The sequence below is a fragment of the Lactuca sativa genome, chromosome 5, assembly GCF_002870075.4.
Source record: "Lactuca sativa cultivar Salinas chromosome 5, Lsat_Salinas_v11, whole genome shotgun sequence".
Lineage (NCBI taxonomy): Eukaryota > Viridiplantae > Streptophyta > Magnoliopsida > Asterales > Asteraceae > Lactuca > Lactuca sativa.
The window spans coordinates 40401504-40473592 of record NC_056627.2 but is presented as its reverse complement, the minus strand read 5'-3'; the positions used below and the strand labels follow the sequence as shown (position 1 = coordinate 40473592).

The window sequence follows — 72089 nt, the reverse complement described above, 5'->3', positions numbered from 1 at the left end:
ATGGTTGATATGTTTCTATGAATATGTGGATTGTATGGGGTATGTTATGGGGAACTCACTAAGCATTAACTTACAGTTTGTTGGTTGTTTCAGGTACTTTAGGATTTAAGGGCAAGAGCCCAGCATGATGGCGCGATATCCACTCTCTAGCGTCTTGTTTGGGGACAATCTGATTTTATGAATAATTTATCTGATGTTATGGATTTTGAAAACAATTGTGATTAGAATTTTATAATTCATGGAAATGAATTCATTATTTAAAAATGAAAAATTCTATTGAAAAATTTGGTTGTTACAAGTTGTTATCTGATCCTTGGTTTGAGGGATTCGGGCATACTCTCGGGTGTGTCAGAACTCAAACTGGGGAAACGGTAAAAAATAAATTGTTTTTCAAAATCAAAGTTAAAAACTTCTTAAAACCAATTTCTTGAAAGAAAAAGGGGGAGTGCAATGTGTGTAATTGGCCGAGCTGAGTAAGTGTTTTCCCCAATATGTTAGTCATGATATAATGAAAATTGGAATGTGATAATCATATGGATCTTGCTATGTGTATGCTTTCAAAATTGTATACAATTAGGATCATATAGCATTAGAATAATTTATTTGGCCTTATTTCATGTTCCTTGTTTGGTTGTGGTCCTAAGGTAGAGTCTATTATTCGACAGTTTATTTGATCCTGTTCAGTGTATAATTTGCATGCATAAGGTAACCTGTTATGATTGATTTGAGTTCGGGTTTGATGGGATTGAGTAAATCTTAGGATAGCCTAGGATTTGAGTTATGCGGTAGCATGTGAGATATGTTTTGTTTTGGTACAAATTAGAGTTATCAGGTAGAGCCTTGGGGAAGGTACAGGTAGGTGTGGAAGGTAGTATTGTATCCGTACTACTGAAAGCACAAGACCTGTACCCGAACTAATATTAGATCTGGAAGCTCTAAGGAGACTGGTGTGGAAGGATCCCCTTTTGAATATCTTGATCATTATGTCTTATGTACTTTCGGATCAGAATGATGGTGACACGACATGGAGTAAGGGGATCAGGATCAGGATCCAGATCTGGATCCGGATCTGGGTCTGGCTATGGTACGGAGCCTATTGACGAGAGGATACATGATCTTATCGTAGCCAAGGTTACGAGGGGAATTATTGATGCTACCCAAGTGATTTTCAGGACCATCAAGGAGGGGATGATGGAGATCATGGAGGAGCGGATCAAGTCTTTCCCAAGTGATTTCGTCTCTCTCTTGCTTTGCCTGAACTGCTCTTGCTTCAGCATCAAAAAGTTGTTGCCTGAGAATAGCAACTTCCTCCTCCAAGGAGCATGTCCGATCTGTGGGGTCCTCTGGTGCTATGTGTGAATTTGATATCATATCTAAAGGGTGGGATTCAATAGGGACTTCTTCAACGCCCTCTACCCTTTCAGTCTCCCCATCGGATCCCTCATCCTTGTAGTCTACCTCTAGGTACTCCTCATGTTCCATCCCTGGACCTGCCTATAGAACCATTTCAGGCTCCTCCTCGATCCAGCCATGGGCCACCAGGTCCTGATAGTAATGGTCGCCTTGTTGGTGCTCGACCATGATGTCTATGCAAAAAAGGGAGGTGTGAGATACGTGTAGGGGGTGTATATAGATAGCATTCTCAAATAGTCCTATAGCAATTTAATTGTTTTAGATTTGGTTTCTTAAAACTTTTGGATACAAGGTAAGTTTCTATATTCATTGTCGACCATGATCACTCCCAAACACATGTTGGTCGTATTTGGAATAAATATAGTTGATCAGGCTCTATTTATCCCCAATACGACTACATAACTGTCCGGGTTTGACCATGATGTTCAGTTCCTCCAAAAACACTTATGGCTATTGTAATGGTGCACACATAGGTATGTATTTTAATTAATTTGTTTAGAGTAGCTTAGTCCCAATGTATTTATAGTTGCATATCTTGTATGATTAGATATGTCAGTTCACTATAAACAATGCTCTGATACCAATCTATCACATCCCCGAACTAGATGACAGAAACGTTCGAGAGTTGTGTGACTTCATCTTGTAATATCATCACAGTGAATATATTAGAAACAAGGAAAACATCATCATCACACGTACAATAATACAACAATATTGAGTTTGCATCACTGTAATTGTTTACAAGAGTTACATCCCAAAATATAAATGTTTATAATAGCAACAAAATGCAACAAATTTCCGCATATTCTTGATGCCCACCTGCTTAACAATTTCCTGAGAATACAAGTTATTTGAAAACGTCAATATATATAATGTTGGTGAGTTCATAAGCATGTTGCCTGGAAAAAAATTTATTACTTTGTAAACACCACAAAATCCGATATTTTCTGTAAAAATAGTTTGAAAGTTTTGTGTCCAATCTCGTGTTAAGGCATGTGTGTTTTTGTTTGAAAATGTATAAAGAGTATTTCAGAAAATCCTATACTTCCAGTTGTAAGTAGAAGGTATTGTAAAATTGTATATTTTCCCAAAAAATCCGATATTTTCTGTTTTTAAAAGTGTGGTGGCCTTAAAAACCCTAAGACCGAGTATCGGTGTATGTATGTTTTTGTATCATAAAAATGGTATATGAATTCTGTAAATTTATAATGAAGTTATTCTCTATGTAAGCCGTTATAACCATACTTGATAATGACTGGTTCGCCTGTCTTGACATTTTTCAGGCGCCGACTTGTTTAAGGTAAGGTTTGTCACCCTAGACTGGCCTAGTCTAACTTTAGCAAACAGCTCAGGTGTGGGGGAGTCAACCCCATATAGATCTATACACAAACTTTCGTTCTCCATCCAGGAGACTCTGGTTATAACTACAGGCTACGGTTGTACAGTCGATAGGTGTCAAACGAAATGCCTCACAAGAGCCTTAACTGAATTTACGCGAATATTGAATTGCACAATGTATATTGTTTTCGTGAATGTTTTTAGTTTATTAGGCCCAACAAGCATGTAAATTGGCTACAAAGGCCAAATAGCATGTCTTGTATATTCAAGGCCCAATAAACATGTAATTGGACCACAAAGGCCCAATAGACATGCAATGTGTATTCCAGACCCACTTAAACATGAAAATGGGCCACTAAGGCCCAATAAGCATGTAAAGTATATTTCGGCCCAATTTAAAAGTGTAAGTGACGCATTTGTTTCGTTTGTTATTACGTTGATCATTTAAACTCAATTGTTTACCAAAATGATATAAAATGCCCACTTTTTGTAAAAAGACATTTTTGGTCCATAAAACAAAAATTTACAATTAACATATATTTTTGGTAAAAATGACGCTTTAAGTCCCTTAAGACCAAAGTTTGCAATTAAGGGCTTATTTCAAATTAAAAATAACATTTTTAGCCCACTTTTGTTAGTATTGTCATTTTCGGCCTAATTTGGCCCAAATGCAAAAAATTTCCCTTTTTAGCCCAAGTTTAATAAAATTTTCCTTTTCAACCCATATAACCGAAAATTTACATTTTTGGCTCAAATTTTTCAGAAAAGCCAAAAAGTCACAAGTTTAGTCCATGAAACCATGAAGGCCGAGGCCCCTTTTGTGAAAATTTACATTTTTTACCCTTTAAAAAACTATGAACATCATAACAATCCATATTATTTAAAAATGTCCCATTTCTGGTCCTTCTCAAAACCGTGAGTTACATAATAATCTCACCTATTTGTTTGTTTTCTCAAAAACGGCCCTCTACACGAATTTGTTTAGTTTTCTAGTGTTCTTCAACATTTTTTCTCATTTCACTTCTTAGTATGCTATATGTGATACTTTTAGTTTGCAAATATCACCATGCTTAGTAAATATTTCGAGTTTTGTGATGTTTTAACAAGTTTTCATAGTAAAAATCACATCACATAACATAAAACACACATATACATGCATAAACACATAGATCTACACAAAGCAACTTGTATTCACCCCCCAAAACATAGTAAAAACTGAAAATAGGGGGTATGAACTGACATTGGGTTGATGGGTTCAGTTTTTGAAGAAGTTGGCGGAGTTTTCGGCCTAGCACGCCTCTTTAAGAGATCTTCGAATTTTAGGTGATTTTATGAGCATGGATCATGAAATGGAGTGTTAAGGAGTGAAATATTTATCAAAAAAGAAGTTAATCATCTTGTTTAGAGAGTAACTTACCTAAAAGTGATGATCTTTGTTGAAGTGTTCTTGAACACCACACAAGCACACATGAATTTGGAGAGGGAAATGTGATTTTTCTTGAGAGCTCTAGAGAGAAATTTTTTTTGAGTGAGTTTGAGAGTAAAAATTAGGGTTGGCAATTCTCGACACGACACGAAATAAATGGGTTTGGGTTGAGTTTTTCAACCCATCAACCCGCTAACCCACCAACCCGCCAACCCGTTTATTAAACGGGTCATATATGGGTTTCTCAAAAAATAAACGGGTTGACCCGCCAACCCGTTTATATTGTTAATAAAAAAATTATTTTATTTTTAAATGTATTTATGTATCAAGTATTAATATTTAATTAGTATTACATAATATATACCATTTATTCATAGACCATTTGACTGTTTTGACATTATGACTCGTGGTGGATGGTTTAATGTCATAAGTCGTAGCCTATAAGGCTAAGTTTGTAACATGTTTCTATGAATGTTTTTAATTTTCATTTGGATGTTTAAGACTTAAATATCTAAAATTCGGACCCATGAACTCAAATCTGACCACGAACCCGCCAACTTGTGAACTCGTATAAATAAATGGGTTGGTGGGTCATATATGGGTTTATATTCCAAACGCGCCAACCCGTGACCCGCCAACCTGTGACCTGTATATTTAAATGGGTCGTGTTTGGGTTGGCATATTTTGACCCGCCAACCCGTGACACGCCAACCCGAACACGACACGATTGCCAGACCTAGTAAAAATGAAGGTGGTGGGGTGGTGGTTTTGGCTGAGACTAGAAGAAGAGAGGGGGAGAGAGAAGATTAGGTAATACTTAGTGGTTAATTATTATCTTGCTTAGATATTTGTCGAGTAAAATGCATGTTTACATGCAAAACAATATGGAGGTGTCACAAATCTAGCCATCTCCACATTTTCCATCTTTTTTTATTTTTTTTATTTTTATAAAACTGAGAATGAGAGTGAGGAATAGATTTAAAATTGATCTTGGATGTAAACCGAGAATTTGATGGCCTAAATGAGAATTTTTTTGGCCCATTGGGCCCATATGAGAGCTTACGGTCCAAAATGATAAAGAAATGGGTTTACGGCCCAATAAGGCTCATGAAAGTGGTTTACGCCCCAATAAGGCCCATGAAATCAATGTGAGACATTTTAGGTCCAATAAGGCCCATAAGAAGTCTTATGGCCCAAGATGTTATAGTTTAATGAATGTGAGTCCAATTAGGGCCCATATAAGGATTCTTAGCCCAAAATAATCAAGTTGTGAGTTTATTGGCCCATTGGGCCCAATAAATGATTCCTAGTCCAATGGGGTTTGAACCAGGAAAAGTTAGGGTTACAACCCAATGTTGAGTGTATGAAATGTATTATATAAGATTTTTGGGCTTCACGAGTGTGTTTTGATTCGAATAGTTGTTTCCTGAATGAATAATATGTATAACGTCAAACTTTGAATTACAAGGTACATCGAGAGCTGATCATACCTAGATAAAATTTCTTAGTCAAATTTGCTAGTTGTAACATCATCCCCCCCTTAGAGGGAATTTTGTCCCAAAATTCTTTTGAAATATATACTTAGGAACTAGATAAAAAGGTGAGGATACTTCTGCTTCATCTGTTCTTTGCGTTCCCATGTGAATTCTGGTCCACACTTAGCGTTCCATCGAACCTTCACAATCCGGATGCGGCTTTGTTTTGTACGCTTCACTTCCCTGTCCATTATTTTAACTGGCTCTTCAACGAACAAGAGATTCTCGTTTACTTCGATCTCAATCAAAGTAACGATGAGAGTTTCATCTGATAAGCACTTCTTCAGATTCGACACGTGGAACACAGGGTGTATGTTGCTAAGCTCCGCAGGTAGCTGCAGCTTATATGTCATGGGACCAATCCGGGCAAGAATCTCGAATGGCCTGATGTATCATGGATTTAGTTTTCTTTGCTTCCCAAACTGGATCATCCCTTTCTAGGGAGAGACCTTCAATAGCACCCGATTTCCGACTTGAAATTCCAATGGCTTCCGCCGTTTATCAGCATAGCTCTTTTGTCGGTCTCGCAATGCTTGGAGTCGTGCCTTGATTTGAACTATTTTCTCCATCGTTTCCTGAATGATCTCGGGTCCTATAAGGGTGTTGTTTAGTGTTTTCCCTTTTGCCAGCTGGGTGTCACCCACCTTAGCCCAGCAAAGAGGCGATCTAAATTTACGACCATACGAAGCCTCAAAAGGAGCAACCTTAATGCTCATGTGATAGTTGTTTTTGTACGGGAAGTTAATTAAGGGCAAGTGGGTATCCCATGATTTGCCAAAACCGATCACACCCCCGAACAAGACGACGGAAACGTCCGGGGGTTGGGTGACTTCATCTTGTAATGTAACGACCCAAAAATCACGACTAAAAATTTCTTTTAAAAACATTACTAAAACCATATTTATAAAAAAAACCGCATCATAATTCATAACATAATTTCGGAGTATTAATCCAAAACATAATCTTATTATCAGAGTAAACATTCCCAGGCTAACTGTCTATGGTGTGTGCACTGCAACCTCTCCGAGCTCCTCTTTTGAAAACTGAGTACCTGAAACCAAAAACTGAAACCGTAAGCACGAAGCTTAGTGAGCTCCCCAAAACTACCACATACCATACAATCACATTGCGTACATACTGTACAATCATATAACATACCATACTTGTCAGGCATTTCTGGGGTGCCCGACCTACCCAGTACGGCCATTCTGGGGTGCCGTCCTACCCGTGTGGCCATTCTGGGGTGCCGACCACCATTCGGTCCTAACAACCGAACCTTGGGGACTGTTTCACCCCTACCACTACTACTATCACATATCATAACATAAAATACTATCAAACATATCTGGGGTGTCTGACTACCTTTCTTTCCTAACAACCGAACTCAGAGACTGTTTCCCTCCTACTACCCCTAACACATATCTCCGATCATGCTAGCATATAATCATGACATCACATACTGTCAGACGTATCTGAGGTGTCTGACTACCCTTCGGTCCTAAAAACCAAACTCTACTACTACTGGAAGGTAACTCACCTGAACTGGTGGGCCGACAGTGTGGTCGTAGACCCACTGCTACTGGAAGGTAACTCACCTGAACTGCTGAGCTCTGCTGGTAACCCTCTGGCTACTAACCGACAACCCTCTGAGGCGCTGCTCCTCTATCTCTCTGTGCTACCAATATCAATATAACACTTAGTCTGACATTCCTCCAAAAGTCAACTAATTCAACTCTTTTCAAGGTCAAAGTCCTGGTCAAAGTCAACCTTCCAAGTTGACCCTACTCGCCGAGTCAGCTTACTGACTTGCCAAGTTCATAAGCTCAGAAACCTCTTTCATTTGCGACTCGACTCGCCGAGTCTACTGATTTCCGAGCCTGACCTGTCCAACTCACTGGGTCCCCACTCAAATCACTGATCCGAGTCTTAACTCGAAGGGTTTAGGGTTTCGCGACTTGACTCGCCGAGTCCAAGAACAGACTTGCCGAGTCCAAGGCAATCTTCAACAGACTCGCCGTGTAGTTCTTCCAAGTCGTTGAGTTCCTGTCTATCTTCATCCAACTCGCCAAGTCCATTCATGTGACTCGCCGAGTTACTATGCAATTTAAGACTGGTATCTAGCCCGACTCGCCGAGTCCATACGTGCATTCCCATAATCTCGAGTTACAGAGCTACTCCTTTGCTCCAAACCATAGATCTGGGTTTCTAGAGTCCATTAGCAACATAAAGTTGTGTAACAACGCAAATTTTCAAATAATTTTTTTCATTTAAAATAAAGTGATTTCATTCAACTAATTAAAATTATTCCAGGTTTCATATCAAAATACATTTAAAAAAAACCCCCAAGATCTCAAATAACAGCAGTGTGTATACATCACGCCGGCGCCTTCCCACGGTCCTCGCTAGTACCTGAAACACATACATAACAACTTGTAAGCATAAATGCTTAGTGAGTTCCCCAGTATACGACTTACACATATACGCCTTTCCAGGCCCTGACCTTCCGGTCCACGACACATCGCCTTCCGGCCCGTAACATAATCGCCTTCTGGCCCATAACATATTGCCTTCCGGCCCATAACATTTACAGCACATAATACATTTACTCTAACACATATATCATATATCATAACTGACCTTTCTGTCACATAACACATTGCCTTCCGGCCCATATAAACATACATAGCACGTATAGCAACTATCTTTCCATTCATATCATATATATATAACACATATCATATCCGACCTTCCGGTCACACAGTCAAACCCTTCCGGGTACAGTATAGTGAGAAGACTCACCTCGTGAATATCGAAAGCTAGCAAATCTCGAAATCACTCGTGCTCGATCCGCCGAGCTACAGACTCCCTATAATACCATATACCCCTTATTAATACTCTTATCATTCAAGACAACTGACCCTAAGAAATTACATGCAGGCCAACTCTGGTCAACGGTCAACGGTCAACGGTCAACTTGACCGGACTCGACGAGTGCAAAGGCGACTCGGCGAGTCTAGACGTCCTCCCCAACTTTCCCTGATGTTCTCTTTCTACTCGTCGAGTATCCCTCTTGGCTCGACGAGATCCTCGTGGAAGAATCGTGGGGCCACCCCGACTCCACTCGCCGAGTCTGAAGAACAGCTCGACGAGTCCCAGTTAATCTCCAAGCTACTCGCCGAGTCTGTTCATTGGACTCGGCGAGTCCATGCCATGCAGTCGATCAAACTGCTTCCTGAGATAAGTATGGTTCCGAAATACACAAGCATGGGACCTTCTGGACCTCTAAAGGTCCTAATACAGAGTTATATTCGTTTGGGTAACAAGGTAATAATCCATCTAATCACCAAATGGGTTCCATAAACCCTAAATCCATGCACACATCAATATAACAGAAATGATCTGAAATATTACCTGAATAACGCACTCTCTGTGTCCCCAAACCTCAGAACTCGAATCCCTTGCAGTTCCTTTAGCCAAGACTCTTCTCCTCCTTGCACAACAATTTCTTCAAGTCACCAATGGCCTTCACTCTTGCTCTAGATGCCCACAGCCGCTTAGGGTTCTTCTCAGTCGACTAAAAGACGGACAATGACGGCATATAGTGCGTTATATAAGTTCCAAAACCAAACGGCTAGGGTTTCCGCTGAACAGCGTAGACTCGCCGAGTCCATATCTGGACTCGTCGAGTCCAGTCGCGAACCCGCGACCAAGCCTGTGGTCCTACTCGGCGAGTCTGGCTCCAACTCGCCGAGTCCCCTCCTAAAACACTCCAAAACAATATTATAACAATACCTGAAATTCCGGGCTGTTACAACTCTCCCCCACTAGGACTAGACTTCGCCCTCGAAGTCTCACTCTGCAGATAACTCCGGATGTTGCTCCCGCATCTCACGCTCCGGTTCCCAAGTCATCTCCGATCCTTTCCGGTGTTGCCACTGAACCAACACCAAAGGTACCTCCTTGTTTCTCAGAACCTTGATCTTCCGATCCCTGATAGCTACTGGTCTCTCGGCGTAGTTCAGGCTCGTATCCACCTGAATATCCTCTAGTGGAACCACTGCCGATTCATCGGCTATACACTTCCTCAACTGCGATACGTGAAAGGTATTGTGGATCTGTCCCAACTCTGCTGGCAACTCCAATCGATAGGCTACCCTGCCTACCCTTGCAATCACACGAAATGGACCTATGAACCGGGGCCCTAACTTGCCCCTCTTCCTGAACCGGATCACTCCTTTCCAAGGAGAAACCTTCAGGAGAACGAAGTCGCCAACCTGGAATTCAAGCTCGGACCGGTGTCTGTCCGCATAACTCTTCTGTCGGCTCTGGGCGGTCAATAACCTCTGTCTAACCTGTTGAATCTGCTCTGTCATCCGAAGTACTATCTCTGTACTGCCCATCACTCTCTGTCCCACCTCTCCCCAGCAAATGGGGGTCCGACACCTCCTACCATACAACAACTCAAAAGGTGGCATACCAATGCTCGAATGATGGCTGTTGTTGTAGGAAAACTCTGCCAAGGGTAAATGCGCATCCCAGCTACCCCCGAAGTCTAACACACACGCTCGAAGCATGTCCTCCAATGTCTGAATCGTCCGCTCGCTCTGACCGTCTGTCTGGGGATGGTATGCGGTACTAAAATGCAATTTAGTACCCAGCTCCTCATGGAATTTCTTCCAGAACCTGGAAGTGAAGCGTACATCACGGTCCGAAACAATCGAGATCGGCACTCCATGCCGAGATACCACCTCTCTCACATATAACTCCGCCAACTTCTCCGCTGATGAACTCTCGCTGATGGCAAGGAAGTGTGCACTCTTCGTCAATCTATCCACAATCACCCAAATTGCATCGACTCCTCTGGCAGTTCTCGGCAATTTGGTGATGAAATCCATAGTAATCTGTTCCCACTTCCACTCAGGAATCTCCAAAGGCTGCAACTTGCCATGCGGTCTCTGGTGCTCGGCCTTAACCCTACGGCAGGTCAAACACCTCTCAACGAACCAAGCGACGTCTCTCTTCATACAAGGCCACCAGTATTCCTTCCTTAAGTCCAAATACATTTTCGTAGCACCGGGATGGATCGAGAATTTCGATCTATGAGCCTCCTCCATCAAAGTAGCACGCGTACCACCCACGAATGGTACCCAAATCCGACCCTGAAACGTCAGAAGTCCTCGTCCATCCTTAACGAACTCTGAAATTAACCCAACGACCCGCTCTTTCTTCTGCATCTCGGATCCCACAACCTCGGCCTGTGCCCCACGAATAGCATCCAATACCGGAGTCATCACCGTCAGTCTCAGACATACATCTCGCAATGGAGTGCTCTCCGCCCTGCGGCTCAATGCATCGGCTACCACGTTAGCCATGCCCGGGTGGTATAGGATTTCACAGTCATAATCCTTGACCACATCCAACCATCTTCTCTGACGCATATTTAGGTTGGGTTGATCCATCAAATACTTCAAACTCTTATGGTCCGTATATATCGTACATCGAACCCCATACAGGTAGTGACGCCAAATCTTGAGAGCGAACACTACTGCCCCTAACTCTAAGTCATGCGTGGGATATCTCGCCTCGTGAGGCTTTAGCTGCCTCGATGCATAGGCTATCACATGGCCTCTCTGCATCAACACTGCACCCAGTCCCGAAATCGATGCGTCGCAATATACGACAAAATCTTCCATCCCCTCCGGGAGAGCTAATACGGGGGCTTCGCACAGTCTCTGACGAAGTGTCTCGAAGGAAGTCTGTTGCTCGGGTCCCCATGAGAATGCAACACCCTTCCGGGTCAATCTGGTGAGCGGTACTGCGATCTTGGAGAAGTCCCTAATAAACCTCCGATAGTACCCCGCCAACCCAAGAAAACTCCTGATCTCAGAAGGTGACTTCGGTGCCTCCCAACTCATCACCGCCTCAACCTTGGCCGGATCGACCAATATCCCTGCCTGATTAACAACATGTCCAAGAAATTGGACCTCCCGCAACCAGAAGTCACATTTGGAGAACTTTGCATAAAGCTTCTCCGACCTCAATACCTCAAGGACCTCCCTCAAATGCTCCTCATGCTGCTCTCTAGATCTCGAATACACCAGAATGTCGTCGATAAATACAATCACTGACCGATCTAACATCGGCCTGCATACCCTGTTCATGAGATCCATGAACACAGCCGGTGCATTGGTGAGCCCGAAAGGCATCACCACAAACTCATAATGCCCATATCGCGTCCTAAACGCTGTCTTCTGGACATCCTCATCCCGCACTCTCACCTAATGGTACCCTGACCTCAGATCGATCTTGGAAAACCAAGACGCTCCCTGCAACTGATCGAATAAATCATCGATCCTCGGTAACGGGTAACGGTTCTTGACCGTCAACTTGTTCAACTCCCGGTAATCAATGCACATCCGGTGTGAACCATCCTTCTTCTTGACGAACAGAATAGGTGCTCCCCACGGCGAGCTGCTCGGCCGAATGAATCCCTTCGCCAGCAACTCCTGGAGCTGCGAGGACAACTCTTGCATCTCTGGAGGTGCAAGACGATAAGGCACCTTAGCAATAGGCGCGGCCCCCGGAACCAGATCGATACCAAACTCTACTTGCCTCACAGGAGGTACTCCCGACAGCTCCTCGGGGAAAACATCTGGAAACTCACGCACCACAGGGACCTCCTCAACTGAATTCGGTCTCTCGGAAACCTCCCGCGTATCCATCACATACGCCACAAAACCCTTACAGCCCTGCTGTAGACACTGCCTCGCCCTAGCGGCCGAACAAAAAGCTGATCCCGAACGGGTACCCTCACCGTACACCGAAAGAACTCCCCCACTATGGTCTCGTATAGTCACCAGCTGATGCTCACAGTCGATGACAGCGCCGAATCGGCTCAACCAGTCCATGCCCACGATGACACAGACATCACCCATCGCAATAGGAATCAGGTCAATCGGGAATTCGACCCCGAAAATCTCTAACACGCATCCCCGGAGAACCTCCGTGGCACAAATCACTCTCTCGTCAGCTATAGAAACCCTCAGAGGCCGACTCAACGACTCACGACTAATGTTGATATGCTGACTAAAGGCTAATGATACAAAGGACCTACTCGCACCCGAGTCAAATAACACTAGAGCAGGCACAGAGTTCACAAGGAAAGTACCTACGCATATAATAACATAAGCATAACATCTCGACATTAAAATAAATACATGAATTACAGCATACCTGCCACAACATCGGGCGCAGCGCGGACCTCCTCCGCAGTCAGCTGAAAGGCTCTCCCCCGAGCCCTCGGGGCCTCAGCCTTCACCGGTCGAGTCGCAGTAGCTCTGGCAGCAGGTGCAGATCCCTGAAGAAGCTGAGGGCACTCGGCCTTCCTATGGCCTGTCTGGTTGCAATGAAAGCAAACCATAAACCCCTTAGGACAATCCCTGGCAATGTGTCCTTCCTTGCCACACTTGTAGCAACCACCCGCTCGACACGCCCCCTCGTGACCCTTGCCGCACTTTCCGCAAGTGCGGCCCTTCGGACCTCCCATCCTCGAATCAGCGGACTTGATCCGCTTGGCTGCCGGCTGAGACTGAGCCGGTCGCCGGTCCACCTGTCGAGACTCGGCCTCCTCCCTGGCCTGGGTCTCCAACTCGATCTTGCGCTTCCTGGCATTCGCCTGAAGCTCAGTAAAAGTACGATAGGTGGAGTTTGACACAAACTCCCGGATATCCCTCTTCAACACGCCTAAGTACCGGCTCATCCGTGACTGCTCTGTAGACACCAGCTCGGGGCAGAACATCGCCCTCTCGTGAAACTTCCGTGTGACCACCGCAACGGAATCAGTACCCTGCTTAAGGGTCAAGAACTCCTGAATCAATCGTTCCCTCTCCACTGGGGGAACGTACTCATCCCTGAACATGCCAGTAAACCTCTCCCATGTCACCGCTGTAATCTCCGCCAAAGTGAAGTTCGCCGTCACGAACTTCCACCAATCCTTCGCTCCCAAACGGAGCTGGTTCAAAGCGAACCGTACCCTCAGGTGCTCCGGGCATGAGCAAGTGTAGAAGCACTCCTCAATGTCGGCGATCCACCTCATCGCGGCAATCGGATCCTGTGTCCCATCGAACTCAGGGGGTTTCGTGTTGCTGAATTCCCGGAATAGCAACAAATCGCCCCCTTGCGGCCTGGCAGCGGCCACGGCTGCGGTAGCGGCAGCGGCTGCAGCCTCAGTCAGTGCGGCGTACCGCTCTTCAAACGTCTCCATCAGAGTGGTCTTAATAGACCCAAACATCTCCGGGATCTCAGCCCGGATCGCTGCAGCTACCTCCTCCTGAATCATCTGACGAATGTCCTCGTCGCTCACACTGCTCGAACTCGCCCCATGACGTGTGGTAACCATGATGTCTCTGAAATACAACATAAAATTATCAGAGACTCCATCAAGTACAATTGTACTCGATAACGCAACCCTACTCAGTCTCCGATATCCAGGGATTCTTACTTGGGTCTTCCACCGACCCGGTGTCTTCGGTAGTACGGGCCCAATACTACCGACCACACCGTATCAGCATTCGTCCCAAATCTCCCTCCCCAAACCCCGAATAGTGAGTACTCTACATCTATTATGCACTATCTACCTGCACGCTATCGAATATCTCATATAAGCAAACTCCCTAGACTAAGGCATCACAAAACAGGCCACTCTAGTCCTATCAGGAATACCTAATCTTCTAGCATGCATAACAATTCATAATTCAGTGCATAACATAACATCGTAAGGTATTCTGGGGATCTTTACCGTTCGGGCGCCGGCTGATCGTACACACTGCTTCTTTCTTGTTTACCCCTTTACCATTTATAAAAGTTTATGCCTGTATTATTTTTAAAAGATTTTTTTCTCAAATCCTCGGTTTGAGTTCAGTTACACCCGAAGGTACACCCGAATCCCTCAAACCAAGGCTCTGATACCAATTGTAACAACGCAAAGTTTCAAATAAATTTTTTCATTTAAAATAAAGTGATTTCATTCAACTAATTAAAATTATTCCAGGTTTCATATCAAAATACATTTAAAAAAAACCCCCAAGATCTCAAATAACAGCAGTGTGTATACATCACGCCGGCGCCTTCCCACGGTCCTCGCTAGTACCTGAAACACATACATAACAACTTGTAAGCATAAATTCTTAGTGAGTTCCCCAGTATACGACTTACACATATACGCCTTTCCAGGCCCTGACCTTCCGGTCCATGACACATCGCCTTCCGGCCCGTAACATAATCGCCTTCCGGCCCATAACATATTGCCTTCCGGCCCATAACATATTGCCTTCCGGCCCATAACATTTACAGCACATAATACATTTACTCTAACACATATAGCACATATATCATATATCATAACTGACCTTTCTGTCACATAACACATTGCCTTCCGGCCCATATAAACATACATAGCACGTATAGCAACTATCTTTCCATTCATAGCAAATATATATAACACATATCATATCCGACCTTCTGGTCACAAAGTCAAACCCTTACGGGTACAGTATAGTGAGAAGACTCACCTCGTGAATATCGAAAGCTAGCAAATCTCGAAATCACTCGTGCTCGATCCGCCGAGCTACAGACTCCCTATAATACCATATACCCCTTATTAATACTCTTATCATTCAAGACAACTGACCCTAAGAAATTACATGCAGGCCAACTCTGGTCAACGGTCAACGGTCAACGGTCAACTTGACCGGACTCGACGAGTGCAAAGGCGACTCGGCGAGTCTAGACGTCCTCCCCAACTTTCCCTGATGTTCTCTTTCTACTCGTCGAGTATCCCTCTTGGCTCGACGAGATCCTCGTGGAAGAATCACGGGGCCACCCCGACTCCACTCGCCGAGTCTGAAGAACAACTCGACGAGTCCCAGTTAATCTCCAAGCTACTCGTCGAGTCTGTTCATTGGACTCGGCGAGTCCATGCCATGCAGTCGATCAAACTGCTTCTTGAGATAAGTATGGTTCCGAAATACACAAGCATGGGACCTTCTGGACCTCTAAAGGTCCTAATACAGAGTTAGATTCGTTTGGGTAACAAGGTAATAATCCATCTAATCACCAAATGGGTTCCATAAACCCTAAATCCATGCACACATCAATATAACAGAAATGATCCGAAATATTACCTGAATAACGCACTCTCTGTGTCCCCAAACCTCAGAACTCGAATCCCTTGCAGTTCCTTTAGCCAAGACTCTTCTCCTCCTTGCACAACAATTTCCTCAAGTTACCAATGGCCTTCAATCTTGCTCTAGATGCCCACAGCCGCTTAGGGTTCTTCTCAGTCGACTAAAAGACGGACAATGACGGCATATAGTGCGTTATATACGTTCCAAAACCAAACAGCTAGGGTTTCCGCTGAACAGCGTAGACTCGCTGAGTCCATATCTGGACTCGTCGAGTCCAGTCGCGAACCCGCGACCAAGCCTGTGGTCCTACTCGGCGAGTCTGGCTCCAACTCGCCGAGTCCCCTCCTAAAACACTCCAAAACAATATTATAACAATACCTGAAATTCCGGGCTGTTTCAAGTTACTACCTTTACGTGCTTCTTGTCCCTTAATGCCAAAAACCAAGCTAGAAAGGAACTTAACTCATGGGGAATGGCTTTTTCATAGCAACTAACAGGGCTTTCTGCATCTTGGATCCAAATAGAGCTCAGATCTCGAGTTTCAACTCCAGATCCAACTTGTGCACCAATTTCTCATCACATACTCTTCAAAGAAACACTAAAACTCCATGAAAGGTGGATCTAGAAAGGGGAAAGCCAAGGATAACGATTCATTACCTCCAAAATGTCCTCCTACTGAAAAGGAATCCGAATCTCCACGAACCTCCTTGATCCAAGCTTCTTGATCTTCAAGATTTCTTCACAAAACACTTAACAATGCCCCAATTTGCTTCCAATGGCTTTCACTCATGATTCTAGGGCTTCTGGATCTTAAAGAGGAGTAAAGAGGTTAGGTAATGGGTGTAATGTTCCTTAAATAGGGTGCAAACCCCCAGATTAGGGTTTTTTTCTCGTTCATACCAGACTCGCCGAGTCCACTCGCCGACTCGTCGAGTTGGTCACGTATTCTACACCCGGATCCCGCTCTGACTCGTCGAGTTCCTCCCTGGACTCAACGAGTTGACCCTTTGACTCAGGGTTTTCTTTCCTTTCTTGGCCTTTCTGATTTTGAGTGTTACAACTCTCCCCCACTTAAACTAAACTTCATCCTTGAAGTTTGCTATGGTCAACTGACCTGCAATCCGCCTCCATGCCCTGCCTGGTGACTCTAACCCTTTTTGCCCATCACTCCAGCCACTCTCAGTGTTGGTCACTGCTGCTGGTACATACTGAATGCTTCTTATTTCCATAACTTAGTGCTGAGCATCCGTCCCAGCGAATGGATCAGATAATCCTTCGAGTGAAAGATTCATCCCTACAACGGTTAAGACTCATACGACAGCTGCACAACAAGGTAAAAGCCTTCCTCTGAGATTATCCAACCCCGCTATGAGAGGCGTAGCACCCTCTGACGACTTGCTGCCTCTTACCATACTTCCCTTATCGTTACTACCTCTGACTGAAAATTCCGTTGCCCCTCATCCGCCTACCGGATGCAATGAGACCACTCTGGTCCAACTAATCTGCCAATATCTGGGTTACCGGACTCCCACCGGTCACTACACCCCATCGAAATCTCCTAGCCGCTTCCAGTGACTTCTGAAGATATTTGACTATCTATGACTATTCTATCCACTCTGCCACTCATACTGAATCGATGTTGATGTTGTTGGGTTTTGAGCATTCTAACACTCCTAAGTGTACATGCAACCCTAAATACCTTGGATCTATGTTTTCTCTATTATACATGCAAATAAGAACTTCCAAGGTATTATCCTAATCTAGCATACAAAACAATGAGTGTAACAAGATAGAATACATACCTCTTTGATGTAGAAAGTCTTCATGAAGCTTGAGTGCCTAGCCCCAATAGTGTGGAAGCCTCAAATGGAATCACAATCACCAAAACACTTAGAATAACTTGAGAGAATTCTACAACTCATGAAATCGGCTAGCCCTTTCACTTCACACACTAGTGGCCGATTTGGTCAAGAATAAGATGCTTATATAGTTAGGGTTACACCATGTAAGCCCTAATTGACATGGCCTTTCATTTCCATGATCCATGGGTACAAATACACCATGGAGCATCCATGGACCATCCTATGGGTTTTAACCCAACTTGATTATCCATGGAGCAATAGCCCACTATACAAGTATGGATGATTTACACAATCAACCCATATATTTAATTAGTCTTCTTTTGATCACTTAATTAATCCTAGATTAATTCTTGATCAATACTAATTAAATAATCTTATTATTCTTATTATTAATATACTAGAACTTATAATATATTAATAACCATAAGTGTCTTATTTCTCTCATTATAGTCTATCCAAGTGCATGATGGTATGCAACCCAAATGGACCATGCCGGGTCGGGTCAAGTCTTACCAATTATAGTTATGGACTTAGACATTAATCCAACAGTCTCCCACTTGGATAAGTCTAAAACTATTATTGTGTATGACTTCAGGAACCAACTGGCAATCGTAGCTCTCAAAAGCTTCTGTCGAACTCTGACCTTGTAGATGAACTCTGACCTTTGTCAATGACTTGTCCATTAGATAAGGGATCATATATTCCTCCATTCTAGATATCGTATGGACTGAGACATGGATTATAATCATTCTCTCTGTCCATTTGTTGTTTCCCGATTTTCGATTTATGAAGACTGACTAATTGAACAAATCAAATCAGTCCTGGCCCGGCCGAGCACTTCCATTTGTCATCATCAAATCATCAAGGGGCCCACAGATATCGCTTTTATCCCGAAGGTAAAAGGAACGGATAAACTTTGACTCATATGGCTTGTTCTACTACTTGTTGAATCATACACAAAGGCACGTTTTATAGCACCGAGTTACCAAATGTGTTTTCGTGCAATCAATGCACTATCAACTCATAGTAACAACTCATATCTCTAGGTTTGAATAATATAAGATATTATCGTCTCATGATCACTCGTGATAAAATCCATGAAGTGATTCCAATGAGCGCGGGTTGAATCCAATACTCAGAACTTATGAGCACTCATGAGTGTTGTAGCCCTTTGTCCAACACCTTAGACCTCTACAAGCCAACCCATGACAGTCTTAATTCATATCTACTTCCAACATATGACCGACTGTGGATGGTTTGAATAACTTAGTCATTCCAGAAGAATAACCTAGTTTATTCGGGAAGTCAAAACATGCAAAGTGAAACACAATAATAATTGAATCCAATATGGTATCAACTCTTTGAACATAAATAAAACACCTTTTATTTATCACCATATGATTACACATTATTCATTGTATAATTTTTCAGCTATCAACTTTATTCTTGAATTTAAAACAATAGTTGTCCCATGCTCCAAGCATGTACACTATGTTTTCTAAACACTAGTCATGCCATACACCAAGTATGCATACTATGTTTGTCTATGATCATTACTTTGTGAACTAGATCAATTGAACATAACTTCAATGATTCTCTTTTCACAGTCCCAAATCCTTACTGCAAATGCAAGAATTCCAAATTCATGCCATTTACTGAAATTTGTTAGATTCTAAACTTATATGCATTGATCTTCTTGTAATGATTATGTACAAAATCAGAAAGACTTGACAACAATCATTACAGAGCATTCCAAAGGAGATCAACTCCTTGGAAACATCCTTCTTGCATTAAGTTTCCTTAATCTTACACAGATTGAAAATTCTAACTTTGAAACATTTCCAGATTCCATTTTGACTATCACTTCTGAACAAGAGTTTCCTCCTTACAGACTATGTCAATATGGTCCTTCCAGAATTATCACTACACTTCCAACTATCCTTGAGCAACCAATCTTTGGTAAACCTTAGATTGTTCTCGACAATTGTTTAATCCTTTTAGTCATATCCAGTTCTAAACCTTTTCCCTTCTTAATGCCCCAGGCATTTGGAAAATTTTAGAAAGGATGAATATAGCACATGTAATCGATCCTATATCCGAAGCATATGGGACACGATTCATGATGTCTCACATAAAGACTAAACCAGTCTTTTGCTATAACATTTCCATTTCTATTTGCCAAGTTCTCATAATTCAGATTATGAAAAGGGATGCCGTAATCATAATCGAATTTTAGAACGCAAGTAATGGACCCATATACAGAATTTCCTTATGTTGAGCCATTCCAACATGAAATTCATATATATCCTTGACTAAATGATTAAAACCTCACGATCTAAGCTTATAGATTTGAGATGAAGTATAATTTCCTCTCCCTTAATTATAGCAAAACAACCTTTTCCCAATTGAAACCTTTTGTTTTCTATAATTAACATTGCTAGCTTGCAATACTTATCATAATTATCATGCTCCCACTAGCTTTGACATGTTCTCAGAAATCACCTGGACTTCTAGAAATCAATACTTCATTGACTTTCTTACCAAAGTTCAGATTTCTGATACTAGATTGTTTTGATAAGACTATATCAAAATCATACACCTTCCCTTAGATAGCATAATTGTGTGTCTAAACAATTATGAAGAGGGATGCCGTAATCATAATGGTTAGACCTTTTTGCCATTTCTCACAAGTCCAGGTTAGTGTGCCGGTAAACCACACACGCTCCACTAACGACTTTGAGAATGCAAATATCACAATTGCTATCTAGATAAAATCTACTTAGTGAAAGTGTTTCCTCACCATCATTTTCATGAATCGGAGAGAAACCTTATGACACTTAGATTTAATGGTGTATGTGTTCTTATCCATGTGAACTGTCAAAAACCATAGTCACAAGACAAGGATAATGACAAATCCAAACTCATATGGACTGAACTCAATCTTAATTTCTTGCCACCTGGCAGCTCAAGGGCCTGCCATTGCTTCCAAGTTGTTGTGCAACCAATTGAGAACTCTAAGAACTCATATGCAAAGACAACTTTAATTGGAATGGGCACAGAATATGTCAACACGAAAGGTTATGAACCTCAATTCGTGTGCTAGTGAGGAACTTTAGGTTCTATTCTTGATTAGTTCTTGAGACTTTCAAGACCTTTAAGACTCCCACTGTCCTCTTGACCTATAAGACTCCCTTGTCAAACATCCAAGAGATAGTGTGGATTCTAATCAAGACAAACACTTCACAAAATTGGCCTTAGTTGGTCTTTGTTTTATCCAAAACATCACAACTTACCAATTTCAAATGTACAAGAGTACAAAACTTTTAATCTTACATTTGACAAGTGTTTTAAACCTTCTGTTAAGACATGTCACTCAAATTACAATCTTGGAGTATGACTCTAAGACTTGTATTGGAACGAAGTATGACTCATCTTCTTGATTTAACCATTTCAACAACTCAAGTTCCCTCTTCTTAGTCATAAGAATGCACTAAGATTTCCTTAGAGAACTAATTTTGATATGGTTTCTTAATCATTAAGATGATCACAAAACTGATACTAAAGTACTCTCCCATCTTTTCAGATTTGAGAAACTTTTATCATTCTGCCTAAGTTGATTCTTCTTATTCGCTCTGCCTTACATTGAAACCTTTTTCCAATGTCTCAGAATTACACTTCATCTTGTAAGTATAACCATATTTACTGAGCTTTAGTAAACTATGACGAATAGTCTTATCAATCTTTTGTGGTGGACTTGACCAGTGCACAAGACTATGTACTCGATCCCTTAGTCCTTTACTTGACTCACACATCCATGTGAACAAGTAATTAGTCTTAATTTTTCCAATACTTGAAAGTTCTCATTCATCATGCTATACAACTTGCATGATTCCAAGTTCCGGTCCAATTGAAACTTGGGTGATGAGAATCTTTCCTTATTTGGTAAATTTAGACATTACCACAAATGAAAGAATCAATTTCATATTTCCACTCTTGCTATTAATGGAATCATATAAGCAACAATTTTTTTTCTCAAATGCCATTGTAAGGATATTTTAAAATAAATAAAATCAAAAATTTTCTTTTATTTTAAAACTTTGCGGAAAAACTTATCCTTACAATCCATATGAAAACATGTTGTTATCTATTTCTAAGCAATATCGCATAACTCCTAAGAAGTAGCTCAAGAATCCGATCTTCAACTATGCGATAGAAATCCATCTACGCGATCAGATTCAACATATTCTTTCTTTAAGTTTCTTCACTTTTCTTTGATTCTTAAAACATCACCATGTGACCCAGTCACATCATGTATCAAGAATCTCAGAATAGAAACTTAACAGAGTTAGTTAGTGGAATTTACCTGAAGTAGAGTCAAACTTATTGATTTTAACATCCTTAGGTAAATTTGGCAGCTTCGCAACCAATGCCCCTTCCTTTGGCAATATAAACATATGGACCCTTTGATAATGGTACACGAGACTATCATAGACTTAGCTTTTCTCTTTACCATTTGGTCAACCGAGTTGACTATGGCCGATCCCTTTCCACTGGGAAGAGAGAGCTTTACTAGATATCATTGTCAATGTCCATGAAGTTTAGGAAGTTGATCTTAGCAAATAGATAAGATCATTAAGGGTCTTGTCATAGTCTGTTTCATAGGTGTCCCAAAGGAACTCACTATGTGACTTAGAAAGTGATTGAACCACCAACTTTCTCAAGACTTTGACACCCAACTCTCCCGGCTTGTCAATATGTGACTACATCTCCAAGACGTGACCACACCTAGACCTTGCCTTGCCAATTGGGCTTGAGTGATCTTGAACTTTTTCAAGAACTTGTGGGTTAGGGAGAATAATTGGAGGAGGTGAATGAAGTATGATTTCCAAGGGACATCATCTTCATTTAGGAAAGCTTGTTTCAAGAGATTTGGGAAGATCATAAATGTCTAAACTATACATCTTTTGGGAGACATTCAAGATAGTTGATCTTAAGTCCTTAATATGACACCCAATATGAAATATTAAGGCTAGGACCCAACAAACTATTTTATAACTTTGAAGAGGTATGCCGTAATCCAAGCTATAAAATATTTGAAGGTAGGTGAATGACGATTCACCAATTTCCACCAAGATAAACGAAATGTATTATTAGGTTTTAATTGGTTTTGAAACTCCTAGATCTTTGAGATTCATTGAACTTTTCAAAGGCATGTTTCAATCTCGAGTGTGCCCTTCAGGTTTTGTGACTGGGATGCCGAGGATCACAAAACAAGGTATGAAGTAACCATGCAAATTACTTGGTACCCTTAAGTGTTTACCCCTTAATCGATGTGCTGGTTAACCACACACGCTCCATCGATACTATGATAAACATTAAGTTACCCTTTGCCTACCTTGTTAAATACGTGTTAGTGTGCCGATTAACCACACACGCTCCACTAACCGACTTAAACAAAGTGCAAAGTGTAATTACATGGATTAGCACCTTATTCACATTTTTCCTAAGTAACTAAGATTGGGTATTATTAAGAGTTTAGTTACTTAGTATTTATCATTAATACTTTTAATGAAGGGAGAATTATAGTCCTGTCAAACCCGTTCGGCTAACGACCCTCCACCGGTCAAGCAAGCGGTGGGTGAGAGTGGACATCCATTAAGTCGCCATTTTATAGGCAACAACCTTATACCCACCTTATAGACCGGCTTCGTGAATGAGGCGTACTAGCGGTAAGACTGACTTTACTCTTATACATATATATATTATTAACTTATAATATTATAAAGTATAAGGGTTGAATTTTAAACTTTTAAAATTCTAAGGGCTAACTTGGAATTAAAGTATTCATAAGTGAAAACTTTACAAATTCCAAAACTTGAGGGCAAGTTTTGAAACTATTCAAAACTAATTAATTCCATAACTTATGTGTTTAAAGTAGTTTTAATCCAAAAACTCTTCAAGTTCCATAACTTGAGGACAAGTTATGGAAGACTTTAAACTAATAAAAGAATTAACTTTTCTTTATTTTTATAACTTATGAAATTAATTAAGGTTACACTTTATTTATTTATTTATTAATGAAGTGACTCTTGAACCTCCATAACTTAAGGACAAGACTCTTCATCTTTTGTAACCATTGCCAACTTTTATGAGTTTTATGAAACTTAAATGTGACTTTTCATATAACTTGAGGACAAGTTACAAAAACACATTTTAGAATTAACTCTTAGATTAATTTGGATTGAAAACAACTATTTCACTCAACTTTCTATTAATCTAAGCAACTCATAAGAACAAGATAATTCAAATCAAACTTTTTCATGTAATTAGTCTAACACTTTAAACTAATACAAAACATGAATCTATTGACAATTATCTTGGAAAATGGATTAGCATGAACATTACCACATCAAAAAAACAAGTTTATAAGTTCACAAACAACTTAGGGTAATGTTCCTAGTCCATTTCTAGCCAAAAAAACTCGAAAATATGTTGTCTGGGGGTCCAACTCGTCGAGTGCATGAACCAACTCGGCGAGTTGGATCGAATTGATCACATTTTAGGCATGGACTCGTCGAGTCCTCTGATGGACTTGCCGAGTCTGATGATCAGACAGCAACAAATTCGTTTTTTTCAGCTTCTATTGCAGGTATAACAAGAAAACAAGCCTAGTCTCTGATACCACTGTTGGGTTTTGAGCATTCTAACACTCCTAAGTGTACATGCAACCCTAAATACCTTGGATCTATGTTTTCTCTATTATACATGCAAATAAGAACTTCCAAGGTATTATCCTAATCTAGCATACAAAACAATGAGTGTAACAAGATAGAATACATACCTCTTTGATGTAGAAAGTCTTCATGAAGCTTGAGTGCCTTGCCCCAATAGTGTGGAAGCCTCAAATGGAATCACAATCACCAAAACACTTAGAATAACTTGAGAGAATTCTACAACTCATGAAATCGGCTAGCCCTTTCACTTCACACACTAGTGGCCGATTTGGTCAAGAATAAGATGCTTATATAGTTAGGGTTACACCATGTAAGCCCTAATTGACATGGCCTTTCATTTCCATGATCCATGGGTACAAATACACCATGGAGCATCCATGGACCATCCTATGGGTTTTAACCCAACTTGATTATCCATGGAGCATTAGCCCACTATACAAGTATGGATGATTTACACAATCAACCCATATATTTAATTAGTCTTCTTTTGGTCACTTAATTAATCCTAGATTAATTCTTGATCAATACTAATTAAATAATCTTATTATTCTTATTATTAATATACTAGAACTTATAATATATTAATAACCATAAGTGTCTTATTTCTCTCATTATAGTCTATCCAAGTGCATGATGGTATGCAACCCAAATGGACCATGTTGGGTCGGGTCAAATCTTACCAATTATAGTTATGGACTTAGACATTAATCCAACAGCTGTAACCAGCCTGCTTATCTCCCATCTGACTACTCAACTTCCACTAACTCGAGCCTTCCATCCTGAAAGAAGGGCTACCTGCATAATTATCCTTGCAGATCACTTATACTTGGCAGAAGACTTAACTGATCCTGCTGAGAGGGACTTGCCATTTCCAAATCAACCAACTATATCGTCAGCACTTGCATTCCAGCACACATACTAATACTTTCCATAACACTGAAAATATCTGAAACACTGAACTGCCTGCAACACTGAATTGCCTGAAACACTGAACTGCTATATGGCTGCTTCCCAAAATATCTCAAGACCTTTCTGGTCTCAAATCATTTGTCGGTTATTTGCAATATCGATTTCCAACTCAACTATGGAGCCCAAGGACTCCTTACTTAGTCGCTCCCACGACTTCTGAAAGAAATCTTTCTCTGGAACTAGTTTCTGCTAGTCATTCTGTCACTGTGACCCTAACAACCTCCCGATCCAACTGACCGGGTCCGTACGTCAAATCCTGACATCATCAAATCCAAGACTAAAAAAAATAATGGCTCCCAGACTAACGGTAGACCTTAACATACATGAACCCAAGCGGTCCACTACTTCCCTGATCTCATAATTGTGGTGACGATCCAACTAACAAATCGCCGACTTAACAAAAACTGAACCATTTGGGAGATCCGAAATCTAACCCGTGGATTCCCATATCCTCACTGTTGCACCCGAACTGGTGGGTACTACTGCTTCCCCCGCGTCCAAACAATGCGCTCATGCTGCCTACCAACCTGATAAAGGCTACGGCTACACCCGCGGACTTACAACTCTCTAATACTATCTGGCTGCTAGTGAATGCTACGGCTACCCCCGCAGGCTTACAACACTCTACTACTATCTAACTGCTAGTGAATGCTACGGCTACCCCCGTAGACTTACAACACTTTACTACTATCTGACTGCTAGTGAATGCTACGGCTACCCCCGCAGACTTACAACACTCTACTACTATCTGAATGCTAGTGAATGCTACGGCTACCCTTGCAGACTTACAACACTCTACTACTATCTGACTGCTAGTGAATGCTACGGCTACCCCCGCAGACTTACAACACTCTACTACTATCTGGCTGCTAGTGAATGCTACGGCTACCCCCGCAGACTTACAACACTCTACTATTATCTGGCTGTTGCTAGAAAAATGTTGTGGCTTTCCTGCCGCTCTACCATGCTCTGCAGGCTGTCTCTACCACTGACTACTAACACGAAAGCATCTCTTGCTAACCGTTCTCAAGATCCTCATTCCGACTCACTAGAGTCCTACAGGCGGTCCTCCAACCCTGAATTCCCAACCAGCTACTAACCATCTCGATCACATGAACTCATTGTTGGGAAGTTCCTCAAACTCTCAATCCTGAACTCCTCAATCCATCAGTCGTTGTGCTACTATCTTTCCTTCTCGGAGATCGTGTACTCATTCTGGATTTGCATACTCTTACCCTTGTATACTCGGAGGGTTCTCCCGCCACTTTGATCCGACTAACCCCTTACTGCTCACTGGTCGAAAGGATTCCCCAACCTTCCTTCCATGAAAAGGGGAAATCCGCTGCCCACCCACGTTTACCTATGTTGGCACTCCAACTAACTCTTACCAGATCCGAACCATTCCTACTTAACTAACCGAGCACTCTTCAATCCTTCACTGTATTTTCTTTAGTGACTGCATCCTGAGAACTTGCGTTCAGGGTAAACATCTCCAACTCACTTCCCTATTGTCCACTAGCCACATCACTAGAAGCTTTAAACCATCACTACTGAGGATATAACTGATCAATACCCGAATGACATCTCCCGAAAGTAGTGAGGCACTACTGAATCTTACATATACATGCTACAGCCACCGCATCTGAAGTAACCTGATCTAGAGGGGACGACCTCCAATTTATCGTTCTAATTCCAAGGTATGCAGATGGCATAAAACTCAGTCACAAGCAGGTAATATAATACCCCCAACACATATGCTTATTGATATCAATGTAGCAACATAACAATAATATCAATAATAATTGACAGGAAGGTAAAAGATACATACCCCCTACATTCAGTGCTGCTCGAATCCTTGTTGAAGTCAACCGGAATACTCGGCTCCGAGCTGTGGGCGCCCCTGCCCGACCCTGATGTCTCCTGGTGGTTCTCGAAGTCCCAGGGGCATGAGTTGGCACCTGCCTTGCTGTATACAAACTCGGACAGTGGGCATTCTTGTGGCTCCTCTGACTACAACGGAAACATATCGGATCAAGCCCCTGAGCGATGGTAACAATACAATCTCTGCTAAAATGGCCAATCCGGACACACTTGAAACATCTAGCATCGCCACCACTTCTACGCCTGCAAGCACCCTCGTGCATCCTACCACACTTCCGGCGTCGACTGCGGCTCTGATAGTCCATCGATATCGAATCCGACCCCTTGGGCCTCTTGCCCGAACCTATGGCTACCTGAGTCTCATCCGTTTTCCTCTTCCTTTCCGACTCCCTGCCCGACTCTCGCTCATGCGTTACCTCGTCGACCCCATCCATCGTCTGAACAACCGTTGTCCGATCCCGGAGCTTCGCGGTCAACCTACCAGTGACCCGTCCAATGATGTTGGGTAACTCCTCGCGAATGACTAGAGAAACCTCATTAACTACCCAATCATGCAAGGGTCTCTCCTAGAGACAGGGTGCCCCACTCACCCCTGACCCCTGATGGCAAAAGCCAGAAATGGAATCCCCCTCTCTGATGGATCCCCGAACTTCATGAGAATCGGGCTCTAGACGAGCCCCAAATCCTGAAACTATCCCGGCCCTAAAGGCCTGAAGATGACTGTCCATGAGCCCCACGATGACCTTTCTAACCGAACCAAAAATCACTGGAGTTTGATCAATGATGTTGCGCATAATCTCTGCAGAAATGAAATCCCTCATCTGATCATCTAGCTTCCCGGCTCTAGAACCTGAGCCAGATCCCTCCCCGGCGCCTGAACTGCCAACTGACATCTCGTGCAATGTCACCATGCTGAAAACATAACACATTACAATCAATACACACCGCTGCTGAGGGACCTCTCACACCCTCTACTAGTTCCCTGGTTTTGCCTCGTCCCCTCTTGAATCGAGTACGGATCCTCTGCTTTCAGTAGTACGATCCGATACTACCTTCCACATCTATCCGTACTTTCTTCAAGAGTTACCTCAACTCCACCAAGTCCCTTTTCTCTACTGCTAATCTTTGCTACTCTCATCCTAGGCTTGCCCTAGGGAACCTCTGACTCCACCTAAACAGTCCTCAGCTGTTGAAGGCCTCCTCGTAATGCCAATTAGCCACCACCTGAATACCATCACATGTGACGAGGCTCAGATAATCCTTCGAGTAAAAGGCTCATCCCCACAACGGTTAAACTCAGATGAGAGTTTGCAATAGGGCCAAATACATCACTCTGAGATTATTCAACCGTGATCACATGTGATGTGACGTATTCACCTAATGGCTAACTCCCATCACTCGGAGCCCCACAAAGCACAAAGCAAGCAGCATTCAGACACAGGAAACTACTCGAGCAATTCTATCCTTATATCAAGAAATTGCACTAGCATACAATGTTGAACTCATACTATCAGGCATAACCTAAACAGGCTATCCTACTGTTGTCTACTCAATTTATAGCATGCAATTCTCATAAGGTTGAAACACATAAAGCAGGCACATAAGGCATCCTCCTAGATCCTTAGCCCTATACTAACATGTTGTTCTACTGAAACTGAAACTGGAACTAAAATTGAAACTGAAACTGATAATCATAACTTGTATGGGTAATTTGGGAGTACATACTTGAGCTCGGCTGATTGCATGCACCACACCCTTTTTCTCTTTTCAAGTTATTTTCTTTCTAAATATTCTTTTCGCTTTTTCTAAAACTCTTTTCTTTTCTCAAACTTCTTTTACCAAAAATTCCTTTCGAAAATGTTTTTCTTTTGAAAACCTTTTACCGTTTCCTTAGTTTGAGTCCAGACACACTCTCAAGTGTGTCTGGATCCCTCAAACCAAGGCTCTGATACCAACTTGTAACAACCCAAAAATCACGACTAAAAATTTCTTTTAAAAACATTACTAAAACCATATTTATAAAAAAAAATTGCATCATAAGTCATAACATAATTTCCGAGTATTAATCCAAAACATAATCTTATTATCAGAGTAAACATTCCCAGACTAACTGTCTATGGTGTGTGCACTGCAACCTCTCCGAGCTCCTCTTTTGAAAACTGAGTACCTGAAACCAAAAACTGAAACCGTATGCACGAAGCATAGTAAGCTTCCCCAAACTACCACATAACATACAATCACATTGCGTACATACTGTACAATCATATAACATACCATACTTGTCAGGCATTTCTGGGGTGCCTGACCTACCCGGTACGGCCATTCTGGGGTGCCGTCCTACCCGTGCGGCCATTCTGGGGTGCCGACCACCCTTCGGTCCTAACAACCGAACCTCGGGGACTGTTTCACACCCTACCACTACTACTATCACATATCATAACATAACATACTATCAGACATATCTGGGGTGTCTGACTACCCTTCGGTCCTAACAGCTGAACTCAGGGACTGTTCCCCTCCTACTACCCCTAACACATATCTCTGATCATGCTAGCATATAATCATGACATCACATACTGTCAGATGTATCTGGGGTGTCTGACTACCCTTCGGTCCTGACAACCAAACTCTACTACTATAACACATCAAGCTAGCATATATCATATCAAGTAGTAGCAAAACTAGATGATATCACAAAGACAATCATCTAACACACAACTCCTACTGGTGGGCCGACATTGTGGCCGTAGACCCACTGCTACTGGAAGGTAACTCACTTGAACTGCTGAGCTCTGCTGGTAACCCTCTGGCTGCTAACCGACAACCATATGAGGTGTTGCTCCTCTAGCTCTCTGTGCTACCAATATCAATATAACACTTAGTCTGACAGTCCTCCAAAAGTCAACTCTTGTCAAGGTCAAAGTCCTGGTCAAATTCAACCTTCCAAGTTGACCCTACTCGCCGAGTCGGCCTACTGACTCGCCAAGTTCATAAGCTCAGAAACCCCTTTCATTCGCGACTCGACTCGCCGATTCAGACCATGACTCGCCGAGTCTACTAATTTCCGAGCCTAACCTATCCAACTCACTGATCCGAGTCTTAACTCGAAGGGTTTGGGGTTTCGCGACTTGACTCGCCGAGTCCAAGAACAGAATTGTCGAGTCCAAGGCAATCTTCAACAGACTCGCCGAGTGGTTCTTCCAAGTCGTCGAGTTCCTGTCTACCTTCATCCAACTCGTCGAGTCCACTCATGTGACTCGCCGACTTACTACGTGATTTAAGACTAGTATCTAGCCCAACTCGCCAAGTCATCTCCCAGACTCGCCGAGTCCATACGTGTAACAGCCCGAATTCCCAGGTATTAGTTCTTCTTATAAATTTTGGTGAATTGTGAGGAGACTCGGCGAGTTGGAGCTCAAACTCGTCGAGTATGATTGCGGTTTGAGCGCGGGTTCGCGTCCGGACTCGGCGAGTCCATGTTGTTTAATGAAACCCTAATTTCTAGGGTATGAGACCTATCTAAAGGGGCTTATGGTCGTCATTTGCGGCCACCAACCCCAAAGAGAACCCTAAAAGAGTCCTTGAGCATTTTGTGAGAGAGAAGAGGAAGATCCTTGATTATTTGTGGGTGATTTTGCATATAGAAGAGGATCAAGGCAAGAGGAGACCAAAGGAGGTGCTAATCCAGTGATTCCTGAGTCTAGAGACTTCATTTGAGGTAACCATTCGTTCCTTTCTCAGCCCTTGGTGTAAATCTTAGAGTTAGGGCTTCTTTATGGAATGCTTCGTGGAGTAATTGACCTCTTCTTGTGATTGATGCTTTGGATCTGGACCCAAAGAGGTCCAAAGACTCTTTTCCCTTAAGCTTTATGAGTGTTAATGGAGGCCATGAGCTTAGAATAGCATTCTAGAGACCATATCATCAAATAAGGCCTTTGGACCTTTGCATAAGCACCAAGATTGTAACTTTACGTGATGAATGTGCTTGGAAGGACTGGATCTATGAGTTACTGGAACGGATCTGACCTCAGGAGTGAATTTGAGTTTATGCATGGCTTAGACTCGCCGAGACCAAAGAACGGACTCGGCGAGTAGCATGAAGATTGTCCTTAACCACTCAGCGAGTGGTCTTGCCGAGTTAAGGGGTTGACTCAGTGAGTCAGGGAGAGTCAGAGAGGGTTGTCGAGTGGACTGAGTCAAGCTGGAACTCGCCGAGTTGTTCTTGAGACTCGGCGAGTTGAGTCGTGGTGGCCCCACGATTCATGCCAGGTGGAACTCGTCGAGTCAGGGAAGTACTCGATGTGTCAAGGGAGGATCTTAAGGAGTCAGTGAACACGTATAGACTCGCCGAGTGGCCCTAGTGCACTCGCCGAGTCCGGTCAAAGTTGACCGTTGACCAGAGTTGACCAGTGTTGACTTGATAGGGGTAGTCAACCTTAGTTGTGAAAGTTTTAATTAGAGATATATTGTGTTATAGGAGGATTATAGCTCGGAGGATCGAGCGCGAGTGATTTTCGGGATTTGCGAGTTATCGAGATACGCCAGGTGAGTCTTCTCACTATACTTTACCTTGAGTAGGTAATCAGAGTTATGTGACAGAGTATTTGTATGCTATATGTATGTTATGTGTTGTACTGCATTATTTCTATGTGATTTTATGCTGTGCATGTTTATAGAGTTGGAACCGGAAGGTTCCCACAGTTAGAACTAGAGGGTTCACAGAGTAGGGTCTACGGACCCACAGAGTTATAGCCTTGAGTGGCTAATATGTGTTATGTGTGGTATTTTGGGGAACTAACTAAGCTTTGTGCTTACAGTGTTGGTGTTATTTGTTTCAGGTACTAGTGATGGCTGTGGGAAGGCGCCGGCTTGATCAATACACACACATGGGATTTTTATGATATGTGATCTTGGGATTCTTTGTATGACATTTATTGGAGTTTCAAACACTGATGTTTTTATGAAAATTAAATGAATATGTTTTTATATTATGCGAAAAATTATTTTGAAATTCACGGTGTTACAATATGTGCATTCCCATAATCTCAAGTTACAAAGCTACTCCTTTGCTCCAAACCATAGATCTGGGTTTCTAGAGTCCATTAGCAACATAAAGTTGCTACCTTTACGTGCTTCTTGTCCCCTAATGCCAAAAACCAAGCTAGAAAGGAACTTAACTCATGGGGAATGGCTTTTGCATAGCAACTAATAGGGCTTTCTGCATTGTGGATCCAAATAGAGATCAGATCACGAGTTTCAACTCCAGATCCAACTTGTGCACCAATTTCTCATCACATACTCTTCAAAGAAACCCTAAAACTCCATGAAAGATGGATCTAGAAAGGGGAAAGCCAAGGATAACGATTCATTACCTCCAAAACGTCCTCCTACTGAAAAGGAATCCGAATCTCCATGAACCTCCTTGATCCAAGCTTCTTGATCTTCAAGATTTCTTCATAAAACACTAAATAATGCCCCAATTTGCTTCCAATGGCTTTCACTCACGATTCTAGGGCTTCTGGATCTTAAAGAGGAGTAAAGAGGTTAGGGAATGGGTGTAATGTTCCTTTAATAGGGTGCAAACCCCAGGATTAGGGTTTTTTTCACATTCAGACCAGACTCGTCGAGTCCACTCGCCGACTCGCCGAGTCGTCACTTATTCTACACCCGGATCCCGCTCTGACTCGTCGATTTCCTCCCTGGACTCGACGAGTTGACCCTTTGACTTAGGGTTTTCTTTCCTTTCTTGGCCTTTTTTATTTTGAGTGTTACATGTAATATCATCACAGTGAATATAATTGAAACAAGGCAAGCATCATCATCACTCGTACAATAATACAACAATACTGAGTTTACATCATTATAATTATTTACAAGAGTTACATCCCAAAATATAAATGTTTATAATAGCAACAAAATGCAACAAATTTCCACATATTCTTGATGCCCACCTGCTTAACGATTTCCTAAGAATACAAGTTATTTGAAAACGTCAACATATATAATGTTGGTGAGTTCATAAGCATTTTGCATGAAAAGTTTTGTATTCTTTGTAAACACCAGAAAATCTGATATTTTCTAAAAAAAATAGTTTGAAAGCTTTGTGTCAAATCCCGTGTTAAGGCATGTGTGTTTTTGTTTGAAAATGTATAAAGAGTATTTCAGAAAATCATATACTTCCTGTTAGCACACCACATAACAAACAAGCACAAAATATGAGCAGACAGTCTGATCGGACCGCCTCGCAGGGCCTACGACCTCTCTAGACCACTCTACGAGCCTTTGGCATGACTGGACTGGCACACAGGGCCTACAACCTATCCGAACCGCTCCACAGTTCGTCGGCCTGACTGGACCGCCTCGCAGGGCCTACAACCTATCCGGTTGTCCCTCGGTGTCTTGGCCTATAGCACGAAGCAGGATAGTCTCAAGCCAACACAACATGTCGACATATGCAACAAACAAACATATAGACAGATCCAATAAATATAGATAATTATACGGATCTACTGAAAAACTCTGAACTATCATATCACTATCATGACCAAGATAAATAATCTAGTGGACCGACATTGGTGCCTTCGACCCACAAGTACAGTGAGGAAAACCCACCTCTCATTCTGAATACAAGCTGAATAAATCTTGATCCCGAAAACCGACTCAATGATCACTTAATCAAAATTAAGGACCTAATCTCAATTAATCAGCTCAAAATACCTAAAATACCCATAGGTCAATTTAGTCAAATGCCAAGGTTAACAGGTCAACTCGGTCCACTCAGTTGAATATGTGAAGCGTACTCAGGCTTTGACTGAAGTCGGGCGGTTGACCCCGTACGTGCGGCGTATGCTGGGTTACGGACAACGTACGCACAAACTCCATTTTTCCTCGATAAGACCTTAATGCATTAAGCTCTCACATCCTAATTTCATTCCTAAGACCAAAATACCACTAAGATTAATGAAGTTTCCAATTTTATGACTTTGCATGCCCATTAAGTGTTTAATACATAAAATCCCAACTTCTTAACACCTTAAGACCTTCTAGAGCATACATGGGCAAAAACTAAGCATCAAGACCACATTGTTATGACTCAAGACCCCTCATTAGGTCTGAAAGGATGACTTATTCGACTAAGAGCATGTCATGCACAAGAATCATCTTAGATGGGACCAAAATGTCCTAAATGAAGAAATGGATAAATCTATAAGACAAGATGATCAAGCTATGAGCTTTTTACCTCCTGGAGGTTGCTAGCAAGGCGAGAATCTCATATCCAAGTTGCTTCCAAGCTTCAAACTCTTTCCACCACCTTCTTCTTCTTCAAGAATATCACCAAAATACAAAATGAGCTCAATATGCACTCTTCTCACTTAGGGTTAGCTAGATGGACGTTTTCTCGGGTGGAGGCTGATGAGGGAATGAGAAATGAGGAGTTAATGATGATTATATATGGGTTAAACCCTAAAAATTAGGGTTTAAAGATCCTTCATGTATGTCTGGTGTACGCGGTGTATGCTTATTAGCGCATGTACATCCAGCATACACAACGTATGCCCAGTGTACTAAGGTTTGCCCAGGATTTATGAAATGTACCACTATGGGACCAATTTGCAAACAAAACCCACTCCAATGGCTAAAATCATAAACATCCATACTTAAGAGTTAATTTTGGAAATATCTCATTCCCCGGATGTTATAGTATTGTATTGACATTTCGGATTCCATGCCATTTTGGATTATTGACAGAAAAAAATATTTTAGAATTTCAATAAGCTTAAAATCCGATTAACGGTTCTAAAATTTGAAAATATGGTTCGTTTACTACTAAAACATGACAAAATGTTGAAAAATATAACTAATAAGAAGTAAATTAAATATTATAAAAGTACTTAAAATGTGACATCCTATTGAAATGGCTAATGTTATTATTCACTTCAAAGTTGTTATTTTGAATAGACAAATATATTTATGGGAATGGAAAAAATATATATACATTACCCATTCCAAAGAAAATGATTATCAAAAAAAAAATCAGTTTTTTTTAGTTAATTGGTTTTTCAAATGACAAACGTCCAACCATATTCAAATAGTATTTATCTTTATGAAATAAATGTTCTAGGAGCTTCTAAATATTACTTGTAGTCTTGTACCCTGCCCTCCAATACAAGTAAATCGAGAGATAAAACCGACTAGTGACCAAGTCTTTACTTTACACCCTTTTCTCTTTCTACCAACGAGAAATCGACACACACTACCTTAAGACGCCGTCAACTGATCTATCCTTCATTATCCACGCGTAATCACAACACTAATCCTACCACCCGACCACACCCTGTCCCCCCAATAATCCTTCCTCTATATATACAGTAGACACAATTAAACACGAGACACATTCTTTTCATACTATAACACACATTTCAAGCAAGTAGAAAATGAGCGACTTAAGCAAGCAACCCACCGGAGGAGGAGGAGGCTGCCGGAAGGCCAATGGACCTTCTTTTGACAAGATTCCGACCAAAAGATGGGGGCGGATCAAGAAACGAATTGTCAAAGAACTCATATTTGGAGTCGGAAAGCAACCAACCGAAGGTGGAAGTGTCAAACTTCCGGCAGACAGACGCCAGATCAAGAAACAAATTGCCAAAGATTTCTTTTCAACCACCATTTGAAGCAACCGATTCATGGATTCAAATCCCAATTACACTTTTAACATCGTTTTTTTTCTACCAAAAAAAAAAAACAAAACAAAAAAACAAAACTATGGAAAGGCAAATGCATAAACGCGTTTTATTTCATGCTTTCGTGTCCAATATAGCTCCTTCGTTTTAGAGCAAATTATGGAAGCTTTTTTTTTTTTTTTTGCTTTTGTAGTTTCACATTATCGATGGGTTGTTTGTAGTGAAAAAAAAAACACAAACAATATGGTCGACAAGTAGATCTAACACAATAAGAACTCAAAGGGGTTCAAATGTACAAAGTATGTTTGTTTCATGTACTTGTATCATATGTTTTCTGATTGATAATATAAGTTATCAACTTCATGTGTCTCTGTATCTGTATGGATGTTTAATGTTATATACAACAAAACTCCAAACTCAAGAAACGCTTTTAAGTCGTATCATTAAACTTTTTTTACAATACAAAAACCCACAATTCCATACTCACCATATTATCAATTTAGTCACTGATTGCAGCATCAATCATCTAATTTCATTCATGAAAAAAGACACATACAAAATCAAAGAAAGATCAAAAAACAAAACTACAAGAAATCATAATGTGGATGAATCTAACAACTACAATATAATATCATAAAGAATGATTACACAAACCACTAAACTACTTGAAACAAAACGAATCAACTATTTTCCCACATATTGTGTTGGATCTTTATGAAGGAAAATGCTCAACATCCATTGAAGGGAAACCAGATTGTGCATATTTAATCGCTTGAAGCAAACTTTTTGCTGTTTCCTTCTCCTACAACATCACAAATTCAAATTTCAATAAAAACCTTTAACCTTTTTCCAAAATCTTTTAAAAAAAAAAACTTACAGGGCCATTATAATCAAGAAGACGAGTGCAATAAACTTCAGCTTCTTCAAATCTTTTTTGAGCCCTACAATAATTCGCCAAAAACAAAAGAGCTTCAACCATATTCGGCCCTTCTCTCTCCTCATCTTCCATTCTCTCCAAATCTTTCTTATAATAAAACGCAGCCTCTTCAGATTCCCCTAATTCACTATGTAACTTTGCTAACCTATGAAGAGCAATAGCTTCCCTATCATTACAATTAGCAGCTCTTCTATAACACTTAATCGCCTCTTCAAGCATCCTCAATTGATCCGTTTCATAACACTGAGCCATAGCTATCCACAATCTTGAATCACTCGGTTGCAAAAACACTGATTTCTTGAAATAATGAAGGGCATAATAGGGCATTCCCATCATTTCATAAGCTTGACCTAACCCATACCATGCCCTGTAATCACAAGGGTTTATATCAACAGCTCTTCTATAAGCATCAACAGCAGCTGGAGTGTTCTTCATTTCCACATACTCATGTCCCATTAATGTCCATGCGGATAAATAGTTTTTATTTAGTTTCAAAGCGCGTCTAAAATACATAACAGATTTTTCATGAAGACCCTTTAAGGAATAATAGTTCCCGATTATACAACAAGATTCAGGTCTGTATTTATCTGTCATGAAAACTTGTCTTGCGAGGTAACTTAAGCCTGAAAAACATTCTTTTGCATACAACACATTGGAATACATGTCCATGTCATCAACACGATAAGGGTCGATTCTTAGAAGCTCTTCAAAAATGGCTTCCACTTGTTCAAATTCACGTAGGCTGTATTGGGCTTTGGCTATTTGGGCTTTGATGTAGTTGCTAAAGCCAAAAGTTGATTGGAGGGATTCGTATCTTGATAAAGATTCGTTATGCATACGTAACTCGTGATAACAGCTTGCAAGAAAGAAGTCTTTCATCCAATGGTTGTTGAGTTTGAGAGTGTTGAGTGTATCAATTGTGGTGCATAAAGATTGGAGCTCTAACCATGCACTCCAGTTCCATGGATAGCTGTTGACTGATTCGGTTAATACAGTTCTTGCAAGATTTTGGTCGCCTTTTTCTTTGAGGACAAGACCATATAAGTAAAGGCCAAAAGAATCAATTGTGTTGTTTTTTCGGACTGTTGATAAGTCTCTTTCTATGGAGACTAGTTCACTGTTGACTGCATCACTTTTACCTAAAGGACCTTCAAGTTCGATTGTTTCTTCTTCTTTTCGTTTTTCCCCAGCCTGGAAGAACAATCTGAAAGTTACTAACTTGGGTAATGAGATATTGTAGCTGTTTTAGGAAAAATCATGGCATAATGTGTTGTTTGCATTTAATCGAACACCTTGTGGACATGAAAAAAGAATGGCATTAAACGATTCACCGGATAATTATAGAATGCCCTAGGTGTTTTTGCTCATGACAACTTGTGGTGTACTTAGTGGATCCCGAGTAAATGAATAATGGACATGAAATCTATGGAAAAGGAAGGAGCAGAAAACGAACCAGATAAAGAGCATAACATCTCAAGAACAAAGCTTTTTTGCCGGTCTGGTCAGATAAAACATGGGCAGCCCTCCTGTACTCTCGACAATTAAAGTAGGTCTTTGCAAGAAGGTAAAAATCGGAATCTGCGGCTTCGCTTTCCTCCTCCGGCACTGGAGTGGAGACGTATGATGTACCGGCGATAGGGGTGGAGATTGTTTCATCAGTAGAGCGAAATCGGCGGCGAATGCTGGAACAGTCCCGCTGTAATCGAGTATGCGAAGGCGGATACTTTGCCGGATCTTGCTCAATACCCACCAATTGTTCTGCAGCCCTGTTTACATAAATCGAACATATTCAAATTCAAAATTTTCGAGGGTTTTAAAATGAAGAACTAAAACACAAAATAAGGGTTTGCTAACCATTTGGAAGCGGAATAGAGGCAGCGATCTGTAAGTTGACGGATTGCAGTTCGGAGCTCGTTTCGGCAATTTTCCTTGGTAACACCCATCGGAGTGTATGAATTTTGAATGAATGTGAGTGTTTCAGTTCAGACTGGGATTTTTTTGAAATGCAAAATGCGGACTTGGTGAGTTCAGGAGTATAAATCGTGTTCACATTTTTCAAATTATTTGCGTATTTGGGAAATAAAACAGTACTGCTTTGGCCACCTAACTATGATAATTTTCTCTTGGGACACTTGAATAATGAAATTATAAACCGGCGACCAAACATCTATAAATTAACTTTAGGGAAAATATTTGATGGGTAATATACTTTTTAAAATGTATACGATTTAATACTTATTCTCTTTTTATGTAAAAAACTTTTATACGATATTTTTTGTAATAATGCAATCATTGTGACCGGCTATTAGGGACGGAACACGAGCATCGAGTTTAGGGGGGCCAAAACCGACACTTCCAAACACAACCACTACAAGAATTTTTTTCATTTTGTATTAACAATTTCCGGAGTAGTAAATTGGTATTTCATATTAATATATATTAAATAACAAAAATAAAATAATAACTAACAACTAAAATTGATAAAACAAATACAAAATACAAATGATCAAATATTACATAATCTATTTTATTTATATTAACAATCTTAAAATAAAAATAACAAAAAAGAATTTTTTATTGTTTGGAAAATAGGGTCAATACACCTGTATTAATTAACCTTTGACAATTTGTACATAGTTAGACCATATATACTATTTGACATGGACAACTCATGGAGTGGGTAGCTCTGCAAGTTATAAGAGTTCAACTTTCTTTTATTTAACTTACTTTGTTAAACTTTCACAGAGAAACTAAGAAGGAATGAGAGTGTGATGCCTTTTAGGGACAAAAATAGAAATACAAGAGGGGGAGTGCCTACCTGCGTTCCGGCAAAGAGGAGAGCTTGAAGAAAACAAGATGGTTGTCCTGGAAACTCAACTAGGAGACGGAGAACAAGAAGGCATAGCAATGGCGAGGAGAATTTTAGGTTTTTTTATTAATTATTTTTAAATGTAACTTGATAATTAGTTTTTTGACATCTTTATAGAGTTAGTTATATAGTTTCCAAATTTAATGGATTTCCCATCGGATAATTTTGTTAATCAAATATGTTAGTTTTGATTTTTCTTTTAAACTGATATTTAGCTTCTCATAAAATCTGGAGAGGCCATTAATTTGCTTTTAAAAAAAACTTAATTTATACACTTACTGATTATATGATAACTAGTATATAGTAGATAAAAAAACAAGGGGGCCATGGCCACCCCTGGCCTCTTCTATGTTCCGCCACTGCCGGCTATACCTGGTATACGGTCATATACGAATTTTATTTTAGAGAAAATGACTTGATGGTAAGATATTTTTTGAATTGTACACATTTAGTCTTTATTTTTTTTTTTTGTAAAATAAACCCTTATACTTTATTAATATGTACACATTAGGTCCTTTTCACCGGATTCTACAGGTTTTGCTGATGTGGAAGCACAAGTGGCACTAAATAGCAATTAATTAGCTTAGTCACCGGATTCTACAGGTTTTTTCATGTACTTCTTCAATCTATCGCATATCATATTGTACAAAAGATCAAACCAAAAGTCTTCACAAGATCATATATTTGTTGCATTCAATCATTCTCACCCTCTCATTTTTTTTCTTCTGTGTTTGATTGTTGCCAAGAACACACCATAGGTGTGTTGCTTTTTTCGGTGAGCAAATGGGTAGCAACCCCATATGTCTTCCTCTCTAGTCGTGATACACCACCCACAACATCCCTAAAAAATCATTGTCGATGCCATACTCATTCCTTCTCCATTTTTTGTCTGGAAGCACCTCCCACTGGAGGTGGGTGATCCTCCAGCAACAAGAAAAGGGCGGCGACCCTTCTCTTTCTCGTATCTCTTCCTTCCGGTCGAACAACAACAACCAAACACCCTTTATCTAGTGTGTTTCTCCGATCTGTCTCTCTTTGCCTCCATCTTTAAGATATGTTGCCAGAAAAGAAGAAAGAACCGACGAGGGGGCTACTAGAGCAGCTCCTCGCCGCCAACTACCGTCTCTACTTCCTCCTGTCTCCCCTTTCGACCTTTTTGTTTTTGCCATCATTCCTCCTTGCTACCAGTGATGTGTAGGAACACACAAAGGAGTCGCACGGAGATCGGGGTTCTCCCTCTTTTTCATGATGAATAAAAGTTGGAAAAATCTCGTTGTGGATATATGGATGCCATATGGGTATTTCATTTCAACAATATAAAAGAAAGGGAAAATGACTTGATATGGTAAGAAACTTTTTGAATTGTACACATTTAGTCCTTATTCTTTTTTTTTTGTAAAAATAAACCCTTCCACATCAGCAAAACTTGTAGAATCCGGTGAAAATGACCTAATGTGTACATATTAATAAATTATAAAGGTTTATTTTACAAAAAAAATAATAATAATAAGGACTAAATGTGACATCCCCAAAATCACGGTCAGAAAAGACCGATTTCATTTATGCTTTTTAAAATAATTTCAGAGTAAATCCTTTTGATTTAAAAGTGTTGTGGAATTTGTTCCCAAAACAAAACATGATAAAATAATATTTATCAAAACATTTCATCAAGAGATGCATTTTCATTATATAATCAAGACCCAGGATGTCATGTTCCGATACAGACCATAAAGCATAAACGATAACATTACAAGTCATTAAACAAATATATACATATACAGACTTGTAAACAAAACAACTCGATGATTTATCCATCTTACGCCCTTGCGCCACTTCCTGTAATACAAATAAAACTGAGTGGGTCAGGCTTGGGAGCCTGGTGAGCATATAGGGTTTTCAATCCACAATAAATAAATTATATTTAATTTCACCAACCAATCACTATCCCGATTACCCATTCCCGTTATCCTCACTTTACGTCCCTAAAACAACATCTATCTCAAGGGACCTAATCTAGGATTTTCATCGGGACGGACATTACTGCTAAGGGGTTTCCTCAACAATAGATATCCTAAATTCAACCATGAGGGGGATAGAGTACACCGGTAAACACATCGTTCACAACACCTACAGGTTATGAACCTGCTAGCGTTCCACATGACTGTCTAGAAAGAGTCCGTGGTCGTTATCCATACTCCGCTGAATAACTAGATCAACAACAGCAACAACGAGGCCTCTCATCTGTTTATTACACACCAACTATCTACCCATGTTCTACCCAAAATATTAGTAGATAAAAATATACATTTGTATACATAGTTTAAAACTTGTATAGCATGTTCAATCAATATCTATTCCACACAACAGATGAGGCACACACACATAACACGTATTTCATAGAGAATAAATCATATCTATGAGATAGAATAAAGTGAATATACATTCACACATATAACAACAAAATATACACATAACACGTATATCGTATAAAATACTTCATAGTTATGCGTTAGAAGAAAGTAACTACACACTCACGCATATAAGCAACAATATACTTAATACACTCAAACCATACTTGTATTATTATCGTGTTTATGAAAGGTAGTATACACTCACTTGATCAGATGATGATCAGACAGCACTACGGCTTGTAGAAGTAGTATCTCTCCGCAGATCTGGAAGATCTTCACAAAAATCGAACTTCTCGCGGGCAGAGCTTCGGCTCGGGAATTACGCTCTTTGGGATTCTCGGGGCTTCAGATCTTGCTTCGGGACTCGGGAATGATACCGGGGCTTCGGGATACTTCTGGAATGCAAAACGAGGTAAAACGGGAAAGAGAAGAGAGAAAATAGCAACCCTAAACGGTTGGCCCTTCAAATTTATTTATAGGGCAAATTTGGCCCTTGCCACGTCGTGGCAACCTTTTTCCACGTCGTGGGCTTGGTCGTCACTGCATGCGTCATCCCAAGTTGCATCTGGGGGCCTCTCGGAGGTGTCAGAAGACTTGTCACGTCGTGGCACTGCTTGCCATGTCGTGGTCTCTGACACAGCTTTGGGGTTCACGCCCCGAACTTCAGAAATTCATAACTTTCGCATACGAACTCCGTTTTCGACGTTTTTTATATCGACGCGAAGGTGAGATTATGATCTACAACTCTCGTTTAGACTCCATTGGCTAATTTTGAATGTATTTTTAATATATTATAAGTATATTACTTATATAATATTTTTAGTAGGCCGGGACAGAAAAACTCTGTTCGAAATTCATAACTCCTTCATCTGAACTCCGTTTTCGTCTATCTTTTTATCGTTGGACTACTATCAATGAGATCTTCAATTCTCATTTATAAATTTTTTGGCTAAATATCACTCGATCTCTATTTCAAGTATTCGGGCTGCATACCGCTAAGTCGAAACTTCGAAAAATCATAACTTCCTCATACGAAGTCAGATTTGGGCGTTCTTTTCATGCACGCTCTCGGTTTAAGGAACTCTACAACATTTGCTTAGATCACTAAGGCTAAATATCGCACTAACGTAAATTTCACTTTTTACGTCATTCAGCGTTGTCGGTTCTGTCGCGAAACTTCGACAGGTCATAACTTCTTCGTTATAACTCGGATTTTGGCATTCTTTATATATTCGGAAACCTCGTTTCGACCACTACAACTTTATATAAAGATATCAGACTTATCTCATACTTTAATTTTGACGCTTATTTTATTCTTAATTAATCAAATCACATAATTAAGCAATTAAGCACAAAGCACATAATACTCAAATAATACATTCTTATTATTTCAAAACGGGTTACAAAGGTTAACCTAGACTATTATATCAATATTAACGACAAGCCCAGAAACATAGGCGTTACACTAAATGTGTACATTTCAAAAAGTATCTTACCCTATCAAATCATTTTCTCCTAACTTTAAATCACTCAACTAACGTTGGGGGAGTGCCTTAGCACCAACCTTCGGCATTGATGAGGTGGCTCGGTTGTAACGCCTGTGTTTCGGGCTTGCCATTTGTAGCAATGTGATAGTCTAGGTTGACATTTGTAACCCGTTTTGAAATAATAAAAGTGTATTATTTGAGTATTATGTGTTTTGTGCTTAATTGCTTAATTATGTGGTTTGATTAATTAAGAATAAAAATAAAGCGTCAAAATTCAAGTGTAAAATAAACTTAATATCTTTGGTTAATGTTGTAGTAATTGAAACGAGGTTTCCGAATATATATAGAACGCCCAAATCTGACTTCGTATGAGGAAGTTATGATTTATCGAAGTTCCGGCTTAGCGGTATACAACCTGAAATACTCGATTTGAGATCGAGCGGTTTTTAGCCGAAGCAATCTAAATGAGAATCGAAGATCTGATTGTTGGTATCGAAACGAGAAAAAGTTAGGCGAGAACGGACGTCAAACGAAGAAGTTATGAATTTATAACGAAAGTTTCTGTCCCGGCCTATTAAAAATAATTAATAAAAAATAAAGTCAAAATTAGCCGACGGAGTCTAAACGAAAGTCGTAGAGCGTAGTCTCACCTTCGCGTGGATATAAAGAACGTCGAAAACGGAATTCGTATGAAGAAGTTATGAATTTCCGAAGCTTATTAATCATTTTATAATTTTATTTAATTCAAAATCGGAGGTATTATCCGAAGCCGTGTCACCGGTGTAATCCGGAGTACGCCCCGCGTACGAGGTTACGCTATCGCGTAACTCCGATAGTGTCGACACTTCGGATGACGCATGCAATGACGATTTCGGACGCGTACGCGCTGCGTACGCCTGTACGCCCCGCGTACTCCGAGGCTTCAGCCTCTATAAAAGGGGATCCGAAGGCAGCCATAATTCTTGTTCATTTTCTTCTCTTCTCTCTAGTCTTTTGCATCGTTTTTCGTGCCGAAGCTATCCCGAAGTCCCGGTATCATACTCTAGCCCCGAGGCAAGTCCCGAGATCCCGAAGATCCCGAAAAGTGCAGTTCCCGAGTCGAAGCTCTGCCCGCGAGAAGTTCGATTTTCGAGGAGATCTTCCAGATCTGCTGTGGAATACTACTTCTATAAGCCGTAGTGCTGTCCGATCATCTTCTGATCAAGTGAGTGTGTAGTTATTTCTTCTAATACAATAATACTAAGTATTTTATATAAAAATACGTGCTATGTGTATATATTTGGTCGTGTTATGTGTGAATGAGTATTCACTCTCTTCTATCTTATAGATCTGCTTATTTCTTTATGAGATATGTGTTATGTGTGTGTGTGCCTCATCTGTTATGTGATATATGTGTTGATTAAAGCATGCTATACAGGTTTTCTTTAAACTATGTATACAAATGTATATTTTTATCTACTAATATGTTGGGTAGAACATGGGTAGACAGTTGGTGTGTAATAAACAGATGAGAGGCCTCGTTGTTGTTTGATTGAGTCATCTAGCGGAGTTTAGATGACGACCACTGGCTATTCTAGACAGTCTTGTGGAAACATTAGCAGGTTCGCCACCTGTAGGTGTTAATGAACTTGGGTGTTCATTTGTTGTACTCCATCCCCCTCATGGTTGCCTTATTTGACTTATATTGCTGAGGTACCCCCGAAGCATGTGTTGTCGCCCCGATGAAATATTCTTAGACTAGGTCCCTTATGTTAGTTGTTTTAGGGACATTAAAGTGAGAATAACGGGAATGGGTAATTGGGTTATTGTTGGTTGGTGAAAATTAAATATGATATTTATTGTGGGTTGAAAACCCTATATGCTCACCAGGCTCCCAAGCCTGACCCACTCAGTTTTAAATTGTATTACAGGTAGTGGCGGAAGGGCATGAGATGGATGAACCATCAAGTTGTTTTGTTTACAAGTCTGCATATGTTGATATTTGTTATATGACTTGTAATGTATTCGTTTATGCTTATTGGTCTGTATCGGAACATGACACCCCGAGTTTTGATTATAATGAAAATACATTTCTTTTATGAAATGCTTCGGTAAACAATGTTTTATCATGTTTTGTTTTTGGGAACAAATTCCGCAACTCTTTCAAATCAAAAGGATTTACTCTGAAAATATTTAAAAGCATAAATGAAAATCGGTCTTTTCTGGCCGAGATTTTGGGGATGTCACATCGGTGCACATCGGCCCCGCTTTTTTTATATGATCCCAAGTTGGTAGCAGCATCCTGAGTCTCTCTTTTGACCATCCAATAATAACTATTTTTTAAAACATTTTTTTTCAACTTCTATTCACTATGATTATCGATTTAAGATACTATTTTATACCAAATCAACATTGTTTTTTAATGTCTTTGTCATCTTCGGGAACTTTTCACATGGTGCTACAAAAACTAGAGGGCGTTGCTAAAACGTTGTAGAGTATGATTGAAGAACAAAACAACAAGGAGGCCGAAAATGCGAGACGACTAAATAAAGAAAATATATATGGAGAAATTGTGAAGTTGTCAACGGATGTCAAATGCATGATTATTTTGATGGATATGAGATTTTTCGGGGGTATTTTTTCGTCGACAATTTCGAATGCATAAACATTTGTTTCGACGTATTGTCGAAGATGTGATGGAAGCATGTTCATTTTTCAAACAACGACTAGATGCAAGAGTTACAATAGGTTTAGTCTGTTACAAAAATATATAGTTGCACTTCGTATGATAACATATGGCACCCCAACCGATGTAATATATGAGAATCATAGGAAGTCTCCACATACCGCACGAGAAAGGCTTCATAATTTTTGCAAGTATGATATGAAGTTGTTGAAGGGTTTTCTATGCATCTATACACGAAAATAAGGCAACAGAAGCATTCAATAAAATCCTAAGTATACATTGTGCACCATAGATTTAGGCTTTACTATTATGACAACTTACTTTCAAACTATCAAAAGGGAGAGTATTACTAACCTTTCAAGTATAATCGTATATACGTGTGATTTTTTGAATATATTGAATTTATTTGTTGCTCTTGGAAGATCTAGCACCCAAAGTAGGAATGTATCTAATGGTTCACACCCAAAATGTCAAAACTCTATAAACTTTGAGAGGGATAAGAGAGGTTATGAAATCCAAAAATTCCAACCTTGTGCAGAGTAAAATCGATTTTATGAAGGTCTGTAAGGGTCTTTATATAGTTGTGGTAACTTGCAAATAAACAAGCCTAGTCTTTGATGCCACTGAAGGGTTTTGAGCATTCTAACACTCCTAAGGTGTACATGCAATCCTATAAACCTTTGATCTATGTTTAAATAAGATACATGCAAATTTGATTTTCCAAGGTTATTATCCTAACTTGCATGTCATGGGAAACTTTTAAACATATTAGCTAGTTGAAGTACATACCTTTTGATGCTTTGATTCCTTGAAAAACCCTGTGAGCCTAGCACCTCAAGTGTGATGCCTCAAATGTCTCACACAACACCACAACAATTAGAATGACTTTGAGAGAAGTACACTTATACCTGAAAATCGGCTAGCCCTCTATTTCTTAATTGTAGTGGCCGATTTTGGTTAACAATGGGTCTTTATATAGTTGTGTCACAAATAGGGTTACACCATGTAAACCCTAATTGTCATGGCTTTCCATATTCCATGATCCATGGGTTTGTAACCTCCATGGACTATCCATGGAGCACCTTATGGGTTTTAACCCAATCCATACAAACCATGGATCATTAGCCCAACCATACAAGAATAGATGATTTACATAATCAACCCCATATATTTAATTAGTCTCTTTTTGATCAATAAATTAATTCCTGATCAATACTAATCAAATAATATTATTAATATATTAGAACTTATAGTATATTAATAAACCTTAAGTGTTATTTCTCTCATTTAGTCTATCCAAGTGTTGCAACGTCATGCAACCCAAATGGACCATGATAACTGGGTCAAGTACATTTTAGGAATAGTTATTAACTTAGACACCTAATCCAACAATTTCATCAATATACTAGTTGTGTTTGCTTTGATTGCTATTATACAACTGTTGTGATATTGTACATGACGTCCTCAGCCCCCGAACGTTTCTGCCGTTTCGGTTTGGGGGTTTGACAATAAGCTTCAACAACACAAGGGTTTCTTGTTATTCATCAATAACAATCAAATGTATGTTTTCTAACCCTAGATGCTAATTTCGAAAATAGTATAGGATTCCTAGGGTTTCCCAATTGATGTTTGAATGTTATATGTGCAATTAGAGAAAACATGGATCTTCAATTAGGGTTGCATGCATACATAAGTTTTTTGTCTGTTATGCTCAAAAACCCATCAGCTTGTGCCTCTTGAAACGAAGTTTGCGCTTCAATCATTTTTCATTCCACCCGAATCATAATATCAACCTTGTTCTCTTGAATTTGCACATATCGATCAAATTTCTCTCCAAAATGATCAATAACACTAGATCCCGTAGATGTCCAACCCAATTTTGTTTGCTTTATTTTTTCCAACGGGGCGATGAAAAAATTGCGTGTTTTCAAGATCCGGTGGATCATCGTTGATATCGATGTGTGTTTGTTCGCCCGATTGCTGGGAAGTGACATTCAGGTTTCTTGAACGCATCAAACCATAAGAGGCTTGTGAAGTTCCTTCCGTTTGTTGTATCAATTTTGGTGCGTCTTTCAATTTTAGTCACACTTTTACATACAGAAAGACTTTGAGGGTTGACATTGTTTTTTCAAATTGGTCTAAGGCGCCCCTGAAGAAATCAAAATCGTTTGACCCGCTTTTGCGTATATTTTGGAGGTTGATGTAAATTCCTCAAAATTCCGTGCATTTTAGTCGAAATTGTTTGACCCTTTCATGGCTAGTAATGAGTTGCACTGTTTTTTTTTTGTTCATTTATTCTTTTTTGCTTGAGGTGGTGGTGAATGTTGTGTTTCCAAAATGAAATCTGGCGAATGAGGTGGTTGTGATTGCTGTGGTTGTGAAAGTGGTGGGTGTGACGATTGTGTATTAAATTGTTGTTGGAATTGTTGAAATTGATGTTGAAAGGCCGGATAGGTTGATATTGTTGTCGGAAAAATGATGTTTGTTGGATAGGAGAATCGGTTTGAAGCAAATTGACAAAACCACCTTGAGGTGATTCAATGGTCGAGAATTGGCGAAGAGTAGTATCTAACACAAAAGCGTTATCGGGTTTGCGATTTTTAAAGTCTGGGGGGTATTTTGGTTCGGATCCATTTTTGATGGGTGTTTGTATTTTATGTATAGAGAAAGAAAAAGAATTGTGTAATAAATGAGGGTTAAAAGTTTGGTATTTATAGATATAAAATGTTTGTTATTATTATTTTTTTTTAAATAGCGAGCTACATCCCATTCCAAATCGAAGGAGAGGCCTGATTGACCGTTTGCGTTCGTCATCCGAAACACGAGCCACAACGGCCACACCTAACTATGTTTGACCCTATATTGATATAGAAGTAGTTATCAAAGCTGATGTGACTAACAACCTTATAACAAATAATTTTCTTTTGGATAAGTAACATATATTATTTATAAAAAGATAGTTTATATGTAGAGAGAGTTTATGTAATGTCCAAATTCGAGTAAAATATTTTTACAAAGATATTTTAAATGTTTAATTTGTGCTCACCCTCCTACTATAATATAATAAAATAATATTTAAATAACTAATTAACTATGTTCTTCAAATCGGAGCCGTAGATTAACAAATGACACGTGATATGATTGGGCATCCCACGTGATCCGAAGCCACCAATCAGGTTCAAATGAAAAGCAGGGGCAAAACCGTCCACTCAAAAGAGCAACTGAAATCGAAAGGAGTTCCCGCCTGCAACAAGAAACAAACCCTCCATCGACTTCAGCTAAATTTTCAAAAATTTCAAAACCCTAAAACCAAATCCCTCTCAAAATCCAACATCTTAAACCCCCATATCCCGCCATTGTCAACCACCTTGCATCTCTCTGTGAACCACACGCTAGATCTACATACCGTGCGAAACATGGCGATTCCTTCGCCTTCATACTCCTTAGCTACGAAAGAACCGGCCTCTGGATCTACTACCTATTGCCGGAAGCAGAAATCTCTCGGTCTTTTATGTTCCAAGTACTACGCTTGTTCTATTGCATGAAACCTTCATTCCGATCTATGAATTTATAATTTAGCTAATCATGTTCACGTATTGCTGTGTATAGTTTCTTGAGCTTGTACAATCGAGATGGAGTTGAAACTGTTGGATTGGACGACGCAGCATCAAGACTAGGTACTTTCACGTTTAGGAATTGTATGCAGTAGATTTACCTTTACACCTTTTGTTGGTTCTTGTGAGAAATTTATAGATCTAACATCTGATATCAAAATACGGGATTTCAGGTGTGGAGAGACGACGGATTTACGATATTGTCAACGTTTTGGAAAGCGTTGGTGTATGATTTCTTCCCTTTTTTATAATTCTATAAAGTTTTATGACAAGAATTTGAGTAAATTTCAGATCTGAGTTCTTGATGTTTCAATTGAATAGGTTCTTGTAAGAAAAGCAAAAAATACGTATTACTGGAAAGGACTTGGAGCAATCCCAAAGGCGTTAGAGGAGCTAAAGGTGATTAGTTTTGTATTCGCATAATCTAATACAAAACCATATCTTTCATCGAACCTTTTCTTTATCGTTTTACCTAATTGCGTAACAGGAAGAAGGTTTCAGAAACAACGATGAACCGATTGATTGTAAATCTGGAAAGGTAATTACACAATGAATTTACAAATTACTTACAGTCATCCTTTCCATAACCCAACTTCAAAGGAGAACTTGTGAAATGAAATTAGGGTTGTTATTTTTCCTTTTAGGTTTGGGAAGACGATGAAGATGAAAGATTCTCCAATTCTAGTGCTTCCTTCCAGGAAAAAGCAGATCCAGATTCCATGCATAAATCTCTCGGATTGTTCAAATCAGGTTATTCCATCTGTCATAAACTGCAAGCATTACTATCACCCTTTAAATTTTCAATAAAAGATGGATATTTCAAGATTTTGAAACATGTTTGCATTTGTTTTTAACAGAAAACCGGAAGGAGAAATCTCTGGGACTTCTCACTAAAAACTTCCTCAAACTTTTCCTATGCACACCTGTAAGTAAATTCCACAATCACTCTTTCATTCTTTAAAATCTTGACTACCCTTTAATTATTTCTTCAATGTTCTTTTAGTCTGATACACTTTCTCTCGAGGACGCTGCAAAAATATTGCTTGGAGATGCTCGAAATCCATCATTGACAAGAAGTAAAAACTCTTGACTATCCTTTCAATTCATTAATACGAAACAGGATTACTCACTGTAGCTGATGGCATTTTGGTAATTAATCATTGCAGCTAAAGTCAGACGGCTATATGACATTGCTAATGTGTTATCTTCCATGAACTTCATCGAGAAGATTCATCACCCAGAAACCCGAAAGCCAGCCTTTAGGTGGTTGGGTATGAGAAGTCAAAGTCAAAGTCAAACAGATAGCAAAACAGGATTAGTTCATCCTGAATCCAAGAAAAGAGCATTTGGGACTGATCTTACAAATACAAACATTTCCTTCAAAAGAACCAAAACGGTTTTAGATGTGGGTGTGGACCAGAGTGTGAAACTGGGAGTTTCACACTCTGGGTCAGACCGGTTGGATCTGAAAGATCCAACCGGACTGGTTCATGGTGAGAGCAAGGAAGTAAAGAAGAGTCAAGATTGGGAAAGTCTAGCATCGACTCATCGGCCACAATATCACAATCAAGGTAGATTTTACATTTTTAATTGATATGATGAATTGTTGGTAATGTAGTTTGACTTATAGTTTGACTAATGATGCAGCGTTGAGAGATTTGTTTGTTCATTACATGGATGCGTGGAGTTCATGGTATTCTGAGGTTGCGGAAATGGATCCAATAGAAGCGGTTTAGAAGGGCAGATTAGTCAATTCATTGATTGGAAATTGATGAGAAGAGATGGCTAGAAATGGCCATCCTCAAGAGTTGATAGTAGTGCATTGCCATAACTAGAGAGAATGATTTCATGTGGTGTTGTACCTTGTAGTCCAAGCCCTATTTTGGTTTGGAAGTGTTGATACTTGATTGTAGCTTTTATTTTCTTTGAAATCTCAAAAGAAAATTTTATGAAGGGATTTGAAGAATGTGGATAGATGTCCAAGATGCATCACAAATAAAAAGTTAGTTTGATTGAATCAACTCTTATATTTATATGTGATATGTGATAGAGTGGATGGATTGAACGAGTCAAAGGGTAAATTTCACATAAATTTTAAATTTTAAAGGCAAATTATATAAAAACCACACTAGTTTCAGAATTTCTTGATAAAATCATTCAAACTTAGCCATTGAGATTTTGATTTTTGTTTTCAATACAACCCTGTAAAGAGTTTTGTGGTAATTTTATTAAACCACAGAACCTTGAACTCTAAAAATAACTATAATTTTACACTTTTTTTTAGTTTAACCTTCTCAAAGTTTTATTTATTTATTTATTTATTTATTTATTTATTTATTTTTTTTTATGACTTTACCATGATAACTTTATTTCTTAAAAAGTCACTTTAATTAGGTACAAGGGGCTTCCCCTTTATATTGATGATATCAAAAAATAATTAGATTACTAGTGTAATAATTTTTTTTTATTAAATAGCTTTTAGTATAAAGGTACAAAAAGTTGTATGAAACTATAACTAGAACAAAATATTCTTGAAATATTGGAATCCAAATTGGAGCCAGTTATGTTGGTTCTTAGGAGATTGGAACAGGTCCTAGAACCATTTATCTGATACTATGTTCCATTTTTTTGCAAAAATTTCTCATTGCAAACCATCAAAACTAACGATTACAGCCCTTAAAATTAAAAGATTGGAAACTACAAAAACAAAATCCTTAAGAATTAATAATTACAAATCATAGATTTTAATCATTACAAACCGTAAAAGCAAACAGTTCCTCGTTTGTTTTGTTGAAATCTTAACTTGAAAATGGTAGTCTTGACAATTTATTGGTGTTTATAATTGGATATCCAATGTTTTTACATTTTTCTAATCTGATAAATGGATATTGTCAACCAATCCAATTAACCTTGATCAATCGAACCGATCCAATTTGATCAGTTTTATCCATTTGATATTTAATTTGGTCGTTCAACATATCCAACTGGATCCATTCAATATTTCAATGGATATCCACCTTTTCATCCAATTACAACCCACCAAAATACCATGTATAACTTTAAAAACAACATTCACTTGAAAAAATAAAATTTAAAGATTCAAATGCAAATTTACAAAGTGACATTAGTTTGAAACTGAAAAGCATTTACTAGACGGTAGATACAAAATACATTCTATATACACATATACGCAATAAAGAAACCAACACAACACATAGTAATATTATGGGTAAAACACCAAGGAAGATCACATATTCACATGCAATAATGCAAGAAGTAGTTATCATATCAATATCATTCACATGTGATAAAAAAAGAGGTTACAAAATTCCATCAACCGAACCAAAAACAAATCTTTTATGTTTTTAGCCCACTTAACAAGCTTCTCTAAAAACTCCTCACTAATACTTTCCTGAAACAAGTATCAAAATTATTTTATTCCACTTACACTTTCAAAATTCAAATTATTTTTTTATGACTTACATGTACTAGAAGCCGAGATGTTGCACTGCATATTTGACCATTTGTCCAGAAGCAACCAAACAGCGGCCACTCAACAGCTGTTTGTATGCCAATCAAGAAAGAAAAGAAAAAAAAAGTTACTTTCTTTTTTTCATTATAATATCAAATTAACATAAAATCCAGAAACAAGAAACCTTTATCAATGTCCACATCATCAAACACCACTATTGGACTTTTCCCACCTAGTTCAAGTGTAACAGGCTGAAAAGTAACCATTACAAAAATAAATTCAAAAATGAACTGAAAGTCTGAAACAGAGATCATGGGAAAGAAATTGATTAATACCTTAACATTTTGAGCAGTAGCTTATATATATAAGAAGAGTATCCAACATAAAATATACAGAAAGAATTAAGAAGCTTACTTACAGAGATGCTAATTCTGATGGTTTGAGAATGGCAGCACATCCAGCTGCCATGGCAGGAGCAACTTTCCAGGTGGCCATCAGCAAAGGGTAATTCCTATAGGTAAAATGAAGGAGATGATTGTTTGAACTTTGAACTTTGCATTACACCTCACTGAATCAGAAGAGAGAGGAGGTATTAAGTATACCATGGAGTAATCAATCCAACAACACCAATAGGTTCTCTGATAAGATGACACTTAAATGTATCCATTGGAAGACTAACAGATGCATTTTGATTTCTATCCAACTCTTCAGCAAGATCAGCATTGTACTCAAAGCATCCAGCAACATCATTCTAAATGATTCAATGTCATATAGATATACTAGCAAGTTTGTTAATGAACCTAGTTATGTCATTATATGCAATTAACATACCATATCCCAAGCTGCTTCTTCAAGTGGTTTGCCACAATCGATAGCTTCAAGTTTTGCCAATTCAGATTTCTTCTCCACTATCTGTATATAGAATTTATGAATTTGAGACAAAGAAGATGAAGTAACGGATAACCACACACACACACACCTTTGAAGCAATAGCACGCAAATACTTGGCACGATGAGCTCCTGATGCTGATGCCCACTCTTTCCCTCCATTACGTTTAAGAGCTTTGTGAGCAGCATCCACAGCAACGTTAACATCTTCTTCTGTAGCAGCTGGAATATCCCCTGAACACAATATTTCGAACATAATCAAGTTAACATACAAAAACCCTAACAACTTACACATCCATGAATCAATAACAGATGTGCAAATCGCAAAAACATAATCCGCAGCGTTCTAAGTTGTAATTATTTGGAGAAATGAGGCCAGAAAGAACATTTAGAAATCTGTGAGCTGCATACAATATGCACAATACATAATTACATATGCATAATCCGCGAATAAACCAGAATAAACATCCAGAAGCAAGTGAATGTAAACGGCAACGATTAGAAAGCAGGATACAGATCTATAATCTGACAACTTCCAGTGTGAGTGTTTGGAGTGACGGGACTAGGAACTAGGAAGAGGAGATTAGGTATACCAAATTACCAATGATCTGCTCGGTGGCTGGATTGATGACGGGCATGCGGTTCTACCTAACAGGTTCTCTCCACTCGCCATCGATGAATAACTGACGTGATGGTATTAGGATCGACATGCCAGATATACGGCTGATCGATTAAAGTGTGTCGGAGAGTTCGACGACTGAGCTGTGGTTGAACGACAGTAGTTAACGGCGGAATAAAACACAACGACGGATGCGAAGAAGGTCTCAGAAACGAGCAGGCAGAGTGTAAAAATCGACTGTGTTCCGATGCAGGTCCATAGTAGACAAAAAAAATGTATGGAGGTGCGGGGAATCGAACCCCGTGCCTCTCGCATGCGAAGCGAGCGCTCTACAATATGAGCTACACCCCCGAACTGTTTGCTATTTTCCCGTAATCTTTAATATATATTTCTCTCGAACAATATTCAGTTATATAATCTTTAATATATATTTCTCTTGAACAATATTCAGTTCGGCTTTTAGTTTTGTATTTTAGGCTTATTAGGTTATGAAGTATTTCGGTTCCGTTTACCTAAATAAATGCTTAATCGGCTCTAAATGAACCGACGGAATAATCTATCATAAGTTTTTTCTATTTACTCTTATCACAATGTATACATACTTACTAAATAACGGAAATACAAATAATTATTGTACACATTAAAAGTCGTTGTGTCGTTGCGTCTTATGAACATAAACAAGTATTGAGCCGGCTCCAAAACTAGGTGGTTTGTAGCCGAGGGGATTTGAAGTCGCCATTCTTATCTTCCAATGCATGTATTCTGGTTGTTACAATAGCTTTCCTTCATCTATGTAACACATGCTTTTCTTCAATAAACCCACATATTGAAAGTATCATCATACTTTCCATCTCTCTCTGCAATTGCTTCCCACCACCACCCATAAGTGTTGCCGATGGTTTGTCGCGTACTTCGTAATCGACCGATATGAGCAACTTTTTCTTGGGGATTTATTGCATCAAGCACACTATCTAAAAGTAGCGAAATAATCAAAAGATTTACCTAAGTGCATATGTATCCATGAATCTAGGTTTTACTAGTTTAAGCAACATACTTTAAAACCAAACTAAAAGAATAGAACACTTACATCTTGATCCTTAGATCATGTGATTGAAAACTTTTTCAATGGACAGAGAGCCCAAAGTAGAACTCCTTTAATGTAGTCAAACCCAAGACTCCAGAAGCAAACAAGGAACAAACTCTATTAGGGTTTATGCGAAATTCACCAACCCTATGAGAGAGTTATGAATTTTGTCCATATTGAGAGAGAGAGAGAGAGAGAGAGAGAGAGGGGGGGGGGGGGGAGGGAACAAAAATTTAAAGAAAAGCTCATCTAGGATTGATCTCTAACATCCTAGCTATTTATAGGTAACAGATAAATCCTCAAGAGATTCAAACTCTTAGGGTTTATCATTTCCTTATCTGAAAGCTGCTTTATCCCTATCTGGGATATAGTTAAAATTAGGCCTGACAATCGGGTTGTCAGGTCACGGGTTTACGGGTTGGCGGGTCAGAAAACAAAAACTCAACCCAACCCATATAATATATGGGTTGGTGGGTCACATGTTGGTGGGTTGGAAACCTCAACCCAACCTAACCCATATAACTCGTTTAAGTATATGGATTCGCGAGTTTACAAGTTAGCAGGTCAAACCCAACCCATATAACCCGTTTAATAAATAAGCAACGGACTTTAAAAAATGATGAGTTTTTTTTAACATAAAGTCATAAAATGATTAAAATAATTAACATAAAAAAATATTTTCAACATAAATTCATAAAGTCATTAACATATAAATAAAATTGAAAAACGAAAACATTCTTACAAAGTGGATGCGTTCTTCATTCATGAATTATGAGTATCTAATAATGATGACCTGTGTTTTTTCTTTTTTGATTAGGGCATTGCAAACACAGACTAGACACATACACATATGTAAGGAATACAATGATACGAAATATTACGAATACGGAAGGAAATCAAATTTCATTAATAAATAAATATATCTAATTTTTTTGAAATGTAATATATATATATATATATATATATATATATATATATATATATATATATATATATATATATATATATGGGTTGGTAGGTTGACTCGTGAACCCAAACAACTAACCTTACCCAACCCATAAAATAAACGGGTTAGTGGGTTGGCGGGTCAAAAATCTCAATCTAAACCCATCTAATTTTAGGTTGGGTCAGTGTCGAGTTACGGGTTGGGTCGATAGTTGTCACCCTTAGTTTAAATCATCCACCTCCTCTTTCTGGATGGTTCTAGAACTTATTTTCTCAATTTCCTTAATGTTATTTAATTAATTAGAACTATTTCAACCCATTTAATTAATTTGAACTATTTAATTAATTACCAAAATAATTTTTAGTTAATTTATTAATTCATTAATAAATTAACAACTTATTTTCTCCATTTCCTTAATGTTATTTGTGTCATGAGGCCAACCCAAAAGGACTTTATTATTATCCAGAAATATTACCAACTAGTTAATGACCTTAGACACTATTTCCAACAGTCTCGCACATAAATAAGTCGTTAAATTTGTAAGGTCTTAATACTTCTCAATTAACTAACAGAGAGTTAATCATCTAATGCAACTGCCAAACACTTGATCCTAATTAGGTTTAGACCTTAGATAAGTGATCAATTATTCCTTTTTCTAGATATCCGTATGAACTTGAGACATGAATAATGTACAATCTTAGAGTTCAAAAATTTGTTTCCCGATAAAGATTTCTGACAATCACATTTGATTTCTAAATTGAACAAATCAATTTAGTCAGGACCCAACCAGGTACATCCGATGTCGGTACTAAATCATCATGGGGCCCAAGGATATCTCTTCTCCTGTTAAGGAAGAAATAACAAATAAACTTTGACTACGTAGTATTTGTCTACTAGTCTAATCATACATGGACATACCCTTTATGACTACTAGTTACAAATAGCGTTGGAGTACACTTATGCACAACATATTTTGTAAGCAAAACCCCATGTGCATCTTGGTTTGAAGATAAATGATGTTATCTTCTTCGAATTACCCGTAACAAGATCCATGAAATAATCTCTAAGTGCGGGTTGTTCCAATACTTAAAATCCTCATTTCAAGTACTCATGCAGTGTTAGCTTAATTTCTTATGCAATGTCCAATCTCGTATGGTCCAGTCAACCAACACTTATGACAGTCTTAAATTCTAATACTCATTCCTGAGAGTACGACCAAATGTGGAGTTTTGAACATAATTAAATATTCTGGAAGTGGGTTCTGCCTCATGCATATATTTATAATCTATAAAACCCATTAGTGTTATCAGAACCATTGTTTTATGTTGATTGTGTTGGATTAGTGTCTAAGTTCATAACTATTTTGGTATGTACTTGAACCGATGGTGCATGGTCCTTTTGGGTTACCTTCACCAAAGCAACTTGATTGGAGAAATAAATAGAGAGAGAGGTTATTATGATTTATTGATATGTTATAAGAATAATATATTAAAGGAGAAATCGTATTTGTTTAATTAATATTGGTCAATAATTAATTAAAAAATTAATTTTGTGATCAAATGTAATTAATTAAACTAGAGGGGCTGAATTGTAATTATGTGATAGTTACAAAATAGGGCAATGGTTACCTTGTTAAAGGATGGATGAATTCAAGGATAAGGATATCCTTAAAATCGTCCAAGGTCCAAGAGATAGGGATTTTCAAGGCTTATCTTATGGTTGCTTGATGGGCAAGTAACTAGATAAGGATAAGGACTGAAACCCTAATCCCAACCCTATATAAAGACCCCTAAGGCCTTAGGATTTCGTGCACTTGATCCCTAGAGCATCTAAGGACGAATTTATACCTCTCTCCTCTCTCTTTATACCTTCTCCACTTGCTTATGGTGTTTGTAAGCCATTAGAGGCACTACACTTGTGGTGCTTGCTTTCAAGACTTTGGGTTTGAAGATTTAAGTTGTTATTACAATATAACAACAAGAGGTATGTAATCTAACCTTCTTGGTTAATTTCAAAAATAGAAATCATGATTAGGGTTTTATTATATGTTCATAATGTTGTGTATCTAATAGTGAAAACATAGATCCAATGTTAGGGTTGCATGTACACATAGATTGTTTGTATAAAACCCAGCAGTGGTATCAGAGCCTTTGGTTAACTTGTTTTCAATTAGTTTATTCAATTGTATGAACTTGACATATTAGGGTTTATGGCCAATAAACCCTAGGTGGCTAGGATTTTCGAGATTAGGGTTTGCAAACCCTAATTTGCAAGAGTTTGAATAAGATCTTCAAATCCTTTCCTCAAACCCTTAAATTTCGAAATCTAGGGTTTGGTTTAATCCCTTGATTTTCGAAATTTGGCCTCCTCCCCAAGATAAGATCCTAAATTTTAGGGATTTGGATTATCCCATATCTTGTAATTATCCTCTAATTGTTATATATGGTAATTAAAGATTTTGCATCCTTAAATTTCGAGATCTAGGGAGATTTTTTTTTAAGGGATTAGGATATCTTAAATGTATAAATGGTAATTATCCTCATATTTTAAATAATCCCTTATGATTTAATAATTAAATTAATAGTCTAATTCAAAATAATTATTAAAATCAAGAGTTTTAATATTTAAAATTTTAATTTATATGTCATAAATTCGAAAATTTTAAGAGACATTAAAACTCAATTGTTTTTGAAAAGTTTCAAAACTTGCCCTCAAGTTTTGGAATTTAAAAGTTGATTAAAAAAGTTTAATTAGGAATGTTAAATTCTAAAACCCTAGTATTGTTTTGAAAAGTTCAAATCACACCCTTATGGTTTTATTAATTAATTAAGGTGTATAATTAAAAGAGGTTTAATAAAACCATAAAGTTTTTGGTTTAAAATTTAATTGAATTAAAAGTATAATTGTTAAATTTGACCACCTAATATTTTAAAAGTGTAAAATACACCCTATACTATATATAACATTAAAAGTCTAACATTATATATATGTATGAGTAAAAGTCAGTCTTACCGTTAGTAGGCCTCATTCATGAAGCTGGTCTATAAGGGGTGTTTAAGGAAATTGCCTATAAAATGGCGATTGAATGGGTATCCACTCTTACCCACCGCACTCTTGACTAGTGGAGGGTCGTTAGCCGAACGGGTAGGATAGGACAAAACCTTTCATTATAAGTATAATAAAGTACAAAAGTAACTAAATGTTTTAAAAATTCCTAATCTTAGTTACTTAGGCAAAAGTGAATTGATGCAATTCCATGAAATTACAGTTTGTGCCCTTGCGAAGACGTTAGTGGAGCGTGTGTGGTTAACCGACACACTAAATGGTTCTAAGCAAAGGTAGCAAAGGGTGACTCAATGTTTGTCATAGTTCGGTGGAGCGTGTGTGGTTTACCGACATATCGAATAGGTGACTGTAACATGTGAGGGCACCATGTAAGTTTGCATGGTTATTCACACCCGCTTTGTGATCCTCGACATCCCAGTCACAAACAAGAAGGGCATATTGAGATTTAAACATGCCATTGAAAGTTCAATGAATCTCAAAGGATCTAGGAGTTTTCATAAGTTTAAAACTTAAATTTCTTTTTCGTTTTTCGTGGTGGAAATTAGTGAATCGTCATTCACTTACCTTCAAATATTCTTCAATTAGGGTTACGACATCCCTCTCCCGAGTTGTAGAATATTGTGTTGGGTCCTAGCCTTAGTATTTCATTTGGGTGATTTACTAAGGACTCAATCTATCAACTAACTTGAATTCGTTTTCTCCCGTTTTGTAGATGTCAAAGTTCGACAACTATGGTCTTTCCAAATCCTGTGGAACAAGCATTCCACATGAAGATGATATTCCACGATTCGATCGAGGAACAAGAAATCATGCTTCGCTTCCTCCTCCTCCTCAAATCGTTCTCCCTAACCCACAAGATCGAAATATTGAAAGGTTCAATATCACTCAAGCCCTTTTGGCAAGTAAACATAAAGAAGGAAAGTCAGTGTGTGCACACGTCCTAGGGATGAAGTCACACATTGATAGGTTAAGAATGATGGGATCCGTTGTCGGTGAGGAGATGGCTGTTAATTGGGTTCTTCAGTCACTTCCTAACTCGTGTAGTGAGTTCGTAAGAGAGTACTATATGATGAACCACGACATGACCCTTATAGATCTCACCTATATGCTTATTGCTGCTGAATCAGCAATGGTTTGGCGCAATAGAAAAGCAAAGTTGATTGGTGAATCTGCCTTCATGGATATAGACAATGGCAACAAAAGACATGCTATGATCGAAAAGTCCAATCATAAGAGAAAGGCAATGTCTGAAGTAGTTCCATGTCCTATTCCAAGAGAGTCAATTTGCTTTTATTGCCAAGAGAAGGGGCATTGGAGACGAAGTTGCCATATTTACCTAAGAGATCTAAGAGATGGGAGAGTCAGAACGTATGGCTCTACTTTAGGTAAAAATCCACTATCTAACCCCGTTAAGTTCCTATTCATTGACTCTTAATACATGCTGTGATAAGATTGCATTTGAATGTTTCGCAGGATCGGTGAAAAGAAAGGAAGCTTGATGAGAGAGCAAGCTGAATCTAATCACAAGAAATGGATCTTGATCGCATGGACTTGAAGATTAGATTTTGAGCTTAGATAGTTATGAAAGAGTTGTTAGAAATTTTCTTTATGAGATACATAGTTTTCAATGGATTTTTGCATTGTAAGGACAAATGTTTTCCGCTGCTTTTATAAATAAAATAAATTTTGTTTGACTTATTTATTTATTTGTTTATTTCCTTGCAATGAAATCGTTATGAAAATTGATGTTTGCATATTTATACAACGAATGGATATGATTCTTATTTATGTTATTTATGGAAATATCGAGAATTTACCAAATAGGGAAAGTTTCTCATCGCCCAAGTTTCAATTGGACAGAAATTTGGAATCACGCAACTTGGTTGCATGATGAATGAGAAATTTCATATTTGGAAATTAGACTAATTCGTTGACAAAGTGTCAAGTGAAGGACTAGGAGATCGAGTACACAAAGTTGTGTGTTGATCAAGTTCACCATAAGAGTAACAAAGATATTCGTCATGATTTACTAAGGTTTAGTAAATATGATTATACTTATAAGATTAAGTATAATTTGGAATTGATTAAAAAAGGTTTAAATCAATAGCAAAACGAATAAGAAGAATCAAGTAGGCAAAATGATAAAAGTTTCTCCATTCTCAGAAGAAGGGAGAGTACCTTTTATGCTTTATGATAGGTCTTAATGATTAAGAACCATATCTCAATTGGTCCTTTAAGTAAATCTTAGTACAATTGTATGTTCAAGAAGAGGAATCAAGGATTGAAGAAATGGTTAAATCAAGAATTCAATCAAACTTCATTCCAATAACAAGTCTTAAAGTTAAGATTGTGACAATGAGTGACAAGTATTAAGAAGGTTTATAACATTCATCAAATGTGGAAAGTTGTGATGTCTTGGATAAGACAAAGACCAACTAGGTCCAATTTATGAAGTGTTTTGATAAAAGCTACACTAACTCTTGAATATTTGTTTGTCAAGAAATGGTTATTGACAAAAGAATCTTATATGTCAAGGAGTCAGTGGGAGTTTTAATGGTCTTGAAAAGTTTCAAGAACAAATCAAATAAACCTTACCGATCATCACTAGCACACGAGTTGTGGTTTAAAACCTATCGTGTTGACATTTTTTATTTCTATGCCATTCCAATTGAGTTAATTATGCATGTGAGTTCTATGAGTTCTCATTTTGAACGCATAAAAGGCAAGGCATCTTAGTCAATGAAAGGTACATTGACAGGAAAGGGTGAGCTGCTTAACTACTTGGAAGACGTGGTGGGCAGCTGTGCTACCATAAGGCAAGAAATCAAGATTAAGAAATTTCGATCCATACGAGTTTGAATTTGTCGTAAACTTTGGTTTTAACAAATTCACATGGATAGGAACACATACACCGTTTAAATCTAAGTGTCATAAGGTTTCCTACTTCATGAAAATGATTGTGAAGAAATGCTTTCACTAAGAAATATTTTTAGAAGATAGTGATTGTAAAATTGCATTCTCAAATTCGATCATGGTTACGGTATCCCTTTCCATGATTTGAGTTGTGAGGTTTGGCAGTTAGTCTTAATTGTTTAGACACACATATGAACTATCTAAGGCAAAGGTGTATAAGTTCAAGAAGCCTTGATAAAGGATTATCAAAACATTAAATATTAAAAACATGAACTTAAGAAATTCAATAGGTATTGTTTTTTTTTCTGAAATTTAAGATGTTTATGAATACATGTCGAAGCTAGTGGGAGCATAAGTGTTATGTTTTATAGTAATCATCATGATAGTGGGAGCATAAAAGTTATGATTGTATGATTATTATGGAAAGTATTGCAAGTTGGCAATATTAATTATAGAAAACAAAAGTTATTCTTTGCAAAGTTGTAAGGATGTAATAGTTGTTTTGCTATAATTAAGGGAGAGAATATTATGCTTCATTTCAAATCTAAAGGTTTAGGTTGAGAAATGTTAATAAATTTAGTCAAGGGTACATAGTGTGTTCTTAAAATTTCAATTATGATTACGACATTCCTCTTCACAATTCGAATTTTGAGAACATAGCAAATAAAACATTATGCATCGTGTCCCATACGCTTCGGGTATAGGATCGATTGCAAATGCTTTAATGTTTGACCATTCTAAAATTTTCCAAATGTATAGCACATTTAGAGGGAAAAAGGACTAGAATCGGTTTAGACTAAAATAATTAAACAACTATCAAAGGACAATCCAAAGTTCGTCGAGGATTGGTTGCTTGTGAGTAGTTGGAAGCATGGTATTGAATGGATCATATCGACATTATTATGAATAGAAAAGATTCTATTAAGAATGAGTTGTCATATGGAAATTGTGGAAATGTTTCATATTGGATGGACCATGTCGACATTATTATGAATAGATAAGATTCTATTAAGAATAAGTTGTCATATGGAAAATATGGAAATGTATCCACATTGGGAATTGAATATCGATAAGCTATGACTAGATTAGAAACTTTTATGCAAAAGGATGTTCAAAGGAATGTACTTTGAGTGAGAGACATCATATCTAAGGAATTGACTTGTAACAATCTCCGTTAGAAAACTTTGTAATATCATTGGCAATAGTCTTTGTAACTTTGGTGCAGTGATATTACGAAAGGATCATTGCATAAAGTGTTAGAATCTAGCATATTCTATAAGTAGCAAGAATTTGATATTCTTTAACTTATGGAAAAAGGATTTGGAGTTGTGAAATGAGAGTGATTGGAAATGTGTTCTATTTCACAAAATAAGAACCATAGGTAAACATTGTGTGCATGCCAGGAGCATGGGACAAGTGTTGTAATTCAAGTAAGAAGTTGATTAACCGAAACGGCAAATAATGAGTAATCAATATGGTGATAAATAAAAGGTGTTTTATTTATGCTCAAAGGATTGAGGCCATATGGGATTAGTATTATTCTTGTGTTTCACATTTGCATGTTTTGACTTCCAGAATAATTGAGTTTATTAAGAATAATCGAATTATTCGAACGGGCCACAGTCGTTCATATGTTGGAAGTAGATATGAATGAATATTGTCGTGAATTGGTGTGTGGATTGTCTGAAAGAGTATTAGACATAAGCAAATGTTTGCTGCAACGTTCATGAGTGCTTATGAATATGATTTGAGCATTGGATTAAACCCACGCTCACTTGGATCACTCCATGGATTGTATCACGAGTGATTGGTGAGACGATAACATCTTATATTCTTGAAACCGAGATGTGTGAGTTGTATCTTGCGAATCGGTTGCACATTGATAATATGTAAATGCACTAGTAACTTGGTGTTATAAAACATATTATTGTGTGTGATTCGGTGAGTGAGTGCAAGCGAGCATTGTATCAAAGTTTATCCGTTCCTTTTATCCAAAGAAGGATAAAAGCGATATCTTTGGGCCCCTCGATGGTTTAGTGATGACAAACGTAAATGCTCGGCCGGGCTAGGGCTAATTTGATTTGTTCAATTAGTCAGTCGTCATAAATCGGGAATCGAGATATAGTACAAAGAGAATGATTTGAAGTCATATCTCATATGATATCTAGAATGGAGGAATATATGATCCCTTATCTAAAGGACATGGTTACTGATAAGATCAGAGTGTGACAACATCTTTGAGAGCTACGATTGCAGATCAGGATCTGAAGTCATACGCAGAATAGTTATTAGACTTATCCAAGTGGGAGACTGTTGGATTAGTGTCTAAGTCCATAACTATTTTTGTATGTAGTTGACCCGATGGTGCATGGTCCTTTTGGGTTGCCTTCACCAAAGCAACTTGATTGGAGAAATAAATAGAGAGAGAGGTTATTATGATTTATTGATATGTTATAAGAATAATATATTAAAGGAGAAATCGTATTTGTTTAATTAATATTGGTCAATAATTAATTAAAAAATTAATTTTGTGATCAAATGTAATTAATTAAACTAGAGGGGCTGAATTGTAATTATGTGATAGTTACAAAATAGGGCAATGGTTATCCTTGTTAAAGGATGGACGAATTCAAGGATAAGGATATCCTTAAAATCGTCCAAGGTCCAAGAGATAAGGATTTTCAAGGCTTATCTTATGGTTGCTTGATGGGCAAGTAACTAGATAAGGATAAGGACTGAAACCCTAATCCCAACCCTATATAAAGACCCCTAAGGCCTTAGGATTTCGTGCACTTGATCCCTAGAGCATCTAAGGACGAATTTCTACCTATCTCCTCTCTCTTTATACCTTCTCCACTTGCTTATGGTGTTTGTAAGCCATTAGAGGCGCTACACTTGTGGTGCTTGCTTTCAAGACTTTGGGTTTGAAGATTTAAGTTGTTATTACAATATAACAACAAGAGGTATGTAATCTAACCTTCTTGGTTAATTTCGAAAATAGCAATCATGATTAGGGTTTTATTATATGTTCATAATGTTGTGTATCTAATAGTGAAAACATAGATCCAATGCTAGGGTTGCATGTACACATATGATTGTTTGTATAAAACCCAACATATTGTGCATAAAATGAATAAATCAAAATCACCGTTTATCAAAAATAAACCATAACCCTAAAAATTTCGATTTTGGCTACGGTTCTTGAAACCCTAGCCTCCATCCTTATTCTCGAAAATATGGCTCTAAGGTTTCCTTAGGGTTTATCTTGTTTCCTTAATTATTATTTTAAATGCCTTAAAATTTGAATAATTAAAATTTGATAAACCCAAACCCTAATTTTCGAAAATTAGTAGGGTTTTAGATAAAGATTAAATTTGAATTATTTTATTAATTGTTTAATTCAAATAATTGTTTAATCCCTAAATGATTTAAATTAATTTAACTAAAAGTTTAATTAAAAGCTAAGGATTGAATCATATTTGATTTAAATTAATTTAACTAATAGCTTAATTAAAAGATAAAACCTCATTCATGAAGCCATGCTATGAAGAGGGTATAAGGAAACGAGCTATAAAATGACTGTTGAATGTGTGTCCTTTTCAGTCACCACTCTCCAGTATGGTGGATGTTCGTTAGCTGAACGGATTTGATAGGACACAATCTCATTAAAAGTATAATGTTATAAAAGTACTAGAACCTTCTTTAAAAAAATCCGACTCTATTTTCTTTAGGAAAATGTGAAAAGTATGTTAATCCATGAAAAATACACATCATTCTTTATTAGACGTTAGTGGATCATACGTGGTTATCCGACACACTAATTTTGGGACTATAAAGTTGAATGATGGTACAAATCGTAAATTATCATTGTTGATGGAGCGCGTGTGGTTAACCAGCACATCAAGTTGAGATGATAAAAGACATCGTTGTTGTCAAGCGAGTTTGCATGATTATTCACATCTCGTTTGTAATCATCGGCATCCCAGTCACAAAAGTGAGAGCATAATTAGATATTAAACATGCCATTGATAAGATTCAGTGAATATCAAAAGATCTAGGAGTTGTATAAGATTGAAATTGGTAAAAGTCTTACCTACCTAAAATAGATTCGAATTTGATTATGACATCACGATTCAAAGTTCGAATAGAAAATATGGATCCTAGCCTTAATTTAAAATTTGGGTTAATAAATAAAGATTAAAATCAACTAACTTGAATTCTCTCTCTCTCTCTCTCTTTTTTTTTTTTTTTTTTTTTTTTTTTTTTTTTTTTTTTTTTTTAGATGTCTTATGAAGATAGAAATGATCTTCCTTGTTCTTATGGAAATGTTTTCCCCAATCTTCTGAAGATGGTCTTCTACATTCCGATCAATGTGAAGACGTCTTCCATTCTTCGAGTAACGGTGGAACTAGACATCATTGTCACACCCCCGAACCAGACGGCGGAAACGTCCGAGGGCTCTTGTGACTTAATTGAATACCATCACAATGATTATACATGAATCATAACATCATTCATCACCATGCATTGAAATATTACAACCGATATTGTTTACATTCAATACATTGTTTTAAACATTACAATTTCATAACATAAACCGTTTGATCATTAATCTAAGCAAAACACCATGATATAACTTGATACATATTCTTCTGTTTACCTGTTACCTGAGAATACAAGTTATTTTGAAAACGGTCAACATATGAAATGTTGGTGGGTTCATAAGTAATGTTATGGAAAATGATTTCTTGTGAAGTTTGAAAACCCAGAAAATCCGATATTTTCTGAAAAGAGTATTGTTTATAAAAAGTGTGAAGATCCGTAAGTATGCTTGTCGATTTTGAAAACATGTATAATTGTTGAACTTTGTATACACCACGTAGGTAAAAGTGTTGAACTCCCCGGGAAAACCCGATGTTTTCCCAATGCGTAAATTACATGACTTGTTTATTGTTATACCGATACGACGACTGTTTTTGATTATCCAGGTGACATTGGATTAATTAAGGGTTGTGAGTTGTTACAATCGCGCATTATTGAAAATGACTAGTTTGTAACTACAAATTATGAACGATCCTTGAGGCGTCGTCCATACTACTCACATAATCCAACCACCCTGACTTCTCTTGTTTAACGTCACGAATCTCCTTACTCGGTTTCTCATAGCCCCACAACCGAGGAGAAAGGAGGGTAAGAAGCCTCCTTTATTTCCATAAGTCATTCAAGGCTATCGGGAATGCGAAAGGCACTTGGCCCGACTCGCATTTGACTTCTCGACTTCGCTAGCAGTACTAATGGACCCTTGGGGCCCAACAACACAATAGAGCTATTGAAAGTCCTTTTACATGGAATTAGGTCATAGAAGGCCCATTAACATGTAAGCGCGTCCCCTTCGGGCCCAAAGATCATGTTATTGGGCTAGCAAGGCCCAACAAGCACGATTTGAAACTTTCAAGCCCAAAGATTGAATATTGACTCCTCGTAGTTGTCGCGTGTTTATTGAAGTACTACGGTTATTTGATTTTTGTTTTGTTATTGATTCGAGACCGAATCAATTCGTTTGGTAACGATATTGGTTGTTGAAAGTGTATTTGTTATTATGTTTCGCTGGTAGTCGTGGATCTCGTATTTTGTCTTAAGGGATTTGTTTGTTTAAAAGTAATAATTTTACCTTTTCACAACCCTTCTTTTATAAAGTTAACACTTTTAGTCCTTTATATAAAAGAATTTCCATTTTAGTCCTTAAACCATTTTTCTTGACACTTTAGTATCAAAACTTGTTGAAAAGACATTTTTAGCCCAAATTTGCTTTGTAAACAGCTTAAGTCCTTCCAGAATGAAGTTTTCTCGGTTAGAACCCCCATTTTCGCAACTTTTACAGTTTTGGCCCAAAATAGAAATTTTTTACATTTTTGATCCCTTTTGAATTTGAAAAACATTTTTGACCTTTGAAATGGTTTTAATACACTTTAAATCCCTTTTTTTACAGAAAACTTCCTTTTCAGCCCCTCAAACTTAAAAATCTCGCATATTGAGGCTTATTGGGCCGAAAAGCCCAAGTTTAGCCCATTAAGTGTAAAATTTACATTTTTAGTCCTTCAAAAATGTTTTGTTTCAGAATTTTTTTATAGAAACTGTTTGGACTCTTTTGACCCTCCAGAAACTATAACTTGTCGGTTTGGGCCCTTAGTTTTGAATTTTTAACAATTTAAACCCAAAAATGGGTTTTATGTTCAAGCATGTTCATCCTAACCATATGAGTTATTTTTCTTGTCTTGATTAGGGTAAAATAGTTTAAGTTATGTTCATTTCCTTCCCTATGTTTTAGATCTCGGTTTTTACATACTTTTTGGATAACATTTTCATCACAACACATGATATCATACACATACATGCATCTAATCACACATAGCATACATTTACATGTAGATCTACACATTTACTTGTATTCTCCCCCATAAAACTCATAAAAACCGAAAAGAAGGGGGTATGAAACTCACTTTGTGGTTTGGATTTGGTTTTTATGAAGTTTTGAGAGAAGATTTCGGCCCTAGCACCCTTTTGAGGAAGTTTTCGAACTTAGATGATTCTAGGGAGTTAGATCATGAATTTACTTGAGTTAAGATGAGATGTTTGATAAACTAAGAGTCTAGATCATAAATCTAAATATAAACTTACCTTGGATGATGATTTTTGTGGAAAGTCTCTTTGAAAAGCTCTTGATTCTTGAAAATTTGATGAAGAAAGGTGAGGATGTTCTTTGAGAGAGTTTGTTTAATAAAAAGTGGATGAAGTGTGTATGTTTGGGAGCTCTCGGCCGAGAATCAAGAAGAAGAAGAGAGAGAGAGAGAGAGTTGAGATGACTAGCTTAGATGCATGTTGGTCCATGCATGGAGGTATGTGATGTATAAATGAGGTGGCAATCTCACAAGTCAACTCTTCATTATTTGGGTTGGGCTTGGGCCGAGATTTGGAGAGGGAAAAAGAAAAGGATTGGGCCTTGTATGCTTAAGCCTTTTTCATGGTTATGTTAAGTGATGTTTGGTCCAAATAAATATAAATGTGATTTTTATGACCTATTAGGGCTAAATTAGGTTAATTATGGCCCAATATGGTTCATTTAAATAACTTAGTTCATTCTAGGCCCAATATGGCCCAAAATATTGAAATATATGGAAGTGGGTCCAATTAGAGCCCATTTAAGAGTTCTAAGCCCAAGATAGTCAAATTGGAAGCTTATTGGTCCATTGGGCCCAATAAGGAAGTTCCTAGTCCAAAATGGACTTAAACAAGAACTTCTAGGGTTTCCAATTGCTTGTTGACTACTTGCAATGCTTGTATGAGGTGTTTGATTGAAAATTTGTTGTCATAGAGTAAGCATCATGCATGCTTTCATGTTTTTGATTCATAGTTGACATAAGCATTGTAGTTACAAGGCACAAAATTTTCTAGTTGTGACATCATTCCCCCGTTAGAGGGAATTTCGTCCCGAAATTCTTTTGAAAGCTAGATCTGAGAATGCTAGAATAGATGAGGGTACTTTTGCTTCATTTGGTCTTCGCGTTCCCACGTGAATTCTGGCCCACGCATCGCGTTCCACCGTACTTTCACAATCGGGATGCGACTTTGTTTAGTACGCTTCACCTCCCTGTCCATGATTTCGACTGGTTCTTCCACGAACAGGAGATTCTCATTGATTTCAATTTCGTCAAGGGGAACGACGAGAGTTTCATCTGATAGGCACTTCTTTAGATTGGAAACATGGAACACGGGTTGTACACTGCTTAGCTCAGCGGGTAGCTGCAGTTTGTACGCCACTGGACCTATTCTGGAAACGATCTCGAAAGGTCCAATGTATCGTGGGTTCAGTTTTCCCCGTTTTCTGAAACGAATGACCCCTTTCCAGGGTGAAACTTTTAACAGTACTCGATCCCCAACCTGAAACTCCAAGGGCTTTTGCCGTTTATCAGCGTAGCTCTTTTGTCGGTCGCGCGAGGCTTTTAGTCGAGCTCTGATTTGAACTATCTTTTCTGTTGTTTCACGTATGATCTCCGGTCCTGTTAACGCCTTATCCGATGCTAGTTCCTTTGCTAGCTGGGTGTCGCCCACCTCAGCCCAACACAACGGTGATCTACACTTACGTCCATATAGCGCTTCGAAAGGAGCGACTTTGATGCTCGAATGGTAACTGTTGTTATACGAGAATTCAACTAAGGGTAAGTGGGTATCCCAAGACTTCCTAAAGTCTATCACACATGCGTGAAGCATGTCTTCGAGCGTCTGGATGGTTCGTTCGCTTTGCCCGTCCGTTTGTGGGTGATAAGCGGTGCTCATGTCGAGATGGGTTCCAAGTGCTTTATGAAGTGATTGCCAAAAACGTGAAGTGAACCTACTGTCTCTATCTGAGATGATAGACACTGGTACTCCGTGAAGCCTCATGATTTCTCGGATGTATATTCGTGTCACTCTCTCCATCTTGTAAGATTCTTTTATTGGCAGGAAATGGGCGGATTTCGTCAGTCGGTCAACTATTACCCATATAGTGTCTAATCCATCTGACGTCTTGGGTAGCTTGGTCACAAAGTCCATAGAAATCCCTTCCCATTTCCAATCGGGGATTACTGGTTGATGTAATAACCCTGAGGGCTTATGGTATTCCACCTTTACTTTGGCGCAAGTAAGGCACTTCCTGACATATGTGGCAATTTCTGCCTTCATGTTAGGCCACCAATAATGTCGTTTAATATCCAAGTACATTTTGTCCGAACCTGGATGGATGGAGTATCGCATCTTGTGAGCTTCATTCATGACTACCTCCCTAAATCCTCCAAGTTTAGGGACCCAAATACGGTTCATGAAATAGTATACTCCGTCCTCTTTTACCTCCAGATTCTTCTCCATTCCGCGTAATGCTTCGCTTGCTCTGTTTTCCGTCTTCATGGCATCTGACTGGGCTACCCTGATCTGAGTGGCTAGGTGATATTGGATGGTTATTGAGAGAGTTTTTACACGACGATTAGAGTACTCTTTCCGTCTCAAGGCATCGGCTACCACATTAGCCTTGCCTGGGTGGTACTTGATTTCGCACTCATAAT

At 38.6% G+C, this 72089-nt stretch overlaps 3 protein-coding genes and 1 non-coding gene across 4 annotated transcripts; 1 reads left to right on the top strand and 3 right to left on the bottom strand.

Annotated features, from left to right (window-relative positions):
* Positions 1-36533: 36533 nt before the first annotated feature.
* Positions 36534-39023, bottom strand: LOC111881491 (anaphase-promoting complex subunit 8). The gene is made up of 4 exons (XM_023877879.3): positions 38815-39023; positions 38414-38726; positions 36901-38151; positions 36534-36825 (listed from the first exon to the last, which is right to left on the bottom strand). The coding sequence occupies exons 1-4, from the start codon at positions 38901-38903 to the stop codon at positions 36736-36738; spliced, it is 1743 nt and encodes a 580-aa protein (XP_023733647.1). The 5' UTR covers positions 38904-39023; the 3' UTR covers positions 36534-36735.
* A 10598-nt stretch (positions 39024-49621) lies between these two features.
* LOC111881481 (E2F transcription factor-like E2FE) lies at positions 49622-52023 on the top strand. The gene is made up of 10 exons (XM_023877869.2): positions 49622-49912; positions 50002-50069; positions 50180-50232; positions 50328-50405; positions 50494-50544; positions 50651-50756; positions 50864-50931; positions 51010-51082; positions 51173-51577; positions 51654-52023. Exons 1-10 carry the CDS (start codon positions 49809-49811, stop codon positions 51740-51742), a joined length of 1095 nt encoding a protein of 364 aa, XP_023733637.1. The 5' UTR covers positions 49622-49808; the 3' UTR covers positions 51743-52023.
* Positions 52024-53200: 1177 nt separating this feature from the next.
* LOC111881493 (aminoaldehyde dehydrogenase 2, peroxisomal) lies at positions 53201-55298 on the bottom strand. The gene is made up of 8 exons (XM_023877881.3): positions 54968-55298; positions 54458-54600; positions 54310-54390; positions 54081-54229; positions 53897-53989; positions 53663-53729; positions 53490-53566; positions 53201-53418 (listed from the first exon to the last, which is right to left on the bottom strand). Exons 1-6 carry the CDS (start codon positions 55002-55004, stop codon positions 53711-53713), a joined length of 522 nt encoding a protein of 173 aa, XP_023733649.1. The 5' UTR covers positions 55005-55298; the 3' UTR covers positions 53201-53418; positions 53490-53566; positions 53663-53710.
* Positions 55264-55336, bottom strand: TRNAA-CGC (transfer RNA alanine (anticodon CGC)). Its single transcript has one exon. It is a non-coding gene; the product is annotated as a tRNA-Ala (tRNA).
* Positions 55337-72089: the final 16753 nt, after the last annotated feature.

Coding starts and splice junctions, on each gene's coding strand:
- LOC111881491 (XM_023877879.3), bottom strand. CDS start 38,903: ATGGGTGTTACCAAGGAAAATTGCCGAAACGAGCTCCGAACTGCAATC. Junction 38,727..38,814: donor CTCTATTCCGCTTCCAAATG/GTTAGCAAACCC, acceptor TTATGTAAACAG/GGCTGCAGAACAATTGGTGG. Junction 36,826..36,900: donor TTCTTGATTATAATGGCCCT/GTAAGTTTTTTT, acceptor GTGATGTTGTAG/GAGAAGGAAACAGCAAAAAG.
- LOC111881481 (XM_023877869.2), top strand. CDS start 49,809: ATGGCGATTCCTTCGCCTTCATACTCCTTAGCTACGAAAGAACCGGCC. Junction 50,233..50,327: donor ACGTTTTGGAAAGCGTTGGT/GTATGATTTCTT, acceptor TCAATTGAATAG/GTTCTTGTAAGAAAAGCAAA. Junction 51,578..51,653: donor GCCACAATATCACAATCAAG/GTAGATTTTACA, acceptor CTAATGATGCAG/CGTTGAGAGATTTGTTTGTT.
- LOC111881493 (XM_023877881.3), bottom strand. CDS start 55,004: ATGCCCGTCATCAATCCAGCCACCGAGCAGATCATTG. Junction 54,391..54,457: donor TGCGTGCTATTGCTTCAAAG/GTGTGTGTGTGT, acceptor TTCTATATACAG/ATAGTGGAGAAGAAATCTGA. Junction 54,230..54,309: donor AAGAAGCAGCTTGGGATATG/GTATGTTAATTG, acceptor TGAATCATTTAG/AATGATGTTGCTGGATGCTT.